Source organism: Aptenodytes patagonicus, chromosome 2 (genome assembly GCF_965638725.1).
Source record: "Aptenodytes patagonicus chromosome 2, bAptPat1.pri.cur, whole genome shotgun sequence".
Taxonomy (NCBI): Eukaryota; Metazoa; Chordata; class Aves; order Sphenisciformes; family Spheniscidae; genus Aptenodytes; species Aptenodytes patagonicus.
In genome coordinates, this window is record NC_134950.1 from 124,716,021 (window position 1) to 124,785,955 (window position 69,935).

At 46.4% G+C, this 69,935-nt stretch overlaps 3 protein-coding genes across 3 annotated transcripts in view; all 3 read left to right on the forward strand.

The window, feature by feature from the left end:
• The first annotated feature begins 6,562 nt into the window (after positions 1 to 6,562).
• On the forward strand, positions 6,563 to 32,525 carry ENTPD3 (ectonucleoside triphosphate diphosphohydrolase 3). Its single transcript, XM_076331102.1, has 11 exons — positions 6,563 to 7,044; positions 7,580 to 7,629; positions 10,950 to 11,070; positions 17,322 to 17,439; positions 21,004 to 21,154; positions 21,926 to 22,085; positions 24,191 to 24,421; positions 24,881 to 25,153; positions 25,251 to 25,361; positions 25,848 to 25,985; positions 29,079 to 32,525. The coding sequence occupies exons 3-11, from the start codon at positions 10,951 to 10,953 to the stop codon at positions 29,310 to 29,312; spliced, it is 1,536 nt and encodes a 511-aa protein (XP_076187217.1). The 5' UTR covers positions 6,563 to 7,044; positions 7,580 to 7,629; position 10,950; the 3' UTR covers positions 29,313 to 32,525.
• A 3,281-nt stretch (positions 32,526 to 35,806) lies between these two features.
• Positions 35,807 to 39,237, forward strand: RPL14 (ribosomal protein L14). Its single transcript, XM_076331103.1, has 6 exons — positions 35,807 to 35,872; positions 36,390 to 36,491; positions 37,138 to 37,232; positions 37,963 to 38,062; positions 38,448 to 38,501; positions 39,065 to 39,237. Exons 1-6 carry the CDS (start codon positions 35,870 to 35,872, stop codon positions 39,212 to 39,214), a joined length of 504 nt encoding a protein of 167 aa, XP_076187218.1. The 5' UTR covers positions 35,807 to 35,869; the 3' UTR covers positions 39,215 to 39,237.
• A 23,379-nt stretch (positions 39,238 to 62,616) lies between these two features.
• GASK1A (golgi associated kinase 1A) overlaps positions 62,617 to 69,935 on the forward strand; it is a 7,344-nt gene continuing 25 nt past the window's right edge. Inside the window, exons 1-5 of the mRNA XM_076332110.1 lie at positions 62,617 to 62,649; positions 62,981 to 63,796; positions 67,347 to 67,469; positions 67,744 to 67,847; positions 68,442 to 69,935. The exon at positions 68,442 to 69,935 is cut by the window's right edge and continues 25 nt beyond it. Coding sequence (XP_076188225.1) covers positions 62,617 to 62,649; positions 62,981 to 63,796; positions 67,347 to 67,469; positions 67,744 to 67,847; positions 68,442 to 68,652 — 1,287 coding nt within the window. The 3' untranslated portion in view covers positions 68,653 to 69,935. The remainder of the gene's footprint in view (positions 62,650 to 62,980; positions 63,797 to 67,346; positions 67,470 to 67,743; positions 67,848 to 68,441) is intronic.

The following is a 69,935-nucleotide window of genomic DNA, read 5'->3' on the forward strand; positions in this document are numbered from 1 at the left end:
TCAAAATGAAAATGCCTGTCTGGCAGCCTCTCACATGTAAAAACTTCGCATATACAGGTTTATGTAAAAAGCTATATATATAGAACAAGATGAAGCTGATTTGTTCTTGGCAAATAAAATAGCTTGGAAACCATAGAGAAGTGATTTGTTTTCCTGTGGGTGATAATCGTTTGCACTGATGTGAAGCGACCCCAGGGAGGCCAGGTTTTGTGCTCATGGATTTTAATCAAAGTCAGCTGGACTATGAGCATGTATGGCTTCATGGAGCCCCGTTTCAGGTTTACAATGATTAATGTCTTTTGTCACAGTTTTGTCCTGTACCCTGGCCAAATGAGGGCTTCACTGTTCTTGGCACCATGCCTCTTCCACTTCAGAGATAATCCCTTCCTCAGGCAGCTCACAGGACAGACCGTGACTGGGGGGAGATCAGAGGACAGTGCCCTGTCTGTTGTCACAGAGTATTCAATGCACACGTATGCTTTTTTAAGGCGAGGATTTTTTTGTCCTGAATTTATTTAAAGGAATCTACCATCACTGGTAGACGGAAGCATTTTGGAGAGAGGTCTTACATGTGTGAGTCATTCAAGGCGGAAAACCATTTCACCAGAACAGCACAACCAGTGGGAAGAGCTGAAGAAGACTGAGCGAGGAGCAGAGCAAGACAGGTAAGAAGGTGCAGGATGACTGTCATGCTGAGGGGCCAAAAGGTGGATTTGGCTTTGGAGGAGGAATGGTGGGACAGGATACCGTTAGGATACCTGACTTGGGGAGACAGAGGAAGAAATGAATACCTAGGCAGACTGACACCAGCTTTCAAAGTGTTCATATGAAATTATCACCCTTCTTATTTTGTGCTTATACTGCTGATATGGCCAAGCAAGTAACTGCAGTGTTTGAGAGAGACAGCACTCTCGGGTATGGCTGGTCCATACGTCAGCTGCCTTTAATGTGTCTGGCTTTACTGTACATGTACAGGGAATCCTATGGTTGACAGGGCCTATTGCTTAGGACCGACGTAACAGACTCAAGTTGCAGGCAGGATCTCTGTCACTTAGATTTTATATTGTCTCTGGCACTCATACTTAGCCCAGGGCTGACTCAAGACACAAACCTGCTTGACATAAGCCAGAGGTGCTGTCTTGAGAGGGTTCATAAACCCATCAGCCAACGCTAAAACGGTGTGTGTAATGTGCCCTTATGCAGATCATAAATATTCAGGGCAGCAAAATGGAGACAAAAGGAATGAACAAAAGGAAAAATCACAGATATACCAAAACTGGATGCATATTTCACATCAGGTGTAGTATTTACCATTACTGTCATGAACTGGACAGATGGTACTGTACTTATGACTGCAAAGGTGAATGAAGATAATGAAACACAGTGAAGATTGTAGGAACGTCCCAATCAACGTGCACCTCATGCCCTCCACCAGACCCAGCTTTACACTCCAGTTAGCGAGAAGTTCTCTTCCCCCGTACTGGATAAGGAAAAGCTTTTCAATCTGTTAGAATCAAACCTGGGATTTTAGTAAGTCTTTCTATATTTATCCAGTTGGTGAACAAAGAAGCTATTTAGTGCGGACTGTTTTCAAGCAGGAACTACATAAGGGTGAGTCTGCAAATTAGAAATGGTTGTTATGATCACTATTGCAGGGACCATTCTACTCCTTCGTGTGCTGGTTGTTTTCTCCCACGGGCTTCTTGTTCTGTACAACTGACTTTAATGGCTATAATTGCATTTCTAAGCCTATGAACGATCCCAAACAATTGCAGTTTAATGTTAGTGCATAGAAAGTGACAAAAAGAACTTGTTACATTGACTCAGAGTTAGTGAAGCAAAGCAACAGTGAATACTACTACTGGCAGGTGGACTTGGAAAGAGTTGTAATAGAACTTTTTTCATCCACAGATCTTGTACTCAAGGAGATAACCTGACCTGCATGGAATTGCAATGGAAAGGATTTTATCTAGGAATTTAGAGTTACTCAGCCAATTTGATCCATTCCTGGAAGAGCACAAAAAGGGGATAGAAATGTTGCTACAAGGAATTCTTCATACTTTGAAAACATAGGGGATGAATCTCTTCTCCTGAACTAGCAATTTGTCAGCAATTACTTCTGAACCATGAAAAGTGAAACATTATTCATTTAGAGTTGTCAACCTCACAGAAATATTCCATGTTCAGCAGTTTTTCACATAGCAATTTTTAAAGGATTAAGTCCCAAGGAGTAGTTTCTGGAATTTATCCTCGTTCACTGGAGATGGTGTATTTCTTTGAGTACAACAGTGAATTTCTTGTAAGAGTATGGTATTTCTTTATCAGATTGCTGTGGTCAGTTTTATGGCAATGAAATATATATATGTCAGGACATAACATATGTTTGCAGGCGCAGCTAAAAAAAATTATTGAGTTTGCTGTAAAGCTCTGTGAACTTGGTTTGCAGCTTCAGAGCAGGGAGCAAGAAGGATGGGAGCAGTCACAGGTACTCCCAGAGAGCTCCTCTCCTTCCAGCAGCATAGCATGGCTGTCCCACACCCTCTCCTGCCACAGCAGCTCGTTTGGCTTTCTAAAACTCAGGCATAGCAAAATAGACAAAAGGCTGTGTTTTTCTGCTGCCCCAGCAATCTGCTGCCCTACTTACGTGCTTATTTTGCCCAAGCCTACAACTTGTCCTGGCTCATAACCATGTGATCAAGGCTGTCCCTGAGGGTTTTTAGTTGATTAAAGCAGCTCTTGATTCTTTGGACAAGAGAGGCAAGGTACCTCAGGAGGGGAAATAAATAATTAGAAAGTATTTTGGTTCAGCTTCAGAATTAAATTCTTAGTTGTTTCAAGACCTCACAAGAAGATGTGGACCAGAAAACTGTTATTACCACAGAGTCATATGTATGAGACAGAAAATTCAGAAACTGAATCTAAGACACATCATTAGCTTTAATGCTGCAGTAAAGGAATAAAAACATAAACCAACAAGTAGCTGTCTAATGTATTTCGAAGAAGCCATCAGTGGCAATGTCTATATCCAGCCATTATTCAAAACAAAGAGGGACAACCTGAATTTCTCATGCCATAGCTGTGAATTTGCTTTATATTTTTTTTTTGTCAGTGATGATAGAAAACTATAGGGCAGCAGATGCTTTTAAAGATTATTAAAAATGAGTTTTGCAACTGTGTAAAAGAAACAAAAAACTGCATTCTTGATCTCTGAGGAGAATCACATATGACATTCTTCAAAATGTAGATTTCAGATGTGGTTTGTGACTTCCTTGCTTGAAAACCTAGGGAGCTATCTTCCTAAATTTGGCAATTAACAAGGTATGCTGTTATAATCATAGAATCATAGAATCATTTAGGTTGGAAAAGACCTTTAAGATCATCGAGTCCAACCGTTAACCCAACACTGCCAAGTCCACCACTACACCATGTCCCTAAGCACCACATATACTCCAGGGATGGTGACTCAACCACTTCCCTGGGCAGCCTGTTCCAATGCTTGACAACCCTTTTGGTGAAGAAATTTCTCCCAATCTCCAATCTAAACCTCCCCTGGCACAACTTGAGGCCATTTCCTCTTGTCCTAGCGCTTGTCACTTGGGAGAAGAGACCGACACCCCCCTCGCTACAACCTCCTTTCAGGTGGTTGTAGAGAGCGATAAGGTCTCCCCTCAGCCTCCTTTTCTCCAGGCTAAACAACCCCAGTTCCCTCAGCCGCTCCTCATAAGACTTGTTCTCCAGACCCTTCACCAGCTTTGTTGCTCTTCTTTGAATGCATAGTATGTAGAATGTTTGTCTGAAACAAATAGAAAAAGTGCTTTTTGACTTGGAATAAAATGTTGGTCACAAAAATGGCCTAGAAATTTTATTTAATTTAAATGTCCTGACTCCTGCTGGCCCAGAGGGTCCCAAATTCTTTAGACAGCTCTGCCTGCATTGCCAGTTCTCACAGTTGATCCTGAGGTAAAAAGGTGAACATGAAGACAGGAGGTCTTTGGGAGCAGAAACCTAGTGAATGAAGGGTCTTTGTCGACACTGATGAAAAGTTCTGGGAAGAAAGTGTCCAGGAGGATTGATGGAAGTGATGAACTGAGCTAAAGGGCATCACACCTGTCTGTTGACATCAACACAAATGATGAAGAAGGCAGTGAAAGCTTAGGAGGAGTAGGAGAAGCCCTCTGTTTACTGGACCTTGCAAAGAATGCACAGAAATGGGGGATGGATCTCGCTGCTGTGAGCTGGCAAAGTACCATGCAAGAAACCAGACTCATCTTATTGCAGCCACCAGCGTCTTCTTACCTCCATTTTTACATTAACATTTCTCTCCATTTCATCCTATTGCTGTCTCTTCAGAGGATATTTTGAGGCCTCTTAATATTCCAGCATCAAATGCTGTATGAGCATTACACAAGAGGCAGATGCAGTTCTGTGGTCTCTTGAGATAAATAATCATCCATCCTCTCTCCTGATGTTGCTGCTGTCCCTCTTTAGGGAAAGGGACCAGTATCTGCTGCGTATCCTGTGTAAATGTGATACCACAAATGCATTGCAGAAATGTGTCTGTAACAAACACTTTATTCATGTCCATAATATTTTAGTTTCTAGAGATTTGCTATTGATCATAGCAACTGGTATTCATATATGAATCTCCCAATATCAGTCATTGTCTTTTAACTCCACATATTCGTGCTCAATGGTAGCAAAAGCAATAAATTTTTCCTTGGGGCCATCCACAATCCAGCTCATTTGTCATTTTTAGATGGACACCTTGGGCAGATTCTCTCCAAGCAAAACAAATCAATACACTAAATGCATTCAAACAAGGATACTTGAAGGGGGGGAAGAAAAAGGTGCTGCCGCGAAGCAAATGATGGAGAGGAGAGGTATGCATGCTACAGGCTTGGCAAAGGCTGGGAAAATGGCAGCAAGTTTAATCTACGCCTTGGGAGCGAGGAAGGGATTGAGGATCAGGTGAAGGGAACTATAAAAGGGAGGATAGGGCTGAGAAGGAAACTGGAGAAAAGCCAAAGAGGTAGGCTTAGGAAAAAAAGAAGATAAAGTAGTGGATCTAAGATGGGTCCCCAGGGTTGAAGAAGAGGAACCGATGAAACCAGTTACCGTGCCACAGACACTGTGCAGGTGTGGAGAATCTTGTTTCTAGTCCGCTTGATTCAGGACCGGTGTTCTGGACTTTGAAGCAGCTGCAGGATTTTATAGCCCGTATCACTTATGCTGCTATCATGGCTTTAGCATGGCAATAAATGTCACAAGAAAAGCAGCTCATGCAACAGCCCAGCTCTTGGAAATGGTGCAGAAACAAAAAGAATCTCTTATGTCTGTTTTTATAGAAGTAAATGATATAGAAGGTAGGGTTTACTTTCTTTGTAAGCATTAAATTTTAGTCACTGGTGGGGGTTAGTTGTAGGACTGGTTGAAGTGGGTGTCACTGTTCTATTTTTTATTTCAAAATGTTTATGCTTGATGGTAGCAAAAAGAATATGGTTTTCTGTGGGGTAATCAATCCAGCTAACTTGTAATTTTAAATGGACACCTGAGACAGAGTCTGCTGCAGCAGAGCCGACCAGTACAGTCAGTTGGACTAAGTGCATTAAAACAAATACACTTGGATGGGAGAAGAAAAAGATGTCACAGGAACAGAAATGATACAGAATAAAAGAAAGGAGTTACATGCAACAGCCAGGGAATCAGGAGGGATGGGAGGCTTTGTCTTCACATGCTAGAAATAGCTGAACTGATCCACCAAGATCATCATTAAACCAGCTTTAATAATGTGTTGTCATCAAAAAGAGGAAATTACCTCCACTCCCAAAATGAGTAGACTATGGAAGGATGCTTATAGATGGCTCACAAGGCTGCAGCTGGTTTCTTGTTCTCCTTTCTTTATTCAAATACCAAAGATACTGTAATTCATCAAGATCATTATGAGAAAAGGAATCAGAGGTGCATTTAGTTTTTTACATTATGTGAATCTGAATCCTAGAACAATAAGCAAATGGTGGCAAAGTGGTTCAAGTGTCTCACTGTGATTCCAGAGCTCATGTCTCTGGCAAACCCATCCTGCAGGGTGTAGGATGATCCTTGGCTGTAGCTGATCACACAAGTCGGACAGGTGATGGGAGCGGGATTTCAGTGCTGTTGCTTTTATGTATGTTTCTGAGTATGTGCTAGCTCCACTGAGCAGTCTAGGTTTGGCAAGAACTCCATCAAAACTACAAAACAAGCGGTGCCAGTACGCTTGAATTTGAATGGAAAGGTAGCCCTGAGACTGGAGGGCTACTAATTTCTGAGGGCTGGGAAAAGCCCCCCTGAGAAAGTACTTCTTCCTTTTAGAAGAAGCAGGGATATACCATTCTTTCACCCACAGTGTCATCTCTAGACAAAACCCTCTTTCTGTCTTTGCTTTGGGAGGGAACTGAGGAATATGATTTAGGGACAGCCAGCAACATCCTGCTGTATCAGCTGCAGGCAAAGCCAGATCTGCGTTTCCGGAAAGAGGAGAGCAGCTGGTGGAAGGGGAAAAGAGGGAGACGCGGCCGTGTTGCGGGAGTTTTTGCAGGCGGATGGTTGCTCCCAGCACGACCTGCCCCCCCGCTGGAGCCTGTCCAACAGCGGCAGTGCATGAGCCGGGCTGACAAGAAGGGACGGCACCCCGGGGCCCCCCTTCCCGCGCCCTCCTCCCCCGGCGGCACCCCTCGCTAGGCACAGCCTCACCCCGCACCCCCCGGGCTCCCCTCCACATCTCTGGGTGCGGTAACACTTCAGATGCGTCGACTCGCCGCAGATCTCCTTCCTCCACTTGAATAAATTCATCCGGATTTTTTACCTGCAAGTTGGTTTGTTTTGGTTTTTTTTTTTTTAATCTATTTGGAAATACGGGAGCAGAGGGCGAGCAACCACCGAGTGACTCTCCACAAACCCCCTCCGGGGCGAGAGGCGCTCGCAACCGCCACCTCCCCGCTCCGAGGGTGCACCCTCTCCCTTTTCTCCTCAGCCCGGGACGGAGCGGGAAAGCCGCGGCTTACGGAGGTAGGTTGGGATGCGGCGCGGAGCTGGCAGGGTGCGGGAGAAAGGCCGGCGGAGGGCCGGGGGTTCCCCGGATCGGGGACAGCCGGGGCGGCAGCCGGGCTGAGGGGCGGTTTCCCGCCCAACGGCCGCCCCGCTGAGGCGAGGGGCTGGGCGCGTGCCCCCGCGCCCGTTGGTGGGGCGGGAGGGGGGGGGGAGAGCGTCTCTCTGTCTCTCCGCGGTTTTTTGGGGGGAAAACTTTGTGCTTCCTCGCAAATCACAATCGTTGTGTGAAGCTTTCTCACCTGGGACGACGGCGAGCTGAGGGAAAACTCTGAGCTTCAGCCGCTAATTTTGGGTCCATGTGCTTGCTTTTACTTAATTTCTCCTCTGAAGGAAGGCCTGTGAAACCTCCTCACAGGTTTTCATTGCGGGTTTTAAAATGCTGTGGGTGTTGGGTTTTTGGTGTTTTGGTTTCTTTTTTCAGCACTTGAAAAGCATTCACCTGTAGACCACTTCTAAAATAAATGCTAATGTGTTTGTATCTCTCTGGTTATAGTGTGAAGAAAGATACTTATGGTGCTTGCCCATTCCCCTATGAACAAACAGGTTAGTACCTAAAATAAGTGGGTTTGATGTTACAAGTAACTTGGGAAAAGGAATTTCAACATATAATCATAGAATCGTTTAGGTTGGAAAAGACCTTTTAAGATAATCAAGTCCAACCATTAAAGTGGGAACAGCCTTGGGCCCCCGTTGGCCCCCCCACCCCGACCCCAGTGTGACTTGAACGCACAACTTTCTGATCTGGAGCCAGATGTGCTGGTGCTGTGCCATGAGGCGCACTGTCATTCATATACGTGTATTTAACCTAGTTAAAATGTTGGTGGCATGAAGGAGTTTAGTCCATTTTCCTTTGCAGGCAGGTATTCTTTTTGCTTGAAGTAAGGTGTAGAAAATGATCCTTCCAATATACTCCTGTATGGCCCAGTGTACTTAATTGGGTGTACAGTATTGTAACTGTAACTAAATGTAACTAACAATACTACAGTATTGTAACAGTATTTATGCTGTTTCTTGCTTCAGGTCAATGTTGTTTTAAAAATGGAATGCAACTGCTTTTAGATACTTCATTAAAATCTTCTTTTATTTGGCTTTTTGCCAACAAGTGCGCAATGTTAGCTAGAGTTACTTACGTTACAACTCTGTTTAAACTGTGGAATGAATGAACTCTTTGGTATCTCTGTGGATTTCAGTGAACGGACAAGTATGACTGTATTACCTGGTATGTGTGTGACTTAGATGAGTGTAGCTAAAAGTAAATACAGCCCCGTGCTTCTGATCCAGTTATGTGAAATCTTGCAGCGTCTTGCACAATTCAGATAGCGAAGATGTCAACTGTGTGACGACTTCACGCAGGCATGGAGTGTAAAGTGTCCTTCTGACACAGAGGCTGTTGCTTAAATCAGGATTTACAGATTATTCTCTGATGAAATTGTCCTGATTGCCAATAGGACAAGATTGTATGAGGAATGTCTTAAGAGATGTTCCCTTACCTAATATGCTCCCTGTCAGAAAAGATTTTTGAAAAGAGAAATCATCTCCGATGAAAACAAATCCCAGTACCAGGGAAGCACATGAGAAATTCAACAAACGAAGATTTCAATTTCCCCTTTACAAACAGATGCAGCAGAAAATATTTCAGCAGTCATCATGGGTGTTCTTAAGTGTTAATAGTATAATAGTGGTTATTGCTTTGCTTTTTAGTAATGCTTTAGTTTTTCAAAGAGTCATTTGCCCTGAGTGTTTTTTTTCTTTGATAATGACTTATTTTTTCCAGCGCTGAACATCAGTGCTTTGATCCAGGAGTGACTGGTATATATTAGGTTGCAAGCAGATAGTTCTCTTTCAGTCACTTTAAAATTATAGATGACTCCATGTACAGTTGAAAGCTAAAGAAAAAGATTTTTTCTCCCCCTAAAGACAAGTATTTTTTCCAGATGGTTATTCATAAATGTATAGTTAAAATCTGCTGTCTCTTTTAAAAAATGAATTGATTTGTATAAATGCTTCTAATTAGTATGCTCTGACATCATCCGCAGGTTACAGTAAGAATTCATCTTGGGTGTTAACATATTTTCTAATAGTAAAAATAAGATTTCATTCTATCATTTATGCATCGTGTACATGATGTTTGAATGCTTCAGGACAGTAAAGCAATAGACAGCAGTAAATAAATCATCAATGTGACTGGTAATTTTCTCTTAAAACTGGCTGATGATTAAGATAATAAAGCTATTACCAAACCAAGAAAAGAAAGTATTGGAAGAGTAGATTGGCAGTAAACAAGGAGCCCATATGGATTTAGGAAAGGGGGTTAATGAGTGTAAAAAATGATGTTCTGGAATTGAGATGTGTCTGGATGAAATGAAGAGTTTCCAAAAGCCAATATGAGTTAGATTTCACAATAGAAATCAGAAGACAAAGAAGGAAAGCAGCAGCAGTGGGCAAAGCTCAGAGTGAAGCTAGTCCCAGAACAAAACAAATAACTTGCTTCTCTTTTGAATGTGAATATAGATGTTAGACCATGGGTACACAGGCCGAAGAACCCATGGGGTTTAGAATATGGAAACAGTGTGAAGAAGCATTTGTTTTGCCTTCCCCTCAGCCCTCTGGGTCTGGTTGGAGCTAAGGAGAAGACCATGTGTTGCAGGTACAACGGGGCTGACCCAGTGTGCTGTGGCCGTGGACTGAGGACCACCTTTTAGCTCCTGTCCTCAGCCCAAATTGGCATTGGCAATTGCTGAAACAGCAAGGCAGCCCTGAACAGCCACTGGTACGCTCCACCGTCAGTATGGAAGAATTAGGAGATGGGAGTCAGGATAGATCACGCCAGGCTAACTTGATATTTCTATGCCAAAATAGCTGGTTTCTGAAAATGAGAAAGGCAGGAAAGTTCTCCTTTTTGTGTTCCTCTGACACTTCTAAGCTTGCCATCTCCCACCAGCCACTTCTTTCCTCCTCAACCCCTGTGGAGCATAAGAATTTTTGATATGAGGATTGTCAGTACTCGGAGGTACTGAAAGGCGTTTTGGGGTGAAGAGCTGTCTGGACAGGGACATGCAAAAATAAAGGATGAACAGAAATTACAGGAAATCTAAACCACATTTGACTTCTAGAAAACCTTTCTAGAGGATATGAATGTATGAACAGCCTTATCGTCAGTATGCATGTTTCATGTAACCTTTGGGTTTGTCTAACATAACTACATGTTAGATTTACTTAGATTTAGTAACTTTTCATCGCAAGATCTGTGAGTTAAACTGTATATTTTTTATTTTATGTGTAGTATGCATATGCACGCAAACATACTTCATGAACACATCAGCAGTTAGAAGAAAGATACCTACTTTAATGTTCTTAAAACCTCCTTTGTTTCTTGCTGAAGCAGCCTGTATCTGTTATAGACACTGACCTTGCATCTCCGGCAGAAACATCCCACTGTACACAGCAGCCTCCAGCATTGTGTCTACATGGCTGTGGTTATGTCTGTGTTGTAGGTTTACATAGGATTGTTGAGTGTGCACTAGCCCCAGCCTGCCCATTGCTGTCATTTCCTGAGGCAACGGGAGATGGTGAGCATGCATCTACATGTAGGCACTGTGGGAAATGAGCAGACTGGCACCTGAGGGTGAAATCTGGCATCATTAGCATGACAATATAGACACGCCCCTTCTAGATAATAAAAAGTTAGTGGTAGCAAAGCACCAGGCTGTTCTTGAGGAGAACACAGAATTTTCATGTAGCGTAATCTAGTTGATGAAATGAGATTTTATGAGGAGTCTCAACTGATTCAGGGCTTCAGGCCTTAAGACAGAATCACTGAATCCTTTCACATTCCTGAAGTGTTTCCCTTTTTGTTGTTTCAGGATGCTCACCAGGACCCCAAGTGTTGTTGCCCAAGTGTTCCTTCTTCTAAGCATAGTTCTTGTCATTGCTATTGCAGTGATACAGATAAATCAGCAACAGGTCCTCTCCCCAGGGCTTAAGGTAAGTCTTAGAATACCTAAGGAAGGAGAACAGTGTTTTGAACTGATATTTAATAATGTTCCTTTCTAAACTAATTTTTATGGGGTAATTCAAATGAGCTTACAGCCATAAATTAATATTTAATCACATCTTCGTCATGGGAAAACAAGCTGAGAGGAAAAGAGAATTGGTCAAGTCAGTGGCAAAGCAGGAAAAGCATTCCTTGATTCCCTGTCTGTGATGCCTACCACACAATGTCTTCTCCAAGACTGAAAGGCCAGACGAGGAGACCATGCCACTGCTTTTTTATTTTTGCAGAGATTGGAAGTAATTTTAAAATAATTTTGAAGTGGGAAATACCTGGAGTTTAAATTCTGCCCCCAAGCACAGCTAGGAAGTTAATGCTAAAATCTTTGCAAACTGCTCCAGTATATGAAAAGCATTTGGGCTGTAAGTGTGCACTTTATGATTTACCACATGTTGGGACTTGCTGGATATTAACAGAAGCAAAGTAGCTTCATGAGGAGGGGCAGAGCATACTAGAAAAGATAAACTGAAATACTCTGGAATTCAGGCTTTGCCTTGTGCTGCTGGAGTTTGTGTGCAGATTCCTCAATGAGAGATGTACATAACTGAGGAGAAAGCTGTAGAAATTAGCCTTCTAGAGAAGCTGTGCAGTCTGGCATTTTGAGTTCTCTGTTTTTTCCCACGATAGCTACAAGCATATGAACCTTGTCAGATCCTTCTTTGAAGTCCTTTCTACCTTTCCCTCTGCGTATGTATTTAAGTGGATAGTTTACATACTGATAGCGATAGGCTAATGTCTCATTACACTTCATGGGATTGTAAACACCTTTGGCTTTGTCTGAATCATTTGGTGGTGTATGAGCCAGACAATGGGATAAAACTGTATTCTGATACCAGTTTTATGTGTTTGTGTGGTGTGGCAGGGTGTGTGTGCTTGGATCTTGCATGGGGACACAGTGCCTCAAGTTTACTCCTTGTTGTGCCCCAAATCTCTGCTTGCAGCAGCCTTATATCCTGCCAATTTTCATGCAAGGCAAGACTGGACTGACATGTAGGCTGAAGCCACTATCTAAAAGACAGCCTACACATCACTTGTGTTTGTCATTAATTCAGTTTCACATTCAGAATGACAAAATTGTCTACCTTACTCTTTGAGCAAACATCGGACCCACCTTGACCATGTGGAGCTGGTTTAGGTGGGGAGGTCTGCTTCCTGAATCACAACGGCTTCATGGCTGGTTCTGGAGGAAGGCTGGCAGTTCCTCTGCTAGGTGCCTTGGCTTTGGATTTCTTTTTGGGCTGTAAGCCTGCCAATGCAGAAAATCACAGTTGATATGGAGGACCCTATGTTTGATTCCTGAGACTCTGAGTAGTCCTCAGTGAATGATTAACACTTGCAAGAAGTAATTCTTCAGGAGCAGAGGAGGACCTTGGTATGCCAGTGTGAAACCCTCCAGTACTTAGTTGGTATGATGGAGCCTGGAAATGGCAGTTTCCTGAAGTTATCGGTTGATTAAAATTAAATATGGCAATAACATGATGAAAACAGACTTACTTGTTGTAAATGGCCACCGCCTTCTTCTGGCTCTTCTGCATGAAACCAAAACAGCTACTGAAGGATAACTAGAGTTTGTGTTATCTGTGGCGTAATAGCTCTTTCCCAGGATGCACATTGAGACCATCCAGGTTCATTCCTTTGTGGCACAAGAGATAAATTATCTGCCATGCCATTGATGTTTTAAAGTGTTTTAAAAGAAAATATTTGGGTTCCTTGGTGGTTGGGTTATCTGAAGATTCAGCCAGTGATTTGTAAAGGAAGGACCTGCCCATGTGCATGAGGCTGAGGCACTGAAAGAACTCATGACTCATTGGCACACACTGTGAAGTCAGAATAGTGATGAAGAGAGCACAGAAATCCTTAGCGACATAGTTTGTGAAGGAGTCCAGAATTGTAAATGATGCTAGCTCTGAATGTAATGAGCCTTTGTACCGGTCAAAAAAATTTCTGTTTGTCTACTGATGTTTTGTGAGCCCTAAAGAGAAAAAAAACCTCCCTTCATTATTGTCTTTCTTTAATATGCCTCTCCAGGTGCTACAGTTTTCTACACCTAAATTTTGCACATCTCTTTTGGCTCTTAGGAAGTGTTTTGCCTTGTTTGTGGATGTTATACTTGATTAAAAGTAGTTCAGACCTATGTAGCTGAACTGAAGTGCGCTTCTGGCATGGATCCCACCTTTGTGGCCTCCATCTTCCCTGTAACTGGTTTAGCTTGTTAGCTTCTCGTGGCAGTTTTCCAAAATGATTGGAAGGCAGGTGAGCTGTCATAACTGTGCCTGCTTTAAGGATTTGTACATCCTCCTATGGGAATTTTATTCAGGCTGAAAAGGTGATTAATCCTGGGGCTTGTTCTTGCTTCCCTGTTGGGATTACTACTCTTCAGGATGTACTTGCAAAGCCATTCATATGAATATCCCTTATCTGTTTGGGCCACAACCAGATTGGTTGAGTGAACAGCATGAAATTGCTTCTGAAACAGTGTAGGTAGTTGTCACTCACACAGGTAGCTGTGTGAGCAAGGGGTACCCTCTTGCAAGGGAAGGACAAACAGTTGATAGGGGAGGGGGTAGTTGTCTCTTTAGTTAGCCCAGCTGCAGCCAAAAAAAAGATGTATGAGTGCACCTTTAGAGACACAAAGTCTGGTTTATCGTTACCTTGCGTTTTATTTAGCTTCTGGTAAGTGTGTACAGTAGTCATAGTATTCTGCCAGACCCAAGAAGCAAAGTGGTACATTTACGTCATGCTGTAGGCAGCATGGTCACCTCTGTGTTGGAGGTACATTGGGCAACAGCAAACCCAAAAATAAGCGTTTTCCTTTAAGTCACTTTTTTCCCTCCCCTCCCCTCCCCTCCCCTCCCTCTCCCCCTCCCCTCCCCTCCCTCTCCCCCTCCCCCTCCCCCTCCCCTCCCCTCCCTCTCCCCCTCCCCCTCCCCCCCCCCTTCCCCAATGGTGCAGTTCTTGGGTGTTAGGGAATCACCAGGCCTTTCTCTCTCTCCACTGGTGTTTGAGTAGAGATGATGGAAATCCTCAGTGGGAAAGTTGAAGTAGGGGGAAAGGAGGGAGAAAAAGTTTTTCTGTTCTTTGATACCTGCTAGGGCAGGATAAGGGTTTGCCTGTGCTCTCAGTCCCACACAGTGCATTTCAAAGCAGGAAGGCATTGCTTGTCCTTAAAGGGCAGCCAAAGGTGATCTGACTTACAACTTGGACAGAAATGTAACATCACTGGAGAATTTTAATTCAACCAGTTTGTCTTAGGCAGCAGGCTGAGACAAGGCACGTAGAATTCTCTCACCTTCTTAAAATGCCGCATCCTCTGTCACTTCTGTTTTTTTAATTAAAGATCAATCTTAGTCCTGACATCTGGCACACTTCTCACTGATCACCACTTCATGAGGCTGCATTGGCCAGTTCACACAGAGTGAACTCACACAAGTTCTGAGGAGCTTCAAGAGTCACCCTGAAATAGGCCCAAGAGGCCTCTTCAAAAATGAGCATCTCTTTTAAAGGAAATAGGAGGCTGTATAGGAAAAAGAGGAGGAGGAGGAAGAAAATAAAATTGTCAGTCACACATTGGTTCAGATAAGTGTACCACTACTCTTTGGGATGGAAATCTGTTACTTTCAGGAAGGAGGCTGGGAAATGCAGGTGAGGATGGAAGTAGGTCAAAAAGCCCCACAGTTGGCTTTGGTAAAAATACTTCCATTATCTTCCAGCTCTACTTGGGTATGATAGTTAACTCTAAAAGTAGCTAAGTTAAAAGCTTATGGTTGGCACTTTGAGCTGACCGAGACTAGATTTAATTAATAGCCCTTGAGCAGATTGACCGTTACTGTATTATGTGTCTCCAGAGTGCTCATCTCTCTTTCAAGGAGGGGGAATACACTCAAAGTGTCTTTGCTAAAGTAGTTACTGGAATGGAACCTAATGGCATAGTGGTTTGATAGTATCTGTGGAGCCCTTCACCTTTTAGTTGATCAGGGTAAATATCATCTGGCTAAATGTAAATTAAATTTTCTTTATCTAACAGTCCTCTAGGAAACAGACTAGATTAGTATTGCTGGTAGTTCTTTGGGGGCCAGGAGTTTGTAGGATTAGAGTGGAAGCTGGGAACTAATGAGGTGTGGAAGCTGAATGGTTTGCTGCCTGAAGCAGTGATCTTTCTTGGTCAGACTTGAGGCTTCCCAGGGAGGCAGTGGGATGAAATTTATCGACCTGCTGCAGGGGCTCTTACTGCTTTGCAGCCAGATGGAGGCTTTCATTTTTCAGTATTGTCAGGGTCCTGGGCATCTGTCTTTTTTAAAAGAAAAAAAGTTGACAGAGAAATGAACCCTACACTGTGTGATTCCTACCAATTAGATGACTTTGGAAGAGGGGAGCAGCTAAACATACTTTCAGAGATCATAAAGAGGATAAGCAAAATGGCAGTTTTCTTCTCTTCATGCAGTTTGCCTTCCCAGTTGCTACAGTTTTCTGCTGTCATAAAAGATATGAAAGGGGGAAAGACTGGTCTGGTGAGCAGTAGAGTGGGGTGGAGAAACCTAAGCTTTAATCCCACAGAGTCCAAGTGACCTGGGGCAAGTCACTTAAATAGTTCTCATTTATTTCATAAATAAACATGGGGTAATATCTTGTTCAATATCTTTATCAATGATCTGGATGAGGGGATTGAGTGCATGCTCAGTAAGTTTGCAGACGACACCAAGTTGGGCAGGAGTGTTGATCTGCTCGAGGGTAGGAAGGCTCTGCAGAGGGACCTGGACAGGCTGGATCGATGGGCCCAGGCCAACTGTATGAGGTTCAACAAGGACAAGTGCCGGGTCCTGCACGTCGGCCACAACAACCCCATGCAGTGCTGCAGGCTTGGGGAAGAGTGGCTGGAAAGCTGCCTGTCGGAAGAGGACCTGGGGGTGTTGGTCAACAGCCGGCTGAACATGAGCCGGCAGTGTGCCCAGGCGGCCAAGAAGGCCAATGGCATCCTGGCCTGTATCAGAAATAGTGTGGCCAGCAGGAGTAGGGAAGTGATCGTCCCCCTGTACTTGGCACTGGTGAGGCCGCACCTCGAATACTGTGTTCAGTTTTGGGCCCCTCACTGCAAGAAGGATGTTGAGGTGTTAGAGCGTGTCCAGAGAAGGGCAACAAGGCTGGTGAAGGGTCTGGAGAACAAGTCTTATGAGGAGCCGGCTGAGGAAACTGGGGTTGTTTAGCCTGGAGAAAAGGAGGCTGAGGGGAGACCTCATTGCTCTCTACAACTACCTGAAAGGAGGTTGTAGCGAGGTGGGTGTCAGTCTCTTCTCCCAAGTAACTAGTGATAGGACGAGAGGAAATGGCCTCAAGTTGCACCAGGGGAGGTTTAGATTGGACATGAGGAAAAATTTCTTTACTGAAAGAGTGGTTAAACATTGGAACAGGCTGCCCAGGGAAGTGGTTTGAGTCCCCATCCCTGGAGGTATTTAAAAGACGAGTAGATGAGGCGCTTAGGGACATGGTTTAGTGGGCATGGTGGTGTTGGGTTGATGGTTGGACTCGATGATCTTAGAGGTCTTTTCCAACCTTAATGATTCTATGATTCTATGAATATTGATTCTCTTTCCCTCTTTGTTGTCTAACACTCTGGCACAGCCTGTTTTCAGTGGCAAACTCTCAGGTGGACTGCCTAAACCACTCAAAGGGAGAGGTTTATGGGGCAGTTAGAAAAGAACCAGACTTGTTTCATCATTCTCACTGTGGAGTATTATGTACTTTACCTCTTTGCTCGTAGCTTTATGGATCCCTTGTGCATCCTTGAATCTAAAGCCTGTGCTTAGGTATCAAATACTGCAGTGTCCAGGGAGTGTAGCTGGGATAATGGGAAATGAACTTGCCACAAAATCAGGTCCTAACACAGTATTACCTATGTGTCAGTGTGGATTTTGAACCTGATGCTGAAAGGAGATGAGCATTCTCCATCCCCACTGAATTCATTATTGAAGATACGTAGTGTGTTCTTTGTTTTGCAGCCAGATTCATTCTGTGCTTGGCTGTTGGATTCATGCCAAAGTGCCTAACACTAGAATTAATCTCTCTTACAAATACACTGTGCATACATTTTCTGAAGTGTTTGATGGTGCAAAGAAGTACAGCTGCATACGGGCCTTTAAGCTGTCACTGTTTGTTTCTTGATCTAATGTTGGGGTTTTTTTTTCCCCAGTATGGAATAGTCCTTGATGCTGGATCCTCTCGGACTACAGTCTACATCTATGAATGGCCAGCAGAAAAGGAAAATGACACGGGAGTAGTAAGCCAAACCTTCAAGTGCAATGTGAAAGGTGAGCTCAAATGGAAGTTCCTTATTTCTTTCTAGCCTCTAAGAAGAGGTTGTCTGGAAGCTTATACTGTTTTTTTCCGCTGTGTTCCCTTTTCAGTGCTGGGGAGCAAGAACTGTTAAGACTCTTACTGATACAGCAGGGTGCTCTAATCTGCAATGGAGAGAGGAAATTGTAGCTAAACTTGATTTACTCTATTGCAGTGCATGTTTGGTGCAGACAGAATTCAATCTACAGAGAATCAGGCCCTGTAAATGTTTAGTCCTTGTGCCCTGAAATAATTTATTTTAAAAGGAAAGTATAAAATATATTTAAAAATAGCTTGGAATAAAAAGTCTTTGAGAAGAATGGGGATCTAGCCCTTGTTAGATGTTAGCCATTAATTTTGAAGGAGGCAAAAATGGGTGTCAGCTATGCTATAGGAGTTTGACAAATTAGTTTTTATTTTCCAGAAGTCTTAGTGATGCTTAAAAACAAAATCTCTGCTGTTTGAGTCAGGTTTCCTAGAGAAACGAGGCTTATGCAGTTCATCTGGAATTGTTCTGTAATTACTTGGAAAGAGGCAACCAAGGGGAAATTATGAAAGGCATGCAGAAGGTGAACAGGAAGAGCTTCTCCATACTACAGAACTAGGAAGCATCTAATAAAATTACCGAGTAAAATAGCTGAATTGCAAAACTGTTTCTGACAGGATGTCATAGTTGTATCAAATAATGCAGGTCTGGCCTTTGGCTCAGGAAGACCTGTAGTTGTGCACTGCTAGAAGGCATCCCACGACAAGTACCACTGGCTACCTGCCTTGTCTTTTGTCTGAGGTTTTGCATTGATTCCTCTCAGAGAGAGGATGCTTGACTAGACTGACTTTTGCTCACACTCCGGTATGGTTAAGTATATGTTCTAATAGCTTGTTGTGGATTTCTTCATAACAGCTTTTGAATCTCTTAGTGAACTTCAGTGACATGTGACTAAGCTTTCAAAGATACCAAAATTCCACACATTTTATGAAGACAGGTGGCCAGGCAGGGGAGAGAAATCCACATTATTAAACAGTAGCTAGTCTATAAGGGATTTCTGCAGGAAGTCAAACTTCGTAAATTCTGCTACTCTGAGTTAAATGAGCTTTAGATTATCCTCTAAGATACCGACTCCAGCAGTACTGCTTTGTTTAGTGTACTGGTTTGGGTTTGCAAGTTAGGTAAGAGGAGAAGGTGGGGCAACTCAGGAAGTCTCAGTGCAGATTTTGTTGATCTCTGATAATAACTGTGGTGTTCAAAGAGAGTTTTTCCCTTTCTTTCTATCTCAGTCATGATCATGCAAAATCCTGCATTCCTCTTTGTGTCTGGACATAGATGCTGGAGACGTAGCCATAGATGTCCATGAGTAACTAGGAGATGAGAAGGCGGCAATGGTTTCTTAACAGCACCAACATTTCTATCTTCAGCGTTAAATATATGTGTGAACATTCTTAACAATTTTAAAACAAGGAAAGGAAAGCAAGTGTAACGTGCACAGAAGTAATGCACCGTCATGTGCCTGTTGGTGTGTCCTTACAGACTGTAGGGAATGGCAGCCAGCCTGCCGAGGTGGGGGTTGCACTCTGCTAGCTCATGTCTTGACTCATTAGGAATGTTGCCTTTAGGAATTCTGGTGTGAGAAAAACGCACAGAGAAACTGCATTATTCTTCTCCTCAGAAAATGACAGACGAGTACTTTGTGAATTTGTTTTAATTGCTTTAGATTTTGTTTTACCTCCGGGGAAAACAAAAGATTGCAAACCAGAGGAGTCCAAATTGCTGTGAACTGTTCAGGTCCAGAGGGGCCTTAACCATGGTCAACCAAAGTAGTCCTCATCCTCCAGTATACAAAATCACCAGGGTTCACTGCTCCAGTCTTGGGTGACTCTGCACTGGAGGAGACAGAGGGCTCAGGGGAGAGGTCCCCAACTAAGCTGTGGGAGGCAGTGGTGAACACATCTGTCAGTGTTTCTTTAGTGACAGGCTAACTGTAGCCTTAAGCACTTAAACCAGGGGACAGTTCTGGGCATACTGAGAGGCGGACTTTCACATACCTACTGAACTTGAAAGTCAAATGATCAACTACTCTGTAAGTTCTGTGGTGGTTTTATGATTTCATTTCTGCCTTCATTAGGTACCTCTGCCCCTGTGTGTAGCAGCCAGCCCCAAATCAAAACCCTTTCTATATAGTGCAGTTAATCTGTCCTGGTCAGGCTCTAAGCAGCGGCAAAGCAGGCAGTTGTCCAGCCTGCTATGTCTGAACACTGAGAGATGGAGGTTGCTGCCACCAAGGGAGTGTGAGGCAACAGTAGCTGCTGAGGATGTAAAAGAGCAGTTGCTGCTCTGTTTTCCTCTGGTAACAGCTTTCCTTCCAACTTCAGGCCTACCTGTGCTAGACTTCAGACTTTTAGAAAGTCTTATTCCAAACCAGGGCTGTGAACATCTAATGATGACATGGTAATGTTTATGTTTAAGTTCATACTGTGGGAAAGGGAGTAGTGGAGTGTGGGTGGAGTCTGTAAAGTCTTACATGTTTTTTCCTCTGTTTGTATCAATGCAACGTGGCTGAACATAAATGATTTCTCATTTTAACTCTGTAAGAGCCGCCTTTTGCTTAGCTTGGGATCAGGTGGTGAGAGAGATGGCTGTTACAGGAGAACTAGATGGAGTTTTGGCAGAGTTGTTCTCTGTGGGGCAATGGCTTCATGGGAATGCCTGGATTTCTCCCTGTGCAACTTCCTCAGCTAGGGAATTTTAGTAAGGAATGTTTTTATTAACACCTAAGTTGAGCCTGAACAAGTTGAGGTCCTGCTGGTCCTCAAGGGAGGGAGGGTGGAAAGACTTTGATGTTAATTGTTCAAATAGTTATGCCTTATGCAGCACAGTGTAACTCTCATTCCTGTTGTTTGAAGGCTTTGGAAATTTGGAAAACCATGAAATACTTAGTAGTTAGTGCACCAGCCTGGACTTGGACCTCTATGACTTCAAGAGCTGTTTGTGTGCATCTTGAAATTTCATCAGCAATTCCTTGCAGAAGCTTCTTTATTTTATTTTCAGTTGAGAGCAGTGAGCTGTAGAGGTGCCATGGTGTCCACGACAGATGTGGCAAACCAGATTAGGAAATCTTTGTCTTAGGTTGTGGAAGGAGGGATTTTCTATGCTTTAGCAGATCAGAGAAATTTTACATCCATTAGACATGATATTTTCTACAGCATCTGCCATGAGTAAACCTATTTTCCTCATGAATATAGCAATGCTGTCATTGTGGTGTTATATGGTTATACTGTATATCTTACTCTAGGTATGGTACTATAGTTGTATATGTATACATACGGAAATACAGGCGAACAGTTTGCAAGTTCTTCTCTGTCTCACACAGCTGAGACAGTCACTACATTTATTCCTTAAGCACTCGTAGTTTTCAAGCATCCTATCCTTGTTTGCAATTACAGGAGGGAAGGGGGGAATCTCTTTCTCTTAACACCTGCTTGCTAATTGGGCTAATTTGTAGTTGGCAAAGCAGAATGAAATCTATCTACTTGTTCTCTTTTAGGCCCTGGTATATCCAGCTATGAGAGTAATCCAGGAGCTCTTGCCAAACCCTTTGATGACTGTCTGAATAAAGTCAAGGAGAGAATACCAGTTCATCTGCATAAAACCACTTCTGTTTATCTGGGGGCTACAGCTGGCATGAGACTACTGAGGTATGGCAGAAATTTGAACTCCTCTGTATGTGTACTAGCATAGCAGTCTGTGAAAACAGAATGTGAAAAATGTACTGGACACGTTTTTATCCATTGGAAATTGGCCATCTCAAAAGGAAATGGAGCCCAGCCAATTTAATTTAATTAACTTTTTTGATAGGGGTAGCGGGGCTGTACAAAAATCCTCTGTAATGCCATATTGAAAAGAAATGCTTGATTTATTCTGGAGAAGGCAAGAGTTTAGTTTTCTCTTCCGTATCTGTCTTAAAATTCAGTGTTATGTAAGCAGATAATGTTTGTGTGTATCTGTGGGCAGCAAAGGCAGATTAAAGCTAGACACTGCAGAGTTTTCTGAGTGTGAATGTGGTGTAATGTGGCTTTTGGGGTCTGTCTGTAGCTTTAGCCTGGCACAAACTGGCTTTTTATGTTTGTTCTGTGGCTAAACAGAGTGGGAAGAAAGGCTCCAGGACTGTTTTAACCAGCAGCTATCACATAAGCACTCAGTTCACTAAAAAGAAAAGTATATACAAAAAACAAAACACCCATGAACTTGTATGATAAAGAGTGAAGTTTGTACATAGTGGGGGAGTTGCTTGCTGAAACAATGCTGGATACTTGGCTGTTCCCTATCATAAGCTTCCCTGTTAGGGAAGCAGTATCTATTTTTTATTAGGTGATTGTAGGAGTTTTCTTGAATTGCTGGTCAGTGAACAATACACATTAAATTGCCTTTCCAGATGCTCAGTGTCTCATGTTTTGTGAATTGCTTAGGTTGCAAAATGAAACGGCAGCCAATGAAGTCCTTGCAAGCGTTCAAAACTACTTCAGAGCACAACCTTTTGAATTTAGGGGTGCGCAAATCATAACTGGGCCAGAGGAAGGGGTGTATGGATGGATAACAGCCAACTATTTAATGGGCAATTTCTTAGAGGTGTGTGGAAAAAAACTGCATGCTTTTCTTTTCACTCTTTCTTATAAATTAGAAGTTTGAGGGGACATGCCTGTTAAAACATCATAGCTATAACTTCCATTTTGCACTGAAATATATAACAGGGTCTTTTTGTGGCAGTAATAGAACTAAGCAAACATAAATCAAAGAATATGATGTTACAGGAATGTGATATGGCAAAGGTAAAATTGTTGATCCACAAAACAGGGCTCATCCCTAAATGACATCGGATACCTTATCTAGAAACAGATGTTGCATTGCTCTTAAATGCATTGGTATGTTAAGTGTGACAGGTGTTGATTGTCTTGACAGTGGTGCCAACTAAAGATGTTTTCTTCTGCTTTTCTGTGACTTCCTCAGGTGGTTGCTGTCCCTGCAGCTCTACTGGCGAAGGATCTGCACAGCTTAGGGGTCTCCAAATTGTTTGGCACTATTGGCTCACTTGTCTTAAGCAGACAAGACTGTTTCAAGCAGTGAAGGTGGTTAAGTTGATGTGGCCAAATGTGCCTCAGCTGAGCCAGAAATCTCTCATATACAGTTCATTCCAATACTGCTGAAAAGCTTCAGGCTATGAGCAGTGGGCTGTGGTACCAACTGTCTTATGCAGAAAAAGTGATACCCATATAAAGATACTTATGCTGTCCTTGAACTCAGAGTAGGGTCAGGCAGGAGCCTCATAGCAGAGAGGGAGTCAAATGTGTTGGAAGATCCCTTTTTATATATAGATACTCAGTATAATTTCATTCCCAGTAAAAGCTGTACCAAGATGATCAGCAACTGCTCATCTGCGTTCATGGCGGCACTGTGCTGCCCTTAGCATTAACTGCACTTCTTCCAACCTCACTAGGTTGAAAGAAATTTCAACCAAACCCCTGGGTATTGTTAGCTGTCCTGGTTGAATGGGTCCTGTTAGATCATGGCAATTAATAAGCAGGAATTAGTCAATGGTGATCTGAGTGATAGCTCATGGTGAATGTGTTGTTCACTCTTGCAAAGTTAAGAAAATCGGTATTGGAATCACACGTTCTGGAAGAGTTTTTCTCATCGTGTGCATTTCGTGCAACAAAAATGACGTCATGAACTTCAGGGTGATGTCAGTCTTCTACCACATGAATTTTAATAATCCAAATATCGAATTCCATATGCTAGATTCATAAGGACTGCTGAAGGGACTGCAAGACGCTGTGAAGCCAGTTTAGTATAGAGAGTTGTGTGAAGACCTACGTGTGGAATATCACTAGTAGGAGAGAGAAATTTTCACCACTCTTGTGACAGTGGGCTAAGAGTCAAATTCTGCTAGGGGCTGTTAATGGGAATCTTTCACTGTAGAATTTTCTTGTGACTATATTTGCTAGCCCATAAGGTTTCTTTTCCCTTCTTGTGCATACATTCATATCATCATGCTCAGTAAATAATACTACAGTAAATATTGAGATAGATAATCATACAAAAGCTATATTCTGTGCTGTGACTGTGTCGATCAAATACAGAATTTGGGTGGATGTTTTGGGTAATAGGGAAAAATGCCAGCTGAATGGATCAGATTTATTGCTGCTGCACTTTCAGTGAAGAAAATGTGCAGATTAGGGGTCCTTGTTCTTTTGACTTTGATGGAGCTTTCATTTGACTTTTCTGTGTTTTTTCACTCTATTTTCACTCCCTTTTTCTGTGTGTTCTCTTAATATTCTATTCCTTTAATAATTCTTCTTACCTTGAAATAAGCAAATCTTCATACTATTTCCATCCAGATTTGTTCAAGATCTCATGGGTATCTGGACTTCAATTCCCTGCGTTCCAGTACAGATATTGATCTGGCTAGTCCTGTGCTTTGATCATTGTGCTGTCCTCTGAGTTGAAAGCTACGCTGCATTCCTTTTTCCAGCTTTGAAGATCGTTTCACTCTGTGAAAGTACATCCCTCTTATGTAAAAAACATCTGCGTGTTTCCTCAGAGCTAAGATTTTTTGGAAAGGGTGCAGGACAAAGAGGGGGGGAAATCTCAAAAAGTTAAGTAAACAGTAGAAAAACTTGAAGGGAGAACAAGCAGATGATATTTCTAATTAGCCTTGTTTTTATTTTTACATGTAGAGAAACCTTTGGAGGACATGGGTCCATCCTTACAGAAAGGAGACTATGGGTGCACTGGATCTTGGAGGAGCTTCCACTCAAATTTCATTTATCCCAGAGGACTCTCAGGAGAACTTTAATAGCACCTTGCAAGTGAAGTTGTATGGTTACAACTACAATGTCTACACTCACAGCTTCCAGTGCTATGGGAGAGATGAAGCTGAGAAAAGGCTTTTAGCATTGCTGCTCCAGGTCTGTTTAAGACCCTTTACTGTGTTGCTCTTGCAAGTGTTCAGTAATTATCTGAACAGGTTCTTAGGCTTGTGTTCGCTTCCCTTTGGTGGAATTTGGAGACCCCAATAAGAGCTCTGTTGTACTTAGTTGTGGACAAACGCACTTAGGTTTCATACAAAGATCTTCATATTTGTTAAAAATTGGTGAGAGTTTTGTACTATTTGACAAAAAGGCCCAACTAGTCCTGTAAGTGTTTTGCTGATCTTGCCAATGATTTTTTGAGAAAGTAGTTTCTATGAATTACAATGATCAGCAATGTTGTACTGATCAGCCATGACAGAGAAGAGAACAAAAATACATGCATATGTGGTTTAAAAATATTCCCGTAGTTAATGTCACATTAGGTCTTTCTTACTTTGAGTAGCCTTTATTGTTTGGGGGTTTTTGTTAGTTTGTTGTTTTTTTTTTCCCCCACAGAAATCAAACACCAGTTCCAATGTGGATAATCCATGTTACCCTCAGAATTATAATACTGCATTAACGATGAAGTACTTCTCTGGCAGCCTTTGTACGCAGTCTCTGAGACCAGCAAATTACTACCCAAACCAGCTTGTGAACTTCCGTGGAACAGGAGAGCCAGGTCTGTGCCAGGAGATGGTTTCTTTATTGTTTAACTTCACTGCTTGCAGAGACAGAGAAGACTGTCCATTTAATGGAATACATCAGCCAAAAGTTAAAGGGAATTTTGTGGTAGGTTTGCAAACACAGCATTTCTTTTTGAGCTTGCTTGCTTTTGATTTCTGTAGTTCTGAAAGTAACAGGCCTGTCATTTACTCCTTTTCTACAGGCTTTCTCAGGATTCTACTATACAATTAATGCTTTGAATTTATCTGGGCACTTTTCCCTAGCTGACTTCAATTCAAGTATGTGGTCTTTCTGTTCACAGAGCTGGGCGCAGGTAAGTGGGTTGTTTGGTTTGGGTTTTTTTTTTTTCTTTTTTGTATCTGTAAAAGGGAGATATAAAAAGAATCTGGACTGGACAAGTATTTGGAACTTTTCAGAAGGTCTGTATCAACCTCAGCATTTGTTTTCCCACTGTTCTTCAAACCATGTAGTATTTCTAGCATGCTTAAAACTTGGACTAGGTTTTGAAATTTCATTTCACAGTTTTAACCATGCTGTAAACACGACATGGAAAATTTAGGAATCCTCAGTCTTTTGTGTGCAGTTTTATGTTTATTTTCATTTTTTACCACATAAACTATATCACTGTCAGGGTCTTTCTTTTTCTAAATCTCCGTATCTAGTTGTCCACAACTTTACTTGGTGTTTCTGAAAAATGCTAATAAATTCTAATTCGAATCCAAAGTATTCTCTAGTTATAAAAACCAAAAGCATTTGTTTTTCATAATTTACATGTTTTTAAAAAACCTTTTGCTTTCAGCTCCAGTTTATGCTGCCTAAATTTGAAGAAATATATGCTAGATCCTACTGTTTTTCAGCCAATTTCATTTATTACTTGCTTGCACGTGGTTACAACTTCGATGCAGAAACTTGGCCACAGATACGTTTTCAAAAGGAGGTGAGTGACAATCATTTCCTCTTACTGTTATTTTAATCCAAAGAAGTTTAGAAGGAGACGGAGGATGCAGCAGCCTACAAAAATGTAACGGTCATAAACAGCCTTTGTAAATGATTGTCAAATGTTTGGCATAAGACAAAGCCACTTTTCAAGCCTCAGTAGCAATTTCAGCCTGGTTCCAGGGGTTGCAGCATTACTTGGAGATGCTGCCTAGATTCTTTTGAAGAGCTTTAAGAAAGGATCAAATAATTGTGTTTTAAACCTTGCCCCAGGTTGTTGAAGTAGTGGCTTGCTCTAGGCAGTGATCTGCCTGAAACACCTCGCAGGTCAAGGTCAGTTTGAGCTAACCCTGCTGAGCTGGACGGGAGAACTCCTGGTTTTCTGTCTGCTGGCAGAGCCTTGGGGGAACCGACAGAGCTGGATTATAGTCAGTGAGTGGTGATGAAACAACTAGAGCAGTTTTCATCCTCAGCTGGCACATCCATCTGTGCTGTAATCTGGTTCTCTGGAATAAGAATGTATGTTGATGGGGTATTGGCGTTCAGCTGGCAGAGAGAGGTGGCTTTCAACATTTGTGTAACGGCTGCATTTCTCTCTTCCCTGACCTCAGTTTTTCTCCTAAAAAACAGAGTATTTGGAATGAACTTGTATATATCCATTCTGAAGCTACTGCTAAGAAATCTTTGCTTCCAAATCAGAAGGCATGGCCACTATCTAAGCTTGGCTGTTACATCAAGAAGTGTGCTCCCCACAGTGCTCTGTGACTCCATCCTTTCCTCTCTGCTACTGTACAGAGCCTTATTCTAAAACCTTGTCCCAGACTGTCTCTTAATCTCCGTACAGTTTGGAAATGCTTCAGCACTTGCATTCAAAACCAACAAAAGAATAGGTTGTAGATCTTCATAGAGTATTCTTAAATGTAGCATATGCTGGCAAGCTGTGAGTGAGAAATCGTAAGCAATGTTTTCTGAACAGTCATATCTATTACTGGTGCACTAAGGAATCAAGTAGGATTTTCTTGCCTTATTTTGTCCTCTGGTGGACAACCATTAGCAGCTCTGGAGGAGTGTCCAGAGTTTAGCCCTTCTACCAGGAAATCAGCATAGAGCTTACTTTGGGATCTTAATCTGGACCTGGTGGGGGGTGGATTTGCCTTGATATTTAAATATAACTTGTATTGTCCCCAGCAGATAGGAGCAGCCAAACACAGCAACATTTTTCTGTATTTAGCCAAGACTATAAAAATACTGAGCAAAATAAAAACCCAAAAGGCTTATTTGAAATTAACACCTTTGTTACCTAGATTTTGCACAAGGGTAATCATGAAACTCCGAAAGGAAAAACTACATTCTCTTAATTAGATCTGCCCCTACTAAAATAATAAGATCTGATGTTAACTGATCAGCTAAGCTACCCCAGAGATAACAGCACAGTTTCTCCAAGAGTGGAGGGTGGGGTTTTTTGCCTATGCTAGGAGTATATTTCCTTTTAATTAGTGAACACAACCAATGAAAAGAACCTTAACCCAATGCTAAGATCTGGGCGAGATCTAGAGCTAGATGATTTGCAAAAGTTCTAAACCTCATGATGAGAGTTTTTCCCCTCTCTCAGCAATGAAAAACCACCTTGATCCATCTTACCTCTTTGCTCACCCGTCATATTCCAGTTCCTGTTGCTGTAGCTTTCTTTTTATCAGTTGAACAAAAGGTATTAGGATATACACAGCTACAAAAAGGACCAAATATTATAGGCCCTTGTGGTCTCCTACAACCAGTAGCTGACTGCTTAAAACTGTTCATTGAAGACATTAAATCATTTATTAAAGTTCATCCCTCAACTTCATCATGATGCTTTTTATACATGAATAACCAAAGAGGTTGGTTTCCTAAATTTACTTTCCCAAATTTAAGCAAACTACTTACGGGCAGCCATTCATGAGTTGCAGAGTGGGATGACCTGTAATAAAGATGGAAAGCCAAGTGAGTTTGGGAGAGCTGGTTGGTTGTAGAAGAACGCAACTTCAGCTTTGTCTGTCGTGTAGTATACCCTAGAACTACCTGGAGTGATTTGAAAGTGGTGCAGGCCCTTTGAAAAAGAAAGCTGGAGTGTAAACCAAATACGTATCTCGTAGCTGGCCCTCTAGGCTAGCCTTTGTTTAATGAGTTCCACCGATTTCTCTTGAAGTGCCCTCCCTGCCCATATTTTTTCACTCTGTTTAACAATGGATTTTTTTTTTTTTAAAGTTGTGGTTTGACTTGTAGGAGGCCGTGATGTGTACTTATATGTTTTATATAAATAGGCAAGCCATTATTGGAGCCTGGGCATGTGGGAGGAGGACAAGGGACACTCTGTCTTCACCCTTTGATCCTGTGCTTATCAAGTGGCAGGATGATGATTTAATGAAAAAGACAGTGGAAAATTGATAAACTCTGTTGCTCAAATTAGAAGTGGGGAAAGAGAGCAAAGCAGGAGGACCATGCAGCAAATACAAACGTACCCCCTTTGCTTTTGTTTCACCTATTCCTCAGTAATTTTTCACTTATGTTTATTTTTTAAATGGAAGAGCCTAGTGCTGGTTCATTTGCAGGCACAAAACCAACCATGGAACAAAAGACGATGAATAGAGTTCCTGCTTTGGGGACTTTACCCTGGCTTCCTCTTTGTCCATGTTGGTGGGACTCTTTTGTGGGTTTTTTTGTTTGCTTGAACTAAGTAACATCCTAGGATTTGGCTAAGATGAGGGGCTAATTCTAGGAATTAGCACAGTAGTACTGTTTTTTTTTTTTTAAAGTGTGTTTCTTGCACAGAAAATCCTGTAACTGGCTGTCTGCATATATACCACACATCCTTGTACCCATGCATCTAATACCTGTGTCTCACTTCTTTAGCCCAGTGACCAATTTTATTAGCATCCTCTGGAACTACCAAAAAAGGGTAATTTAAAATGGTTCTGTATCTTCTTTGTATACTCCACCAAAGTTTTCTCCTTGCTAACTTAAAGGGCAGTTGCCAGCATCAGCAGTTGAGCTTTTGGAACCTCTTTTCTTTGACTGAAAAGTCCATGGGAATAGGACTCTTTTGTCTTTATTTCAGGTTGGTAACAGCAGTATAGCATGGTCACTCGGTTACATGTTAAGCCTCACGAATATGATTCCAGCAGAAGGCAAGCTGATCCAATTACCTCTGAAACCTTCTTTGTTTGCTGGGCTCCTCGTCTTCCTCACAGCTACGGCATTGTTGTGTCTTCTCTTCCTTGTTTACTTGTGTATTGTATCACGTAATCGGAAGAACATCAGTCGTGTTGAACACATATTTATTCCAGAATGAATGAACTTTACTGAAGACAAACCAAGAATTTTATAGTGCTATTAAGTTAAGTAGGACTTTATTTTTGAAAAATGGAGGGTGAAATAAAGACAGGCAAAAAGACTTCAAGACCAAAAGCATAAATAGAGAAGAGAGACAAAGGAATCTGTGATATGGTGAATTGGAGTGCTTTTGAAATATTTTGGCAATTGTTTCTGTAAAACTAGTTTGTCCAGTGTGCAGCAGAGAAAACATGGACAGATACGTCACTTTGCTTGATAAAGGATTAATAGCCTTTTCCTGCCAGGTACGTATTATCTTTTTGTTCATTAACTCTGCGCTAACTGGTAAACTCAAGTGGTGATGGATTTGATCATGGTGGTGGTTGTTTAAGATAAAATTAAACAAGTCAGTAGGAATTGTGGGAGGCGGGAACATGGTAGCTGTTCTTGTGTGCAGTGCTGACACTAAAAGCCCCCAAATAATCTAATTTCTGAAACTGGAACAAGCACTGGGTAATGACAGGAACTGAAAGGAACAGCTGGGATAGAATTGTTTTTACTGCTGTTCCAAACTGATTGATCCCCACCACATAAAGGTGTAATAAACTGCCAACACGTCTCAGAACTTTCAAGCCTGTCTTAAAATGGAGCTCTTTCTTTCGGTACCATGGAGACCTCATGGAGTACCATGCCTCTGCTATGGTACATAAGATTTGCTTTGAAGGTGGAACAAAATGCTTTCACGCTTTAGTAACTGAACCTAAATTTAAATGTCTCATAGTTACCTCCAGAAGCCACTAGAGTTTTCGGTGTCCTTTTCTCTAACTTTCACAGAAATACTTTTTGTAGGTTCTCATACTGAAACAGTGACCTGTATTCCCCGCATATTGTTGATCTCAGACAGTTGCAGTCAGTACTGATTTGTCAGGTGCATATTATTTCAATTGTCTGGATAGAGTCTCAGACCTGGGACCTTCTGAAGCATTAACATGTTAAACCCTTCATTCAAGGTCAAGAGGAATAGGAGCCAGTCTGCAGGCCAGCAGAACACCCTTTCTGTAGTGGGTTTGGGAACACATTGCTGGAGCTGCAATCATGGCTGTAGTGCCTTGATCAGCCTTTCCACTGTCCTGGCCTCAGTGTTCCTTCAGCAACACTAGGATCTACCTAGCGGATGCTTCTGTCAAACTCATTAACTCCAGAGCTTTCCTGGAAGTGCTGCTGCCTTCGTGCTCCAAAGAGCTGACTTCCTTGAAAGCCCAGGCATTCTTCACCAAACCTCTCATTCCCTTAAATCGTAAGACTACAATTTTACCCACTGCTCGAGGAGTTCTTCATGGTCAGTGCCCCTTTTACCTGCCTGTCTTTTGTATAGCTTTGGTCTTCAGCTGGCTTCTGAAATAACCCTTGAAAAAGCCTCCTGCCACATCATCTGCCATCTCTTCCCTTTGTACACTGTTTCTGTTAATTCCTCTTAATATTGCTGTAACACGATCTGTGAAGCTGCAAGGGGAATACATCTGAAGGGCCTTAGGGTTAGCAGAAAGAAGGGATCGTTGTACTCTTTAGGACCTGCAAGAGGAGAAAAGAGCACCTCTGCTTCACTTCCCTCCTCCCCTTCTACCATCTCCTTTCGCCCAGATTCAGTACCTACATGGAGCTCCGTATTTCCCCAAATGTCTTATGAATGGCTACTGCCGGTCACTTTAATACATTCCTCCCTCTCCATCTTCTCAGGATTGCTTCCCTCTGTGTGTAGTTTCCCTTGCTTGCTTGTGTCTTTTCTCTCTGAAGGAATGGCTACTCATTTCGTGCATGGAGCTTTTCAGCATGAGAAAGTAAAAACTAAAAGGGAGATTACCATATTCAACATCTATTGCTAACAAGCTAAAGCCTGTGAGGCCGCACGAGTAGTGGTTTCCACACAGGTTTGTTACATGTAAGAGATCTACTTGTTGATGCATACACTCAAAAGTCAAGTTAACATTGGATTATGAATTCCAATGGCACATAATGTGTTTTCTGTCCCAACTTAATCTATTCCCCGTATTGATTAGGTTGTGAGATAGGAGAACAGTGGCCAGTATTTTTAGCCATGAATATTTTCAATTTGTGTCTTTTGTTTCTGTATCACCTTCTTACTTTCAGGTTTGATGGTGGGGTTGGAGTTTTGTTTTCTTTTGTTTTTCACAGGCTGATAAATGATTTGAAAGGAACTAAATATCTTTTTAAATGGAAAAAAAGGAAAAAAAAAAAGAAAAAAGTTAGTGATTTTTCAAGAGGATCAGCAGTGAGGGCTTTGTCCCTTCTCTGTTGGTATACTACTATGTCCTGTCAGTCTTACCGGAGTAGCAGTACTTAAAATAAGGCAGAAGGTATTACAAGATGATGAAGTGTTCTGTGGCACCCAAGTTACATCTGATAAAACATAAAATTTACTTCAGAATGCATGGACATTACAGAGGATGGCGTGAGATAAAACCTTATTTTGTGTGATTGATCTGGAACTGCAGTAAAGGGTAAAAAAAGACAGTTGGATGACACCATTAAAATGCTTTCTTCAGCTGCTAAATTTATGCTGAAAATTATGTTCTGGGATATTTACTTGCCCTACAAAACCTTTGCTTTGCTTGTGAATGGCAGGGCCATTCAGACGTGGTTTTGCACAGATGGAGCATGCTTGGAAGTTAGTTTCCTTACAGTTGGCAGCTAAAGAACAAGTAAACTTGTTCAAAAATCATTCGGACTTCCAGATGTACTTGGATCGAGCCAGTATCTGTTCAAAGAATGCCTTGCCTCCATGACTCACCTTCTGTTTTCCTTTTTCAGTAGTTCCCTCTTCTCCCTATTTATGTAATCTCCCTCCTGTATCACCAGGATACCCACCTGCTCAGTCTTCTCTCTCCTGCCCGTTTCAGCCGGGAAAGCTGGAACTATTGAACTTCCAGCCAGGCAGCTGCAGCGCCATAGCTTACAGCTTCTTCTGAGCCAGCACCATGGCTGCAGCTCAGCATTACAGTAAAAAACCACGGCTCGGACACACAGCCAGCTTGGCTGCCCTCGGCTGTAGTGGTTGCTTCTGTAGGGGAGGTGAGGCAATGGGGATGGTAATTTGGTAACCATAGCTAAATCCTCCCCCGGGTGTGAGTCGGAACCAGATCAGCGGGTGTAACGTTGTCCTGTCATCTAGAACTGATCTCTGGGAGAGCCAGTGTAGTGAAGAGCATTTGGGAATGTGTGCAAACTATAGGTCATTTATCTTTTTATACTCTTTAATTATATATATTATAATATATAATAATATATATTAATTATATATTATAACTCTTTAAGATTAATAAAATTAAGTTGTGAAAAGCTAAAGCCAAGTGTACTTTTTATTTTTTATTTGCCCAGTATCAATATTTTCATCCTGGTAGACAAGTTATTCTTCTTAGAGGGATAGGAAATCTCTGAAATGCTTTTCTGGGGGATGGAAATTTGCAAGCTGCAAAACTGACCCTGTGAGATTCTGGAGTGGACAGTGCTCGTTATCTCCAGAGTCCATATTCTCAGCGAGGAAACCCTGGTGGTTAAAACCAAGCCACTCTTCTGATTCCCCCCCCCCCCCCCCCCCATTTACACAATACACGTAAACAACTTCTACGTTTAAACACTGTTAACATTTCACTCGGGGACACCGACGCTTTTTAGGACTTAATCCAGGTTCACTGCTGTAATGTAGATCTGAAAGCTTATGCGCCGAAGAGAAGCAGCAATTCCCAGTTATCCAAGACAGTCGATCGAGATACAGATTGGTTAGAGAAAGAACTGTCGGGCATTGGGAATAGGGGACCCGATTATGTAATATGAAAAACCTCATCTGTGGAGAAACAGCAAGAAATTAATCCACCAGAAGAAAGAGATGAGAAATGAAATGCATATGGACATTTCTGAAGGGGGGGGGGGGGGGGGGGGCAAAGGTGCCAAACGTCTGGTGAAGCAATACGCAACAATGTATGTTCACTTGGATGGCAATTAAGACTGTGTATCACAAAAAGTGCTCACCTATACTTAACTTATGAGTGTTCTTCCGTGTAAGAGGAGGAAAGCGGTATCTAGTTACTGGCTCAGCAACATTTGTGCAGGCCTACTGTATGTTTTTCGTAGTGTATTCATGGGAGAAAATGTTTTTAACTCCTGAATTGTTTTCAGTGTTTGATGTTAAGGCAGAGCCCAAGTTTGGCGTTTTTTATGATGCCTCTTCCAGTTGTTTATGATATTAATGGATGCAGAAATGCATGCATGCATGCCAATTACAGTTAATGTGGAACAGATGCAACCCTCGCATACTCAGTGAGTCACCAATGCAGTCACTAGTGACATTTGAGTATCTCTGCCAAAAAACATGCAAAGGTCATTAAAGACCGAGATTTTAGGTAACCTCCTTTCCTCTTAAGTAGTACTGGAGAGTAATAGTAGATCAAATGAAGAAAATGAAAAATACTGTTTTTCCAAATGACTTCCAAATGGAAGAATCCAAAGTCATCATCTTCTACTGACTTGACCTAGAACATGTTGTTTAAAAATAACTGGTTTAATACATGTATTAATATATTACCATTGTAAAGCACAGTAAAATAATATCGCTATAATGGTATTCTGGTTGGGACTTTCAAAAATACCTGATGGAGTTAAGTGCTCATTAATATTTTAATGATCCATTCCCTGGGCAGTTGCATAAAATACCTGCACCATTTAAAGTTGCTTAAGTGCATTTTTTACTTGCTCTCTTTTATTATAAAAGCAAAGCTGTACAAATGATAAACACGCCGCTTCAGACAGCTAAATTGGGATGTTTCATTCCGCTGTTGACAGAAGATCCAGAAGAACGAAGGTCAGACCTATGTTCCAGCAGTGCTCTGCAGTACGTTTTGCTTACACTTCGCTACTCTCAAAGCTCCTCTTCTCATAGCAAATGTTTTGGCTGACATTTACGTGAGTGAAAATCCTGCAAAATGCGACCCGCATGCATGTCCGTATCTCGATGCGTGTACGTCAAAGCCAGCCCAGTGAGCTGACACTCGCCCACGGAGCTTTTCTGCCATGCCCTGGTGGTCCGCAGGGCCCCTAACCGCCTGCCCTCCCTCGGCCGCAGCGCTGCTTGGCAGAGCGGCAAGAGCAGTGAGGGCTGCGGGGAGCTCCGGGTGAGAGGCCAGGCTGGGCTCCTGCAGCGCCGGGAGGATGCTCGTTGGCCGGTTGTCCCGTGGAACGTCTCTCCACCTGGCACACCGTCTCTGCAGCCCTGCGCGAGGTTGGCAAGGTCCATCCTGTACGGACTGCAGAGAGCTCGCGCTGTGTCTTTGCTCTCTAGGAAATGCCGTTCACATGGCAAGAGGCACCAAGCAATAAAAGAAGAGCTGTCCTGCACTCGTCTCCAGAGCTCAGAGGTAACACGGTCCAAGAACAGAACGAACACATTCTTCCGGCAGCGCGCGTGCGCATCTGTGACGCCAGCACAACCCCTTCTGCCACAGGCGGCAGGAAGTGACTCGCCATTACAGCACAGGCCGGACACTCGACTTCTGCACCAAGGGTGCTGCCTGTCCCTCTGTACCGCGGTGCACGTCAGGCGGAGCCCATTAAATGTTCCTTTTGTTTTCAAACCACGAGCCTTTCGCCATCAGGTACCATCACCTCCCACGCTGAATCATAATGCTGGTTTTACCCTCTCTCTGTTCTGAATGTGTGCTCCTGTCTCCTTCCCAAGCCCATGTTGCATTTGTTCTGTTGTTCCCAGAGTATCCTTGTATCCTTGCTTGTTGCTGAGCTCCTCTTTCAAATTAGGGGCCAGTTCTGCGCTGTGATACGAAAAACCATGCCCAATCTTGGTGCATTTTTTACTCATCCCCTCTATTCAGTGTCCTGCCTTTCGAAGAGAAGGATGGTTTTAACAAATTGTCTCAGAGCGCGCTGGTTGTGCTCTGCCGGCTTTCTCCCGAGCTCAGACACACGCAGCTCACCAGCTCCGCCACAGCACAGACGCGGCCTCTGGACTTGCTGTCCTCTCCACTATTCCTCTGCCACCGGGGCTGGAACCAAAACCGCCCGCTTGCCCGCAGCCAGCCGCCGGGTCGGAGCACCGCGGCTGTCCTTACCCCGCCCCCCCCCCCCCCCCCGAGCTCGGGAGGAACCGGGGGCGGAATTCGAGAGAGCGGGACCGGCTTTGGGCAGCGCCTGCTCCCCCTCACCCCCCACGCGAGCCCCGCACCCACAGCGGGGCCTCGCGCCCGCCCGGCACCACGCATGCGCGCGGCGGAGGGCGCCGCGACCACGCGTCCCTCCGGCCGGGCCTCGCCCCCCCCCCCCAATACGCATGCGCGTAGGGAAGCGCGCCCGCCGCCTCCATGCCTCTCCCATGGAGCGCATGCGTACTGGCACGCCGCCGGTTCCCGCACGGGGAAGGCGCCCTGCGCACGCGCACTCCGCCTAGGCGGCACGCGGGCCCCGGCCTCCGCCCATGCGCAGTCGCGGCCCAGAGGCGGTTTCCGGCCGCCGCGGGGGCCGCCCCTCCCTTTCTGCTCGCGGGCGGCCATCATGGTACGTGCGGGCGGCCGGGGCTTCCGCGGCCTGGCGCCCCGGGGGTCTCCCCGCGTCCTGCCTCCTTGCCTGTGCCGCCCCGCGTGTGTCTCCCTGCGCCTGGCCGGGCGGCGGGGGGGAGCCGGGCGGCGGGGGGGAGGCCGCGGCCGCCTCACCCCTGGTGGGCTGGGAGCGGGCCCCGTGCGCGGCCGTTGGGGCAGGGGGTCGGGCAGGGCCGTGTTCGGGGGACAGCGCCTGGCGCGGTCGGAGCCGGCGTGTCCGCCCCTGGCTCTTCGCGGCCCGCGGGGCTCACTGCTGCTCCCCGGTGCCTCTTCCTCCGCCTGCCTGCGGCCTCCACGCGGGGCCAGGGCCGGCAAAAAGTAGTTGAGGGCGTTACCGTGGGCCCTTGGCTCAAGCGAAGGGGTTTTGTGCAGTTCGAAAGCTTGGGAAGCTGTTTTGAAGGCCGTGAGAGCCTTGGATCGAGCAGTGGCCTTAGGTTTATTCTCGCCTAACTCCTGTCAATTCTTACTGCTCCCAGGTGTTCAAACGCTTCGTCGAGATTGGCAGAGTTGCCTTCATTTCCTTTGGGCCGCATGCTGGCAAGCTGGTGGCCATTGTGGATGTTATTGACCAAAACAGGGTAAGCTATGAGTGCTGTACCTTTATTTTTTCCTTTCTGCCTTAACAGAAGTTTGTACGCTAAGACAGAATGTGTCGATTTTAAAGGAAATTTTCTGTGAATAGATTTTTCAAAGAAATAAGCAATTGACAAAAAGATGGGATGTAACAGCTGTTGTTGTGTTTGAAACTTTCAGTAGCAAGCTTTTTTCACTGGCAAGTGATAGATTCCCCTCTCTGTTATGTCTCCTAGGAGTAGAAGTGGACAAGTGATAATCAGTTGGAGTCTAAAACTTAGGAATGAAATGGCATTAATGTATGTTCAAAGCAAAAGTTTGGGCTAGGGGACTCTTTTCGCTTAATGTTCCTGAAAAAGCTGGGAAAAAAAAAAAAAAGATGAAGTATGTCATCTTAGTTCTGTGTGCTTCTTTTAAAGCTCAGTTTGGTTTTTTTTCCAAAGACAAAGATGGGCCTTTAAAATTCTTTTTGTAAAGCTTGGGTTGTATATGCAAGACTTAACAATCTTGGGTTTTGTCTGCGTAACATTTATTTCAATTTTGGACCATTGTTGTCGAGATACTGTTCATACGTTATTAGGAAGCTGCTGTCTAAATCAAGTATGATGGGAAAGCTGCTACAAAACCCCCATGTTTGTTTTCCTTTTTCAGGCACTAGTTGATGGCCCCTGCAGTGGTGTCAGAAGGCAGGCTATGCCCTTCAAGTGCATGCAGCTGACTGACTTTGTTCTCAAGTTCCCACACAGGTGAGTTGTTGGCATTTTTTTGACCCGTGTAAAAAAAAAAACATGCTGTCACTTGATGACTGAATTCTGTGATCTGATGCTTGCTAAATACAGAAAGTTCATACAAGTAAATGGATTAACACGTCTGCACAGTAAAAATTTGGCAGACCGTGTTATCATAGTTGAATACATAGTTAATAGGTAGTTAAGTTTTCATTACCAATATTGGCTGATAACCGCTGTTCAGGAGCAAAGGAAATGGCACACTGGCATAGGCAACTTGCAGATAGTTGTGGGGTGGATGGTGTGGGGGGAAGCAGTTGCAGTAAATACTGTGCAGCTTTGCTTTTGCTACTGCTTAGGTCACCGTCAGACATTAAATACGTTCCCTGCCTACAGAACTACACTGGAATTGCAGGAGGCTGAACTCATTCTGTTCTCTTTAGCTTAGTTACTATATGAGTTTCTGTAATTTAGAAACAAAAATTACTGCCTTTCTGATTCTAAAACAGTGCTAGGAATAGTGTGTGAGTATGCCTCTTGGAGTTGCTCATCTGTCAGTCCTAGCAAAGCATTTACACATCGAAATGTTAATTAGGCCACGGAGATGTATGTGGCATTGACTTAAAGTAAGTGTCTGAAGTAATGTAGAAGGGTGGTCTTCCCTTGTATGAAACTTGATGGGCCAGCATCAGAGAGAACCTTTTTTTATAAAGTCACTGAATATAATTTTGTGACTGTTGTAATGCAGTGCTCGTCAGAAGTGCGTGCGACTTGCCTGGGAGAAGGAAAATATAAATGAAAAATGGGCAGCGACAAGATGGGCAAAGAAGATTGAAGCCCGAGAAAAGGTACAGATTTTCACTGAATGAGTAATACATGTTGTACTGCTTCTGCTTATTAAATGTAGACACAGTGTAGTAAACTATGTGTTTTCAATTGCAGGCGAAGATTAAAGTTAGACAAGGCATAGATTTTTAAAAGTTGCTACCTATCAGCTTCACCTTCTTGTATTTTAACAGTAAATGTGGTTTTGTTCAGTCATTTCTATAACCACCTTTTTTCTTGCACCATCACTTCCCAGCAAAGTCCTTAAGTAGTGAACTAGTTCCAGATGTGCAACTAAACCTAATTTGGAGATGATCAGAGTTACCTGTGGAATGTTTTGAAAGACTGAGTTTTACTATACTTGTGTATGTATATATCAGAGCTTCATGACTGATTCTTTTCAAACAGAAAGCCAAAATGACTGACTTTGATCGCTACAAGGTTATGAAAGCAAAGAAAATGGTGAGTGTTTGAGTGTCGCTTCTTTATGGGGTTAATGCTTGTAGCTTTCACTTCAGAGTCACATACAGATGTTAGTAGCCTTACTCTTATAGCTGGCTTGGGTTACGGAGTGACACAAAGTATGCGAATGCCTTGAATTTTTCATGCTGCTTTGGCCACCACTTCAGTAGTTGATCAGACTTGAACCCACGTGATCTGTGTGTCAGTCCTCCAAGTTATAGCTGAGAAAGGAATTACCTGCTGATGAAATCGGATATTCTTGGTGGGTTACTGTTAGTATTTCAGTCTATAATGAAAGTCATTACACGTGAAATATTGGGGTGCCCAAGTTACCAGCCAGAATGATGTCCACTTGGTAGATCAGAACAGTTTTAGGTGGAATTTGACATTTTAAGTGTAATACATGGTAAATCTTTTGTCTATATAATAGAAATATAATTGGTTAGCAAAGGGTAATTACCAAAAGGGCAGAATCTGAAAGCTTAGAATTTAAATTAAGGCATAATATTGGAGCCGTTGCTATTTTCATTCTGATGAATAGTAAACATTTTCCTTTTTTACAGAGAAACAGGATCATCAAGCATGAAATGAAGAAGCTCCAGAAGATGTCTTCTAAAAAAGGCAAGAAGCCAGAGAAGTCAGAGAAGCCAGAGAAGTCAGAGAAGGCGCAGAAGTCAGAGAAGGTGCAGAAGGCACCGAAGGCGCAGAAATAAAATGAGCTTCTCGTTATGTATGACTTTGTGTCCTTGTTCTGATTCTTTAAAATTAACAAATGGTTAAACATCTGATTTAAGTTGTAATCATAAGTTCACTTTTGCTTGTGACCAAGAATTGTTGTCTGTCTCATTTATTAATGTCCAAGTGTTGGGTTCTAGTGTTTCCCAGGCACATGCAGAAATGTTTTTGTCATGTTCTGTGAAGTTGACCATACAGACTGTGCTCGGTACTCCGTACCCAATGCCAGCTGAAATATTTGCATACCCAGTTATTTGAAGTAGGTTGGATCCTGACGTTTTAAAGCAGTCTGCTCTTGAGATGGTTGAGAATGAACAGAATCACTTATGCGGTCTTGAGTGTGGAGGATGAGAAAATCAGTTACACCGATTTTTCTGTATAAATTAAGGCATAAACTGAAGTGTATGTTCTGGTTAGAATATAAGTATGTCAGTGTGTGAAAGACTGACAAATTGCTGTTCAAATGCTTTAAATTACTCCATATTTTCTAAAAAACATCCACCATTCTTTAAGTAGTGACCTGGAACACTTGCATACTTCAGTTGTCTAACACCACAGTTGTCCTGTGAGCGCAGTTACAACATGTAGTGCCATATTAACAAGATGGAAATTGATGACTTGTGTTTAAGCATGCTTGCTTTTCAGAATGTTTAAAGTTAAGAGTTTGTCAAGACCTGAGCCTAATTACTATGCAGCATATAATTCCCACTTTTTAATCAAAACCATCAAGTAAAAGGGGGCATGACCTAAAAATTACTCAATCCATCTGAAACACCGAAGTGCTCGGTTTAGTCTTTGCACTGCAAAATAATGTTTACATATTTCAATGTCAGCATCCATCTTTTCCTGTGTTTTCTCCTGTGTAGTTTGTTGGCAGGGGATACGTTGCCTTCATGTTGAATGAAGACGTTGTGGAAGTCCAAGATCTCTGGTAATTGAAAAGCAAATTATTTTTACAGTCAAATATAAAACAGAGGAGGGAGAATATATATTTTAAAAAATGAAGGTTGTAAGACCTTTAAATATATACTCAAATATGTATTGTCAAATATGCTGATAAGCATGTGCTTTTACAAATGTATGCTTTTAAGTAGTTCCATGGCTAGTGTTGCTTGTTTCAGCCAGAATTGGGCATTTGCATGCTCAAAGACTTAAAACTATACAATGTTGTCTTGAGCTATTTATATGCCTTTGGAAATTGAGTTCAAGCACATGGTTGATACGAAGGGATATACAGCTAAGGAAAAAAAAAATCAGAAATTATGCAAATTGGGATTAAACCCCATGTTCAAGCATCTGGAGATCTTGATTTTAAATTGGATTTTAAAGTGATTAAATCGACCTTCTCTGAAACTCTTGAAAGTAACTTGAAAGGTGTATCAACCTGGAGGCCTTTTAAGGTGAAAGAGTTGTTCCTTAGTGTTGTTTTGGGTTTTTTATGTACTACTGTTAAGTTCAGTTATAGAAGACTGGGGAAAAATTGGTAGAAGTGCCTGGAGAGAAAATAGATGTGCCTTCAATCATAATGAGCTCACAAATGTTTTTTTCTACATTATTTGCTCATTTTTAAAGGTACTTGCTTCCAAAGAATAACTTTGGCTGTGACTGCAGCAATTTATCCAGTGTTTTCATTCCCACCAGCACCACTCGGCAGCTACTGAGGGATCTGAAATATTTCCGTGATACGAAGTGTGCTGTAACCTGTCAAGCTGCCGAGCAGCTGTCATTTTCCTGAACAGGAACCTTAGAAGGGTGCAAAACATGCCTAGAGGGGGGGCAGCCCACCAGTTCGGAGTAAAGGGGAGAAGAAAAAAACTAACAGAGTATACCGGTCTTTGGTACCTGCGCTGTGTTTTTCTGACAGCATGTTCCACGTGAGCAGCATCTGGTGCTCCTTTTAGCAACTCGTGAAACCTCTCTGAAACCTTCTGCAGCTCTGTATCGTTGGTAGTCCACCTTCCTTTCAGTCCGCGAGTGCTGTGCCATCTCTCCTGGTTCGTCCTTTTCTTAAAGCCACGGGGAACACAGCACACGACAGAAGCAGAGTTTTGTTCCTGAAGGTTGCCACACGATGGCAACGCTAGCTCTTTGCAAGGTTGTTCCTAAGGCTTACCCAAACCGGGCGACCACGCTGCCTTTCCGTGCAAGGAACAGTGCCAAACAAAGGGGGTGGCACAAACATTTGAGAGCAATGGACATGCTTGTTTAATTCTTTATTTTGCCTTTATGGTTGACTAAGATGTACTTTGCTGGACTAAGGATATACTTCTTTAATTCAGTTTGTGGAGCGGAGTGTAAAGAAATAGGATCTGCTGTTTAGAAAAAGTTTAAAGTGAAGTCCCGGTGCTTATTTTCTCAGCTTATTTCACGCAGAACACATAGGGGGCTTGCTGGGGGCAGAGGGGGGAATGTACCCTATCCCAGTTTACTCCTGAGGTCGGCAGGTAATTGTCGTACTTCCTAAACCGATACCAATAGTTGGCAAACCCAGTCCTAACCTCTGTGCTGCAAAGTCTGGGAGACATGAGCAATTCTAGGAGTAGGATTGGAGCCCTTAGCATAATCTTAGTAGTTAAAAGGTGTAAAATCTGCTGTTACCATGAACCAGCTACAGTTCTGGGCCGAGTGATTTGCTGGTGATGCATACTTCTTTTTCTTCTTCTTCTTCAAAAAAGGCTGTATTTAAGTGCTTTTGGTTCTTGTCTAAGCATGTCTGTTGCTGTGTTTGGCATCTGAATGTGTTTCAATTTTTTTTTTTGAGATGTAATTGACCTGAAAGAGGAATCTCTGGATTTACTGGTCTTCCTGGTTTTCAAATACTAGTATTCAGACTGTCCTTCAGTCGAGGCTTGCTTGCTCACCCTGACATTTTCAAATCATTTGGTCTTGTAGTTACCTCTATGTTAATAGTAGATAATACTGTTTGTTCTGAACTACTTCTGCGCCACTGATGCTGGCCATGGACTTGTGGCAAATCTGCTCTGGTTTACAGCTGGATTCCCTCTATTTATTTTGTCTTACTTGACTTGTAGTGCCTTATAAATGTTTCCAGCCCTGCATGTTCCTCTCCTTTCCCCCTGCCCACGTTGATAAGGTGTCTCTGAAAAATCCATGTGCCTGCCTTTCATTGAGATGGAAAGGTGCTAATTTCTATTGGTATATGAGCAAGTACAGCTTACCAGCAAGAAGTGGTAAGTGGAGCAAATTATGGGGGTGGCTGTGTGGTTTGGGCTCTACTCATGTCAGGTCTTCCGCTTTTGGTTCTTCCTTTGTATAATTTCTGTTTTTTTAAATTTGAAAACAGTTTTTAATGTTGTTTTGAGCTTGAAGTTGCATATACTGTTGTTGCACTCGTACTTTTGAGTTTATACTGGGATTTCCTTCTCTGAAGCAGAAAAGATCTGCATTTACCTGTTTAAGCACTGCGTCCCTACTTGTGCTGAAGTACTGCAGTCCCTGTCCCTGCCCTGACACGGGCAGTGGCCCTGTGAATACTGGTGATGTACCCACACCCTCTCTTTTTCCCTGAACTCGTAACAGGCTCCATTCTTGGATGCTGTGCAACCTCCAGTTCATAGTGTCCTTAAGTGGGAATTTGGCCCAACCTTCACTTTGTGCAGCCGACCCCTGTGTCATATTCTTGTTTTAAATAAATGAAGAGTCGGTCTTTTTTTCCTCGCCTCGCTTTCAGCTATCATAAGCCAGTCTGAAAGGTCTCCAGGTAAGTCTTTGTAGCAAACTCTCCCTCCTCCCCCAAAAGCTTTCAGACCACTATGTGCATCCAAATTAGAGAAGTCTTCCACCTGCAGTCAGCTATTTGTGCTGATCACCAGCCTAGAAATTACGCTGTTGCCACCAGCACAGAGCCACTTCCTCCTTCATAAGATGCATTGACCTAGTTCTTATTACAGAGGAAGTACTTTTAAACATTTCTCTAGTGGTCTCCTGGTATGTGAGGGTATTTTTCAGGATATTTTGTTCTGTAACTGTTTGGGAGCTTCGCTCCTTGCATATTGTGAGGAGAGGCCCCTGACATCATGGCCCTCAGCTGAGCTGAGCTCTTCCCTCGCGTCCACTTTGGGCTGCTTGTGGAGCGCTGGTGGTGTTTTGGGGCACTGTGCCGCTGATAAAGGTTTATATGGCAGGATCTCATCAGGAAGCTCTGCTTTGATGAAAATTATAGGTGCTTTGAAAAAGTAATAGTGTTCATATTTAAATAACATGAGAGAGTTTTATCTTTGAGATCAGCTGGAGCTTTACCTAAGGACACACAGTGGGAGGGCACAACATCTGAATATTTTTCACAATAACTCATCAGCCAAGACTTTTTAGGGCCGCTGTTTGAACCTCGTATTTACAAAAGCCATCAAACAAAAGGAGGGGTCATTGCTAGCTGTGTTATTGCAGTCAGGTGCTATATAAAGGTGATCTAAAGAAAGGATGGGAAATAGGCTTGTGGGCTTTTTCCTTCTTCCTTCTCTTCCTCCCTGGAGCCCCTGAATAACTTTAAAGGGATTTTTTTTTTTTTTCGGTTGTTTATCTTATTTCTACTGCTTGTCTCATTCCCATTGCACATGTGAGTCTTAACTCATCCTGGAAGTCTCTGCGGATAATGGAAAAAAATCAGTTTATGGCATAATGAAGTAAATTAAGTTTGACTAGCTGAGAGTGGCATCATTTTTGTTCTGGTTGCTTGAAGCATTTTTCAAGATCCAGGAGGAGGCTGGCAAGCTGCTGCTGTTGGCGATGCATGCAGGTCCTCATCCCAGATGTGAGCAGGCTTCCTCAGCCCCCAGCCACCTGAACGTGACCTTGGAAGGAAGGATGTTCACGCAGTGGATATGCCTGTCCTCTGCTTGAGTGGGAGGCAGGTGTCAGGGCACATGGGATAGAAACCAGATGTGGGGGTTGATGTGCTTCTCCAACCCGTAGCTTCACAAGAAGCAGGGCACGGTCCCTGTCATGGCACAGTGGTGTGGTCCTCTGGCTCCCTTTGCTCTCCCCGGTCCCCCCTGCTCACTGGATGGTTTCAGGTTGCTTTTCAGAAGGCAAAGGTGTGCATAAATCGGTTGACACGTAGGAATGACCGCTTGGTTGTGGCTGCTCTAGCCTTTCTCATCGGCACTGAACTGCGCTAGACTTTGCCGGCAGCCCCGTTGGGAGGATAAGCAGTGCTCTGCTGGGTCAGACCAGTGGTCCGTCTAACCCCAGCCCCAGTCTCTGACGCTGCCGATGGGAGATGCTGTGTAGGGACAGGATGTGAGTTTAGTCCCTCCCCTTGCAGTTCCCCAGCATCTACAACAGCAGGATTAGGGGTGCTAGAGGATACACCCCTGCCCATTCCGCTTAGTATTTCTTTTAGACCTACTGCTGTGAATTTGTTCAATCTTTTGTGTCTGCTCACACTACCTCCCTCCACAGTCTTGTGGTAACATATTCCAGAAATTCACTGCTGCTGTGTAGAAAACTGCTATTTAGTATTTTAAACCAGGCTCCGACTATGAGGAGTAACCAGTGTTTGAGACAGGAGCTACTAGTCAGCCCCATCATGCCGCGTGGCAGACATCCTTGCCAGCTGTAAGCTTGGAGATAATGGTGAGAAAATGTTCTTTCACAGAGGAGTCCATGGAAAGGTGGGTTACAATGTGTCCTCATTCAGAGTGCCATGACTTGGTATTTGAAGGACCATCAGAGCTGCCATTAGAGTCATCAACATGGGCAATTGTTCATAGGACAATTATTCCAGTGGGAGACTTTAAAGCATTCACACGCTGCATGGCGCAAAATGCTTTCTAGCATCCTATAGCAAATTTGAGATTGTGGGCAGAAGAAAGTCCCAATGCCATGCCACAGGATGAGAGTGCCTAGGGTCACAGGCGCTGTCAGCAGCCCTGGGTCACTGCTCAGGCAGGAAGTTTGGTGTCCTTATGGCCCTTGGAAGGGGACCTACAGCTTGGACCAAGGTCACCCCTGACAATCTGACCTTTCTTTCTGACCGTGTGGGGCTTGTTTCTACTCAAAGCCTGCGAGGAGCTCAGCTCCAGGGCTATTGTTTGGGGGGCGTGGACAGGACAGGACGAATGCTCCAAGCCTTCCTCTCCTCTCCTCCACTGCTCTACTGGGGTGCAACAGAGGTTCCCAGCCCACTCTCTCTCCCATCTGAAAGTTTCCAGAACTTAATTCCTCTGATTATTAGAAACTTCCTAATTGCCAACCTAAATTTATTCATGACCAATTTATAACCAGGAGGCTCCACTCCTTGCTTCTGTAACTGCAGGGCTGTCAGGAAAGATTCATGAGCCCATATGTTGGTCAGGCCCTATTTTCAGCAGCCACAATTCAAAGCTTTCAGATTAAATACTGCCTGATTACTCCATGTTTTAATGCATACATTTTTCTCCTGTCCTACCATCATGGTGACAGAGGACTTTGCCTAATGCAAAGGTATATAAACAGCCAATACAGCATCTTTGTGGACCCAACTCAAGCATATGCCAATAACTCTTTCCAGGAAAAGAAACAGATTGCTTCTGTCTTGTTTTGTCTCTTTTTTTTGGGGGGGGGGGGAGGGGAATGTTCTGTGCATCAGCTTGTGTTCATTTTTTCCTTGTTTCTGTCCGATCCCGCAGGTTAGAGCTGGAGGTTTGCTCAGATGCTCCAAGGGAAATGAAGTCATATTTTAGCTTGACGACCCCCGGGCTTGGGACACTGGTGTGTCCACAGTGAATCTGGGAGGGCAGGCTCTGCCCCCAGCGTCTGGCCTGTTCACATGCAGAGAGGTAGGAAGCAAGTTTTCTGTCTCTGGAAAGGTCTTGGAGAGCCACAGTCGTGCTCTGCGGAGAGCCGGGGCACGCAGCACCCATGCAAACCGCACCAGTCGTGTGCTAACGTGAATTGCAGGCAGCGCCACTCTGTGCTCCTGCCTGGCACCATCCGCGCTCCTTCCAGGCTTCCTAAAAGTTGTCCGACTGCAGTTTTAAGCCATGCGTGGAGCTGTGGATGGTGCAGGAAAACCTGCGTTCACCCTGGCCCTGCCTGCGAGGTGCGAGAGCAGGTGGGGAGGAGCTGGGCTGTCCCCTGCAAAGCCCCACCGCGGCTCCTTGCCTCTCCCAAAGTACCTCCCGAGTAAGATGAGCTTGGACAACTCCTGCTCAAGAGGCCAAGGGAATGAGCCGAGCAGCTCTCTGAACCACTAATGCTAATTTTTAGCCCCTCTAAGCCCCAATAATTTGAGCAGTAATTTTGCAACTGTTCAGGACTTTTTTTTTGTGATGCTACGCACAGTTTCCAGTGGAGTTTTCCCAGACTTGTCTGTGGCTTTTCCTAGCCAACTTCTATGAATGTGGTAGCACAGGTGGATGGCTAAATGAAGTCTTTGTTAAGAAGGAGCGAGGAGCGAAGAGTGTAACGATCACCGGCTAATGTGGCTTCATGGTCAGACAAACTTGTTACCTTCCTGAGGAGACCATGGCATCTGTGCTGGCAGGGCACATTTGGGTGTCTCCAAGGCAACGTGCGCAGCACCATATGCCATTTTGATGTTGAAAATGGTATAATTTAGAGGGACTGCTTTACATATTAGATGAGAAACTGTCTCAACAACAGATCTCAAAATGAGACATCAGTGCTAAAGCTTTTTTATGCCGTGGGGTGGAATTGTTCTTCATCAAACACCCAGTATTTTTAAACAATGACCAAGTTAAGGATACACAGACACATGCACATATTTATTTGCTAGTAAAGTTTGCAGATGGTGCAGGATTAGTGGGATAGTAAATAATAGAGATCTGAATCCCTCGATTTACATGGTCACAATCCAAGAAAATAGTGTTTCTGATTCATCCAAGTGCTGAGGTTTGTATCTAGAAAGGAGAAAGAGAGAGGAAGAAAAGATAAGGCTTGTATGAGAGAGGGGGGATCTCTGCCTCAGGAAGGATGGACTCTGAAGAGGACAGAGGTGTCTAGGGTGAGATACAGGTAGAAACTCGGTGTTGAAGTTAAAGTTGCTATACCAGCTGCTGGGAGTGAGGGAACCTAGGGGGACGGGTACCTGGTAGGTTCACCCTCTCCCATGGGCTTGGGTTGTCACGACACGGGTGGGCTGTCAGCGACTGTCCGCTTTCACATGGGGCTGAAGTTCAGTCGTTTCCAAAAGCTGGTGGAGGACAGATGCCGGCAGACCCTCGGCGATGCAGAGCAATCACAAAAGCTGCCTTTTCTTGGGGGAGCAGGCTAGGAAGCGGTTGCTTCTCTAATAACACAGTAGATGTCTGGGACACGGGACATGGGTGGTAAGAACTGTTTCTGGCTGAAGATGGGAGAGCTTTAAAAATAGCCCTGAGAAATTAAAAAATGAAAAGAAAACCCTAACTCATTTGAATCATCACAGTTCACGTCCTGCAAAAACAATGCTGCGGTCTGACAAGCGATCCAGATCTTCTAGCGTTTATCTAAAATGTAAGCCGGAGGAATGAGTAATCACCTCTGAAGGGCTTAATAACATTTTGTCCCTTCCTCCATACACTTGCGTTTGAGTCATGATAGCAAGGAGGATACAATAGGTATTTGTGGGAGGCATAAAGCCCGCGCGCGCAGGGAATGTGTGGTTCCTCTGCAGATGTTACTGTTTTCTCTGGCATCTTAAACACTGGTTATAAAGGATTTCTCTCCCTTCAGGATGTGACCCCCTGCCTTTTGTCTTGAGTCAGACAAACGGTGACAAAAGCATCCTGGCAGCATTAATTTACTCTAATTATTGGATTGGGGGTGTGCAGCTTCTTCAGCATATTTATGAAAATTCAGCGCGTTCCATAAGTGACCTGGGTGGGCTTATTTCCATGTGAACAATGAGGAAAACCTGAGACACAAGAGTCTGTTCCCACACGCGACACATTGAAAGAAATCATCCATGTCCAGCATTTTCTCTACATTAGGGACTCGGGGCTTGTCCCCTTTAGGGACAGTGGCCGGGGAAGTGGGGCACGGGTACGTGTCATGCTCCGAAACCAGATGCAAAACTCAATTTTGCAGCTCATCTGCTTCTCAGCATCTCCTGGGTCCCAGTGTCAGACCCAGACCCACAGTGCTGAGCAGGAGCCCAGCTCTCTCCCCATTTGGCGTGATCCCTATAGACTTAATTTCCCATCTTTGTCACAGCTGCTGCAAAGGAAGGCTGAAGTATCAGGGTCTCCTTTATAGCCTATTCCTTAGTAAAGCATCACGGCCCATTACCAACAGATATAAGAGAGAATGGGGGCAGGGGGGAAGAAAAATTTGAAGGCTTTTCTGAGCGGCTCATTTGTAATCAGTGGTTGATAGGCAGTGATTTATCTGGATTGGGTTTGGGTCTCAGAAATCCATTCAAGCTCATAATTATCTTGGCGTATGTGGAAAGTCATATTCATAGTCCCTCAAACCCATTAGAGCCTCACACTTTTCTAAAAGGGAGGAAAAAACCCTTCAACTTTACTTTCTTAGAGGCAGAACAGCCTCTTGAACAGTTCCTTGTCAGCTCTTGAAATCTGTCCCCTCTCCGCTGCTTGTCTTTAGCTCCCAAGGGAGAAATGAATGCACGTCCACTGGGACAGAAAGGGAAAGAAAAAATTATTTCTGGGAAAAAAAAATAATCCATCAGCCTATTTCCAGCCTTCTGCAACAGGTATTTCTTTATGAGGACAAGCAAGGGGAAAGGCGAGTCAGTATATGAAATGGAGGCAGGGTTATACCAGAAGCTTTTGCTAATGTCTGTAGTGGTGGCATTTCAGGGAGCACAGAGGTCCCTGTGCTGCTGTGGGTACACCAGCGCCCAGGGCCTTCTTTGCTCTCCCGTCGGTTTCCTTGGGCTCTGCTCCACTACTGCTTTTCCCTCAGGGAAAGGTCTCAGCTCTCCTACTTCAAAGTACTTGCTCCTGGCTAAGCTGAATCTGCCCGGTGATACTAGCAAATTGAGAAATTATCTGCATGGTCTAGTGTGAGCCTCAGGGGAGCGCTCCTTGCTGCTGCCCCGTGCCTTGCAGCAGGGCAAAACAGCTTTTCCTCTTGCCTAGGTGCAAGGTGAGATGGAGCAGGCTCGGGAGAGCTTTGATATCAGAAATCGTAGGTAATCTGGCCTGAGACCCTTGTATGAGACGTGACTGTTTTGGAGGCTTGTGTTTTGCCTGTAAGCTGCGTGCAGTCCCACCTCCCTGCTCTCCTCTGTCTCCCTTTGCTGCCTACACCACATGGGAGTTTCTTGGAGTGGGGACCGTCCCTCGTCCTGCAGAGGTGGCATCGATCTGATTGAAGGACCAGGGAAACCTCAGGGAAATCTGCGTGTGAGCGAGTGAGCGAGCTGTTTCGAGCTGTAAGCATGGCTGTGAGAACGTGAGCAGAGGTGGTCACGGGATAGAAAAGAAAAAAGAGAGAAGAAAAGCAGTTTCCACTATTGAGCTGATCACTGATTTTCCAGAATGAAGTAGCAGGGATGCTACCGATGGGGGCCGGGGTTGTGCCGATGGGCTCGGGACTACCCAGCTCAGGTACAACGTAGGCAAGGCCCTGTGGATTTGGGGGGACCTCCTGGGCCTCCTCAGGAAATGGGTTCATAACTTGGTTCTCAGGTCTTGCTGCCTTTTTAATCTGATTTTTGCACTGCGAACATCATTAAAAAACTTCTCCAGGGGAAGGAGGGGGGAAATAAAATTGAAATTTCAAAATGCCAAGATTGAAGCGTTTGTTTCGAGGCTCGGTAGATTTATCATACCAGTTTGGCTGCTGATCCCTTAAGTCTGCCTCCCACTGCAGCCATCCACGCCTGTTTCTGATGGCAAATTCCTCAAATGTCAGGCGTGCATTTTAAACGGTTATTTGTATGAAGAGGCAATCCAGAGAGACCAGCCAGCGTGCTTGGCCTGTCACTCAAGGTTCGCAATGCCCGATAGGAATCATTTTGACAGAAAATTGCATACAAATTGAATCATTTCAAAATTAAAAAAGGGAGATGAAAGCAAAAGCTTCCGAAATGAGGTGCCACCAACGAGTCGTGATGCGCAGGGTTCAGCCTTGGGAGCCCTGCAGTTCCCTCCTCTGGCACTTGGCTGCCGCCTGCCCAACAGCCGCAGGCTCGGTCCGTGTCTGCGCCGAGGCCAGTGCTAGGTTATTGCTAATTACCTAATATTACTAATGGTATTAGAAATGTTAGGTTATTAGCTGTCCCAGGGGACTGGCCTCAAGGAAAATGTTTTAACATGTCCAGCACTGCAGTGCCCAGGACAGCCGGGGGGTCAGTGAGCTCGGCGGCAGCAATGGGGGGACTCAAGGCTTGGTTTCCATACCCCTTCCTCACGCCCAAGGGTGGCATGGAGGGGGGTGTGCTGAAGCCAAAATCAGACTCACTGCTTTTGTGTGTAACCTTCAACCCAATTCTTTTCTTAGCTGTAGTTTTAAGTAGCAACGAAAGGTGTCGGGAGACGTACCATATTAAAAATAAAACACACTCAATGAACCAAGGGGGTGTGAAGGAACTGGGGTGCTGGGACTAGCAGAAGCCCATGCTGAGCAGAGCACTGTGTTGCCATCGTTGCTTACAGCCAATGGTTTGCATGGCCCTATGAAATGTCATTGTGGGACTGTGCAGGGTCAGCGAGCTAGAGCAGGGCTTGGGGATGCAGGAGCCTCCTCCCGGGCTCTGTCACTGCCCTCTCGTGCTACCTTGGCCAAGTCACTTGACCAACTTTCCCTAAGCCTCATTCTCTTCTCTTTTTAGACCATCATGTCTTCAGTGTCCCTCACAATAGTTTGTACTGTGCCTTTGTTGGACTTTTAAAAGTGTAAATATCAGTAAAGAATAATGCTGATCAACCCCATTTGATTTACAGTTTCCTGGCCGAGGTAGTTGCACAGGTTAGAGAGCTCTAAACCCCCCCCCACCTGAGATGGAGGGTTTCCTCCCGTCCCCAGGCTGAGCTGACAGCGGCTGGAGCTGGCACAGGGTGGGGCAGGTGACTGCATCGCCTGCCATGGTGGGGGACTGATGGGTTTTGCTTGGCCATAGCCCAGGGCTGGAAGGGGAAAGTTATATGAAGGAAAAAAAATGCTTTGCAGCCTGGCAGCTGCCTGTATGCCCTGCTTGGCCATGGAGGGCTGGTGAAACGCATTGCTTTCCAAAGCGATGCCTCCAGCCCCTCTTCTCCCGGAGGTCTGAGGAAGTGGCATTTAGGATGCACCTTACACCCGGGTGCTGGGGGGGAGCTGCATTGGCTGGGCGCTGTGGGGCTCACCGTGCCGCAGACCTGCCATGCGGTGCTGGTGGGTGTGAGGGTGTCCTTCACCCAGCCCCCGGGGTCACCCCTCTCTTGGCTGCCTGTGGGTACTGCGTGCCCCAGGTGCCTTGGAAAAGCAGGCACCTGAGCACCCTAAAAATGGTTTTAGTGCATTAATACCTTTTAAGCGGACAAGAAATCTTCTCCCAGGGCTGCAGCCACTCCAGGCCCTGGTGTGGCCCAGCTCTTTGCTGGGCTGTTACTGAAAGGCAAAGCAATGTTAATAAAAACCTGCAAAGGGCATTTTCTTGGGCACCTGTGAGCAGACCTGTGGTTCGCTTTCGCAGCTCTGGGGCCGATGTGGTCCCTGGGGCTCTGCCTGTCCCTCTGCTTGTCTGGCACCGGGGTCACCAGGAGCAGACAGGCTTGGGAGGAGCGCGTGTGTCTTCAGCCTCCTTTACCTATGCCTCCTGGCTCAAATCAGCCCTTGGTATTAAAAAAAAAGAAAAAAACCAGCAAGAAGGGCTTTTATTGTGAAAAAGAGACTCTTCAAATGCCTGTTCCCCCCTTCCCAGCCTCTCCGCTCCCCTCCCCACAGGGAGGTGGGTCTGGGATGAGGCAGAGTTTGAAAACTCGCAGCTAAAGTTTGAAGGGTGTCCTCCAGCCCAGGGGGGAACTGGAGGCACCCGCTGGCATGTTGTGGCAGGGACCCAGCAGCCCCCGGCAATGCAGAGTTGGGCAGCAGGGATTGCGGAGAGCCTGGAGGGGCACCCCTGGGTGACAGCCCCTGGCCGTGGCTAACGGCTCGGGGAGAGGAGGCGAGCTGATTAGTTGCTGGAGGAATTTTTTTTTTTATTATTGCTGTTTTTTAATTTTTTTTGTATTTTGTGAGGGTTCCTGGTATTGTATGGAAGCGCTGCAGGCGACCGGTGCCCAGCTCAGGAGGTGACTGCATACCGCGTTGCCCACGGGCAGTGAAGCACACGAGGAGGAGTGCGTTGGCCGGTGCTGCGAGACATGGTAGGATTTAGGGGTTTCCTTGCCAAGCTGGTGGCGGGAAGCGACGCTGGGTCTGCTCAGGGACACCAACCCCATGGGACGAGGTGCGAGGCCATGTTCCGGCTGTCTCCATCGTGGGGGCAAGTCGAGCGGGACCCCTCAGAGGGTCGGGGCATGGCAAGGCAAGCAAGGCACGGACCTGCTCCGGCACATGTCTGTCCCTAGTAGCACTAGGGGTGCACAAAGCAGATTGTAAGGGTGCCCATAAAGGCAGTGCCTGGGGCTGCTGTAGCTGAAGACACTGCTGTCAGCCAGGGAGGCGATTACGCTTCCTCAGCCGAAACCCACCTTTTTTAAGAGCCCAGGTGGCATCGCTTCAGGCACGCAAAGAGTGTGGGGCAAAGGCAGCGAAGTGCAGGTAGACTCGGAGAGCACGAAGAGCCCCTCCGTGCTTTCTGTTTGGTCCCCACAAAGCACAGCGCTTTCATCAAAAAGTCACAAAAACGGCCAGTTTGGCAAGGGAAAACTTCCCCCCCCCCAAGAAATGTGTTTCCCTGGCATTAGCAGATTTTCCCGCATCTGCAGCACGTTCCAAACCTTAGGGTGGTTTTTCATGTCGTCTAGTTTTAGTGCTCAAGTTTGGGCCATCCCTTGTCAACTGTTTTCCAGACCCATCTGAGCAAGCACAAGCCAGCTGAGCTGGGATGTGGCCCCCAAAACTCCCCGTTACCACTGTCCCACTGGGGGACAGCCGAGGCATCACACCGGGGGGTTCCCACCAGGGCGGGGGGCTCCGTCTCTGCTCCGCCGCCTCAGCCCTTGCAAAGCTCGTGTCGGGCAGGGATTGCAAACGTGTATGATGGATGAGCCGAGGAGGCGCCTGGTGGGGCTGCCAGAAGCTGGTGCTTTGGTGTCAGTTGTGTCGCTGAAATGTTTTTATGTCCTCGAGAATGTGGTGATGACTCAGAGCAACTCTGGGAGCAGTGGGGCCGTGCCAGTCCTCAGCAGAGTGTGTGAGTGTGTGTGTGTGTATGGGGGACACTGATGTTGTGCTTTATACTTTCCATCCTAGAGTTTGCATAGGCTGTTCCGAGTTTCTTAATTAATGAACTTCAGCAGCAGCAGCAAAAATAGACAAGGCTGGGGCTCGTGTCACCCATTTTGGGGTTGGAGATAACTCCTCCCTGTCAAAGAAAAAAGCAAGGCAGCTCTCCCTGCAGCAGCCTTTCTTCCGCAGTAACGCTTTCCTGTACAAGCCTTCACTATGAAGCCTTTCAAAGAGTATATAGCCTGTGCCAGGTACCTGGTGTGGTCTCCACTGCGAGAGCAGGGTATTCAGTTTTCGCCAGGATTTCCATTTTACCTTGGCAAGGGAAGGTCTGCTTCTGCAGTCCTTTCCCCTTTGTGAGCTCCTGTATCGATTGCTTTGATTTCACCCGTAATCTGGGTTTGCTCTGGGCACCTGTAGGCAGGGCAGTGATGGTCATGAGGAATAAATTCAGGCTGTGCCCTAAGCTGATAGTCTTGTTGCTTCATTTGCAGCAAAACCCTAAGCAAAATACTCAAGCCGATTTTTGACTTCTTTCAAAATCACCAGGAGGGTGACCGCTTGCAGAAAGTCAGAGAAATCCCAGCTGTGAGTTTCGCTGTTAGTATGGAGCGTGTGCGTGCAGCTGGTTGCTTGTCGGATCCGGCTGCTGTACATGCCCGACCTGCCGGAGCAGTGAGGGCTGGGGGATGACTGCATTACAGAAACATCTTCTTTCTTCTGGTTTCAAAATCTGCCAGCGAGTAATTTCCAACTGCTCTGTCGTTCACCTAGTATGAGGCAGTCTAAATAAGAGGGACTGATTACACTTTATTAATCCTCTGGCATAGATGCCAAATGCCTTAATATTACCCCTTCGGTTTCAAATGCTCAATAACTCCAGTCCGCCTGCAGCTATTTGCCTTGCTCTGCAGGAAAAGCCCCTTTTTTCAGAGCTGGGCCGCACCAGTGCTCGTACGTGTTTGTTCCGCTTGCTTGCCCCGTGGGATTCGCTGGGAGAAGGAGAAGCGGGCTGGAGGGCAGCTGCTGGCCGGCTTTGCCCAGGATGGGGTCTGTGCTCAGGGCCAAGTGGCGAGCAGCTTTCTTCCCCCTTTTTTTTCTCTTTAAAAAGGGATGGCTTAAACAGAGGAAAATGGGGTTACCTTTCTGCAACTGAGGCTAGGGCTTGTATGAACAATTCTGTTTTGAAGGAAGCCCCCAGGGCTGAAAGGCACCGCTGTCCTCCTCCTCCCTCCCCTTTGGAATCCCACGAATGCGCTTTCCTGCTCTCCAGGAAGGGAATAAACCTGAATAAACCTGGCTCGGGCAAACCCAGCCGGCTGACTTGGGCAACCTCCGCTGAAATGCTGACAAGGGAATCCAGTGCTGCCCCTCGCCAGCACCCCGAAGTGGGTTTTGCGAGCCCCCGCCAGGCACTGAGCAAGCACTTCTGTTCCCTGGTGCTGGTCCATTGGTTAGAAATGAAAACTGAAAATAAGTGGATCAAAATCCCCCCTCCCCAAAACATAGAAAAAACATGACCCCCTGTAAAATAAATAAAACGGGACTGAGTGCCAAAATATGTAAGAGACTTTTAGCAGCTTTTCAGGCACTTGTCAGCAGGATTGCTAAACTCATCAAAAGCAAGAAGGAAATAAAATTTGATTTGATTTTAATGTGTTCCTCCCCATATTAAATGCAGCCCAGAACAAAAAAAAAGTGGCTTTCTAGCACTTCTGCTCTTCGCTGCTGCTCTGTGTAGAGGAGCTGAAGCAGCGCAACCCTGCTGGGGATGCCAAGTCAAAGCTGGTGAGCGGCCCAGAGGTACAGCAAAAGAAGCTGTTTGGGGTGAGGGGGGTCGTGAGGAAGGGGATCAGTGATGGTTCCCAGGTTCCTGCTCTTACTTCCCTGGGTTTGGGAATCCCACAGGAATCATTAGCGTGAGCCACTTGCTGCGGCTGGAACCGAAGCGCTGAGGAGCAGGACTGTTGATTCCTGAATACTGCGGGGAACAAAGCGTATTGTTTTTTACCGGAAGAAATCCAGGCGTTTCGAGGCAGTTTGTGTGAGGGACTTGAAGGGTAGGAGTCCAGCCTGCGGGCTGCGGGCTGCTGCCCTCCTCCAAAGCATCCCCTGCTCAACCCCTCACGAACAAAGGCAAGACTGTTCAAAATGAATGGGGGCATGAGGCACAGATGTTGCACAAAGGCAAGCCACATCTGTTTCGCCAGGGAAGGGGCCCCTTCTTGCTGTTTCAGCAGGCAGATGGGAAAGCTGCTCTGAAAACCTCTGGAGCTGAGTGCAACAGGCTGGCCGGAAAACTGGGACGAGGGGAGGGGGAAAATGGAAACCTGGCGGGATCCTGCACAGCAGTGGAGGGAGCGAGGAAGCAATGGCCACCCAAAACCGCTGCTCTCCCTCCTTGACGTCCCTGCCAGGATTTCTAGGCTGTGCTGCTCTCACGTAGGTGTGAGGGTTAGAGGAATGAGCAGACAGAGAGGAGGGAAGATGGGGAAAACCTCCCCATGTCCCCTTGTCCCGTGATGCTAGCAGGACAGCCGTGCATTCAGGGCTGCTCAGATCCTCGCTGTCTCCTGTGAACATAAGATGCTTCTGGTCTGCAGTGACCTGGATGGTTTGGGTGCAGGTTGATATCACTTAATGTACTTTTAGTGGTGAAAAGTAATGGAGATGTTTGCACATGTAAATGGCAGCAGACCCCTGCATCTCAGTCTTGAAAGACAACCAGCAATCTCTTAGGAGATGTGTCTCCAAGAAATAGAAGATCCAGCTAAGTGCAAGAGTCTGCAGTAAAAGCCCTGACTCTGAACTTAAGTAGGAGAAGGATGAGGCATCTGAAAGCTTTTACTTTGCCTACTTTAAGCAAAAGAAGTATGGCATTCTGGAGACTGTTTATTTTTGTGGTGCTTTGTGTTGACTTCTGGGATTAAACTGGAGGGGTCCTGAGCTGCGCTGTACACAGTGTCGGGATGAAAAGCGCCCTGTCCATCCCTCACAGAGCTGAATATTAACTTCCTGCAAGCCAAAAGATTTACACAGTGGGAGCGAGGAGAATTATGAATCCTTCCTTTTTCTCAGTGAAAATCACACAATTTAGGGGTAAAGACAGTGTCATCACAGGAGGAGCAAGTCCCTGCCAGTACCCTGCAGGGCTTTAGGCCATCCCAGGTGCAGGACACGGCATGTGTCCTCTCCGGGTCCCCCTGAGTGGCAGCCCTGCCCTTGACTGCATCAGCTGCACCCCGTAGTGTGGTGTCCTCCACCCAGGTGATGGCCATCTGTCTCCTCCATGGTATCCTCCATCTCCTGCCCCAGGTCCTTCGTAAAGATGTTGAACAGGACATTTGGGATGTTGGGAGCCTTGCTGCTCTTGCAGGCTACTCCCGGGGGTTTTACGAGCCCGTGTTTTGGCTGTACTTGTTTGGTCTGTAAGTCAACTGGGACCAGTCAGTGCAATGGGAAAGGCACTGTTAGATACAAGTGCTGGGATTTTCTCGTTACACAGAGCAGTTTCCAGCACTGACTGACGATTTTGTTTGAAAGGGTCTTTTGGATTATGAGGTGTGTGAGAAGAGGCACTGCTCAGCCCATGGCTGGGCAGAGAAGCACCTCCAGGGTGAGGGGCCTCCTGAAAACAGAAATAGTGGGTCTGGGTGGTGGGGATCGAGCAAGAAACGGGACATCTCACCCCTGAGGAGCAAGAAGCTCAAGGGGCTGATGCAGGGCCTGGAGCTGAAGACATGCCAGGTTATTACTAGAGAGAGGCTATGGATCTTGAGGGTTTCAAGGTTTTTATAGTTTGCTGCCCCACGGTTGTAGCAAAGACTGGGAAGAACTGTGAAGGCAACATTATTTTAGAAGTTAAAGGAAGCATGTTGGCACCATCCCTTTAAAGTCAGTGCTCAGAGTGAACGGTATCAACACCATTTCATCCCTTTATGCTGCTGCTGGACTGTTGTCCTATGCTAGTGCAAAGCACGCTTGTCTCGCAGTTAGACTATACATTATCCCCTTGAGGCAGCTTTGCAGACTGTCCAAAATTTAGCAAAGTACGGCATGTTTTAAAGTCTCATCCCTGGCAATTTAACTTGGTCATTTTCTGGTTTGGTTTTGGACGTGCTGGTGGAAAGGCTTGTGTGCCAGCTACGAGGACTTAGCTGACTCTGCAGGGAAGGACCCAGCACCATGTGGCAATGTATCAGGTTTCCATCTCCTGGGCTTTAGCCGACCCAGAGTTTGCTGTGCATATGGTTTGTGGGAGCACAGTCCCCCTTCCCACCTCCGCAATGCCTGGCTTGAGCTTCCCAAGCCACTCGTGGGGAGCAACGTGTGGAAGCGGGTCTGCAGGGGCACCTTTAGCCGGCAGGCAATGCCTGTCTGCTGCATCCCTGCCCTGGCACCGAGCAGGATGGCCTTCAGGGTGTCTGCAGGGTGCTGAAATGCAGTGGGGTCATGGTCATCCCCCCCTTGAAGGGCATTTTGGAGGAAAAAAATGGCATCCCTGGTGGAAACAACCCCAGACACACAGCTGGTGCAGGTCTGCTAGGAATTACGGCCACTTTGATGGATCATGAGGCTGCGTGAAGGAATGTCGGTTTTTTGCACCCCGCGGCGGTGCAGGTGCAGGCGGGTGGTGGTGGGACCCATGTGTGGGGGGAACACAGTGGTCCCCCCGGGGCCAGCTGTGCAGGGTGAGCCCAGCCCCCTGCTCTGAGCCAGAGCTACCTTCAAGGCTGGCAGTCGTAATTTAATAGCTGTCTTTAGTAAATTCCTGCTGTGCAAGCCATCTATCTTCCCCGAGCAGGATGATATAGGAAGGCACTTAAGCACTTGAATGATGGGCAACGGACGCTGCCAAGGATTTCCTTCTGCTCAGGCTTGCCCAGAGTCACTCTGGGGGTGGAGGGGTTTTGTCTCCTTCCACGTCCTCAGCACGGTTATGGGTCCCCAGCAGTGAGCTTAGCCCATGTGCCATCCCCTTACAAGCCAAAAAACTCCTGGTCAAAACCAAAAGGAAAGGGTTGTTCCCCTCCTGGATCTGGTTGACGTACCTGCTCTCAGCCTCTCTCCCTGACGTGCTGGGAGCTGCCACAAGTACCACGTGTTGGGCACAAGGCTCTGGAGACGTTCCCAGAGGCAGTGGGCAGCCAGAGGAGGTTTTCCAGTTGCTTTTCAAGCAGTCTTTGTTAAAACTGGTCACGGTGGGCTGCATCTCCTGCTGCCTGCGTGGTTTTGCGGTTCATCGGGTGGGTGGCGTGCACGGTGCTGGGAGGATAAGTACAACTCTGTGTGTTGCACTATCCCTGCAAAAAATTCCCTGCATGGTGTGCATCCAGATAAATGCACATACCTGCTTTTAACCTGCTGGCTGGTGGCCTGTGGCAAAATTCTCTGAGCTCCGGAGTCTAGGGCAGGCAGGCAGCTGAAAGGGACATGGCCATGGCCGAGCCGTCCCAGATCCCTCAGGCACCTCTTTGGGATGATGGGATTTGCTGCTGGAGGGGTCTGTGATGCCAGTGCAGGGGCAAGAGCACTGTTTTGGACGCCAGAGGAAAGCAGGGATCCATCCCGCTCTTAAAGGCCACGTATTTCCATGGCATCCTTCTAGTTTTAGGGCTGTTTCTTACATTCTTGGATAATGAAGTTTGGGGTTTGTTTTCTTTTCTTTCAAGCTTGATAAAGCCAATTTGATGCACTTTGAAAAGAAATTGAAAACAGGCTTCTCTGCTTCAAATTCTGCCAAGGTTCAAACATCCCGGGAATACAATGTCAAGGATAAAACCCTCCCAACCACACTTAGAAAGTTTTATATCCGAGTGGCCAGGCTGCACAGGCTCTCCACCATGCCATCAGGAGCCCGGGCTGTGCTGTATGTCCCTCTGATAAGCGAGGATATATATTATTTATTTACTGGCATCCTGGAACAAGCAGTACCTCTCTTAAGCCTTTTTATGGGTTTTGCCTGTAGCTTGCCTGCTAGGAAATGGACCTAATTTCTAGCAAAGACGTGCTGTACTGTCAGTATGTCACACTGGCAAAGCAGAGCCGTACGTATGGTTTGCATTTCAGGCTGAATCAAAGCCATAGCTTAAACTGCAGCATTTTTTTTACAGCATGGGCTCAGAGAAAGTCTCTTTTGAAAAGTATTTAACCTGGGCTTGTAAATACAGTATTATTTCTGCAATGTTCTATCATCAAGATTCTTACTAAATTTGCCATATTGACTACCAGAAATAACACAGAGACTGTATTTGCACCTTTTTTTTTTTTTTTTTTTTAATTGTTGATGTGGCAGAGAAACCCTGAATGGGGCTGGGGAAGGGAGCCTGCGGTGGCCCTCACCCAGCTTCACAGCAGAGGATTTCAACCTCGGGGTGGGAAAGAAATGAAGTTCTAACTTGCGGTGCCCAAACCCGAGCTCGCTGACAGAGAAGACAAAGTGGGTTTGGACAGTAATGATGCTTTAACCACTTGGACTCTAAACTGACTTGACATTAAAAACCCAGCAATCGTTGCCATCCATTTGGCATCCACTGCTCTCCAGCTGTGGATTAAAAAGGATTTTTCCTGCAGTATTTCCAAGGTTCTCCAAATGGCTCCTGCATGCACCTCCCCCAGGATACTTGGATTTTTGGCAGCCAGGCTCTTTGTATGCCCAGGGATGGTGTAAACAACCAAAGGGTTATTATCAGGGGGATAACAAAAACGATCACCCTGCAAATCCTCCGTGCAGAAGAAGAGGGTTATGGGGGGGTTTAATGAGGGCGGGGTGGGCTGTGTCTCTCCAGAGGGGTGGGACTGGGGAAGCGCTGGGACAAGTGCCCAGGGAAGCACGGATTGGGGAGGAAACTCGGCTGGATGCAGATGGGAGTACTGAGATTTACAGTTAATCCTGTCCATCAGGATTAACTCCATAGATGTCACTGCAGTTAATTCAGTGTACTTTGAAGTTGGAGAGACAGACTGTGAAGCAGTTATGGTGATGACTTGGAAGGAGTAAGGATATCAGGATCTGGTCTTTTTATGCTACAGCCTTATTTTACTATGGTTAAACTGTGATTTAGACATTTCACTTCCCCTAAACTCTTGCTCAGGATGCCAGACCTGGGTTGTGGGTGCTTGGGAATAAGCATGCATCTGCACTCTGCAGGACTTGCTTGAAATCCAGGGCATGAAGGTTTTGGGTAGCTGAGCTCAGGTGCCACCTGTGTTAGTTGGCGTTGGCTATGGGTCTGCAGCAAATCATTATCCCATCCAAGCGGGAGGGAGTTGGGGAGGCATCATAACCAGCCACTTGCCAGAAGTCCTGCTGCCCCTCGGGGCTGCTTGGGGGTATTCATGCTCATCCCCTGCCCAGAAAGGGGCTTAAGGCCGTAATTTAGCCATGTAGTGTGGTGCCTGGAACAGTTAATACCAAGCCTTGAATAACCCTGCCTGTGATCTAGGACAGGACATCAGTCTCTGAACAGTCTCACCCTGGAATAGCTCCTTTTCACTCTGGGGCTTTAAGGGAGAGCTAAAATGGGGAGTCCGCCAGCAGGTCCCGAAGCCCTGTACCAGACAGCCCTGGCTCCCGGCAGAGGCCAGTGTAAGCTGTGTGTGAGCAAAGAATTTGGCCCAGCAGAAATACAATGCTGCACTACATTGTATTTCTAGGAGAGAAACAATTAAACGAGAGCTGTAAAGCTGAATCACTCCAAATGCACCATCGCTACCTCTTATAAGCTGCATTAAATCTGCTCAGTCCTTGAGAGGGAGACCTCGAAGGAAAACCCCCATGGCTGCTGCCAGTGAGTTGGTGGCTTTGCAGCTCCTCTCGTCCACCTTGGCTGATGCAGTGTCCTTGGGAGAGATGTGGCTCCTCACCACAGGGCCTGAAGCAGCCTCCCCACGGTGAGGACACAAAGCCTGATGCATTTTAGGATAGTGCTGGATCAGCTTATGAAGGGGCTCACATGCTGGGGTCACCTGGGGCAGCTCCTCTCAGGGCTGGAGTCGTACTGGTGGTGGGTCCCTGGAGCCAGCGGGAGCCTGCGGTCCTAAAAGCCCCGTGGCTGGAAATGTTTCTGCTCGCCCAGCTGCCTTCTGGAAGTCATTCTGGCTGCTGGCTTTCACCCCCCCAGCTTTATAGCTCTTTTTTTCCAAGCTTTTCCTCTTATAAACAATCTCTTATCCCTTCTTTGGCAATATATTGTCCCACTGTGTCTGCCATGGATATACTTGTGCTTCCAAAATAAATAATTGCAAAAAAATGTAGCCACTTGAATGTTGCCTTGACTTCCAACGTGTGTTCGAGCCACTTGGAAATGTTTGTTGTAAAGCGGAGAAGTGGCACCAAGGTGCCCTTTGCCGCTCCAGCCCCCCGAAGCATGTTAGACCGCCCGAGCCCGGGTGAACGTGGCACAGGTGCAGTGTGGCCCAGGGATGGGGTGGGCTGGGAGGCTCTCCCAGCACTGCCCCTCGCTTCCCTCCACCTCACCCTAAACGGGAAGGTGCTGTGCTCATGGCAGCCCCAGCGCTGTAGGCATGGGATTTCTTTAGGCCAAAGGGGAGATATGAGCTTAGCAATGCGGGGAGACTTGCACAGTGTTTGCTTGTAACTGCCTTTCCAGCCTATATAATTTTTATAAGTCCCTTCAGAGTAGAAATCATGACTAAAGGTGGGGGGGGAAAGCTGTGTGTATAAAGATATATACCCCAAAACTTGGTAGTACCCATCTAAAGGCAGTTCCTTGGTGCTGGGAATCAGAAAATTTTAGGTTTCAGATACAACAGTTTGCATCCTTTTTAAATATAGGCTGCCACAGCCCCCGACTGGCACTTAGAGCTGCTTTGCTTTTGCTGGATGCAGCGGTGGGCAGAGCTCCAGAAGCTGTGTCTGGGCACGTGTTGGGACATCCTCTGAACAAGGGCGCGGGGATCCGGGTTATGGGCTGAGTGCGCAACTGGAGTAGGAGCCACTGAGGGTGTCTGGAGTAAGGGCTGCAGATAAAAACCTCTTAGGAACTGGAAAGCGTTTGCATCCAGCCAGGAATTTGCTCTGGTTTGGTCTATTTTTTTTTTTCTTTTTCATTTCTTGAGTCTTTAAAGCAAAATGTTTGACTGTGAAGGATTCATCACCCATAAGGTGATCCTGTGCATCAGTGCTGCAGACATGGCAACGTCTGTGGCAGGTCAGCCCTTGCTCCGACCGGCTTCTGAAGGGACTGCAGCTAATTTCTGGCACAAATCATGCCACCAGCCGTACCTCTCCTGCTACAGTGACGTGGAGGCGGCAAGTGTTTGGGGAACACCTTTCTCGGGGAGCACACAAGCAGAGGGACTGCTCCTCCGAAGCAAACCCCTTTAAGCTTATCGAGAGCGCTGCCTGGGATGGGGGGCACACAGGTCTGGGGGATCCCTGGGCCATAGCACCCCATGGGGACCCCCGGTAATGCTCTCTCTTTCTCTCCTCACAGGCCCAGCGACCGTGGCGAAGGACAGGGCTAAAGCCCCCCATCCCGGCGGCCCTCGGGGTGCTGCTGGCCTTGGCCTTGCTGGCCCTGGCCCGCCTGCCCCCATCGCTGGACTGCTCCCCCCACCTGCCACCAGCATCGTCCCCCCCAGGCCCCCGGTGGGAGGCAACCACCCCCCTATCTGGGGGACAAGCCCGCAGCGAAAGGCCCCCCATGCTCCCTGCTCGCCTGTGGCAGGACCAGCCTCCTGGCCGGGGCAGGAGGCAGCGGCAAGGGGTGGTGGGGGATGCTCCCCTGTGGTTCTCCAATGACGACCTCCAGAAGATGCAGCTGCTGGCCAGTGGGCGGGTGGTCTCCAAAACCCGTGTCCCAGCCCACGGGCAAGTCCTGCGAGTGGGGCTGCGGGCCATGGGGGATGCTGAGGGGGACGGCTCGCCAGCCAGCCCAGAGGGGGACTGCCGGGAGGGGCGCTGCGGGCTCATCAAGCGCCCCGGGGACCTCTACGAGGTGCTGGCCTTCCACCTGGACAGGGTGCTGGGACTGAACCGCAGCCTGCCCGCCGTGGCCCGGCGCTTCACCAGCCACCTCCTGCCCTACAGCTACACCGACGGCTCCCTGCGCCCCATCATCTGGTGGGTGCCCGACCTCCGGCACCTAGAGGATGCTAACAATGACCAAAACTCCTGCGCCCTGGGGTGGCTGCAGTACCAGGAGATGCTGCAGCCCCGTGGACCGACACTGGTGGCCGGGGATGCTCCCTGCTCCAGCATCCCACGTGGCGAGTGGAGTCGCCTGGCCCTCTTCGACTTTCTCCTCCAGGTAGGGCTGGGGTGATGGAAACTGCCTGTCCCGCCGACTGTGCCACCTAGGTCCCCCTGCGCCGGCGCCTGCCTTGTCTGACTGTGGTCTCCTTCTCTTCTGTGGGGTTGCACAGGCTGCAGTTTCTTGGGAGTTTTGTGCAGAAGAGGTCTGGCCCGAGTACAGTCCGTGCGTGGGACTTGCAGGGAAACGCAGGCAGGTTTCGGATGCTGCGAGTCCACTCTCACATGGCCGAGCTTTCTCCCGGTGCGGCTCCGCTGGCTCCGCTTCGCATGGATGCTGGCAGTGCCTCAGGACAGGGCAGCCCTAGGGACAAGCAGCGTGATCTGCATCAGCCTCATCAAATCCAACTCCAGGCATGCACTGCTGGCACTGAAAATCAGGAGCCCTGGCCCTTCATATGGCACTGCTTTCCTCCTCCTCCTCCTCCTCGGGATTAATAGTGCTTAATCTTCTCTCTGGAAAATCATACCCTGCTGCTACGAGGGATTACAACAGTGTCCCAGAGAGTTATCGTTTCTTAGAGGGCAGCTGTGAGGAGGCAAAAGTGGTTTCTATGGAAAAAATAGTCTGTTTAGGCACCTCAGGGCTGGAGCTTTGATTATCAAACAAGGGGAGACCACCTGAAAGGGCAGGTATTAAAATAAAAAAAGAAAGAAAGGAAGAAAGAAAAAAACCCAAACTATTAAAATATGTATTCTCATTACTCTCTTTTTTTTTGGCAAAGCCTGACCATTAATCTTTACAGTCTCAGACTATGGCTGGCAGAGGCAGAGCAGTCCTGGCTGGGCTTGGAAATATTTTAGCTGAAACAGCCAGAGAAATGAGAAGATTAACCAACCCTCCCCTTCCCCAGGCGAAAATGCCATTGAGTGCAATGGAAAGGCTGAGTCTCCAGCAGAAAGTATCTAGTTTTAAGGAGACTTTCCCTTGGAGGGCCAAAGCAGCACAATGAGAAATCCAAGGGCAATCCACAGGTTTTCCTCACTAACTCCAACGGGATCCTCCCATGCGGAAAAGTCACGTAAAGGTAAAAAGGCACGAAGTCGGCAGGATGTTATAGAAGTGAAATAGCATCGTTCAGAAATGGCTTTAGCCTCTCACAGCCCTTGCTGGGGAAGGAGAAGCTGCGAGCTTTGAGCCCTGCTGTACATTGGCATTGAAATCTCGGTTGTTTTCTTCAATTGTCTTTAAAATTGGGCTGCTTCTGTATTGATTTCTCTTGGTGTTTGCCATAAGGGAACACCCCTCTCAGTGCAAAGCTTTACTGGGGGCAAAACGCTGAGCCCGGTGGAAAGGGGGCAGCTGCTCATGGCTTTGTCCTGCACTTTTTAGAAAGGGCCAAAAATACATCAAGCCCAAAGCCCTGCAGCCGCCTCCCTGCCCTGCAGCACCCCATTCCCAGCTGGGGGGACAGCAAGGCATTTTTCCCTGGGGGAAGCCATCCCAGGCTGAGTCATGGCTGGAAAGCCCTGTTGGACCCAGGGGGATGCTCTGGGGCAGCTGAGATTCACATGGGACCAAAGAGGGGCTGAAGGGGAGCTTGTCACGGGTTTTGAGCTTGGATGGGAGAAGGTGGCTCACGTATTTGCGTTCCAGCAGTAAGACCTAGTGCCCTGTTCATTAGAGCTGTTTAGGCTCTGGTGAGGAGAAATTAATATAAATGATCTGGGGAGGGCCGGGGGGGGGGGAGGGTTCGTCAACATGTCAGCAGCGGTCTCAGCATCTCCGCAACTGGCTGGTCCATCTTCTGTGGCTCCACCTGGACACCAGGTCCAGCCTCCACCTCACACCTCCTCGGGTCCAGCACCTATCTGCCTTGGCTTCACAGGTGCTTGCGGGCAGGTGAATGGAAGCCTGAGAGCATTTAATGCCTCTGTAAATCATCTCAGGTTGTCTTCACCTTCTGTGCAGCCTGGAAAACAATGTAGCAGCTGAGAGAAAACTGGTGTGCTGAGCTTTCCAGTAGGTAGACCAAGGGAGTGCATGGAGGAAATGTGATATTTTCTTTCATTTCAACGTGTTTCGTGTCAAAAGAAACTTTATCACATTTAGCTGGTGAGTGTCCCAGTGGAGAAATGCTGACCCGAGTCCGTCATTAAACATCAGGAAAGAGAGGGATTTGTTGAGGAACTCTGGTGTGGGACTAATCCTGCTTCTCAAATATAATGGCCTCTTCTGCATCATCTTCTCCAGCGCTTGATTAGTGTTTGGATTCAGACTGAACTCCCTCTTGAGGCACAGCCTATAATTGATAAATTTTGCTAATTATCAGGGTGAGGTGAATTAGCAGCCTCTGTGGGTCACTTGGCTTCCAGCCAGTCGTCACCTGTAGATCACCCCAAGCTCACCTGAGACCTGCTCCAGCCCTCCCGGCAGCTCCAGGAGCCTCTCTGCACCCCGAGCCCTGGCTCCCGGGTTGGCACCAGCAACTCCAAGCAAGCAAGCGAGTCGGATGCCTTCGCGCTGCAAGTGGAACATTCTTTTATATATATTTGTATATATTTAAAGGAGATTTTTATATATATATATATATGGATGGATTTTTTTGCCGTAATGTTGTAAACAGGCCTGCAGAGCTGGAGACGGTGAGGCAGACCCCTACATGGCTGTGGCAGCATGCAGCCATGGGGAGGGCTGTTGACAGGCAGTGAGGTCCCGTCTGCCCCACGGGCCACCGCAGAGGACGCGCTGGCTTCTTCTGACAAAGCTGAGGAAGCTTCGTGAATACCAAGGCAGGGCTACTGAAGCCGGGTCTGACAGAGATTCATTTCTTTTAAAACTCCCTCATCCCTCCGAGGGTGCGGGTGAAACAGTGGAAGCTGCCAAGCAGCACTGGGGTTTCTGCAAGGATTTGCGGTGGGAAGGGGGGGGACTCGAGAGCCTCAACAACATGGAGCCTTAGCAGTGCCTGCAAATAATTAAACACAAACGTAGTTAAAACAAGTCACCATGGCCTAACTTAAATGTCAGGCATGCTCTATATAACACACAGATCGCTTTTTCCCTTGCAGATCCTTTTCCATTCATATTCTTTCCATTGAGAGCTGCTTAGGTTACTGGTAGGGATGGATGAAAGGGTGTATATGAGCTGAGAGCCAGATGAAACCATCATCCAGTGCACCAAGACTCAGCCTGAGGAAAAAAAAATCTCTTTTTGAGGTTTCAAAATCTAGGTTTCCTTGGGTGCTTTTGGTTTGTTTTTTTTTTTATGTTTATTGCTGTATATATCTTCCCTTGGTTTCAGCTGGAAGCACGACCTGTTCGCTCTGTGCAAATATGAAGTATGGAAGTACCAGACGCAGGTGTCTGAACTCCAGCAGGAAAGCCTGTCACCGTCACCTTTGTCGGTCTCTTCTCCAAGCCAAACACTTTTGCAAGTCAGCTCAGCTTTTGAATGCTTCCTTGCCTCTCTCTCAGTGCACACAGCTTTTCCATTTCATCTCTACTGAGGATCCTTTTTATTTTCCTCTGAGCAAGAAAAGTTTACAATTGGACCTCCCTGCCCCAGGCGCCTGTCCCTGATAAGTTCCCCAAATGTCTCCTGCAGGTTCACGACCGCCTGGACCGCTACTGCTGTGGGTTTCAGCCCGATCCCTCCGAGCCCTGTGTGGAGGAGATGCTCCACGAGAAGTGCCGAAACCCGGCGGAGCTGGTCCTGGTCCACATCCTGGTACGTCCCCCCGCTCCCCAGTGCTCTGGGGCTAAGATGAAGGTGCCTGGGAGGCACTTGCAGGGCTGATGTTGCAGCAAAGGGGACATAGGTCCCATGGTGATGCAGGGTCCATGGTGGGAGGTGTGCCTCGGCACAGAGGGACCTGGGCTTTGGCAGCTGATGGCCCCCAGATGCTCTCAGGATTATTCAATGCATTAAAAAAACCAGCCTAAACACCCAAACTGGTGACTCCCCGCAGTAAGCAAACTTCTCCTTCCCATCCTGCTGGCAGGTCCGGAGGAGTGCGCCGTCCCGCCTGGTGTTCATCGACAATGCGGGTAGGCCCCAGCACCCCGAGGAGAAGCTCAACTTCAGGCTCCTGCAAGGCATAGACAGGTAGGAAGGGCAATGCGCACCCTCCTGGGGGCACGTGCTGGGCCAGGGCTGAGCTTGCACACATGGGATGGACACCAGCCCTATGTGCACACCTTTGTGCCTTCCCTGGCCTCCCCAATCGGGCATCCCTGTGAAGCGGGGCCACCTCCCACCCAGGACAGGACAGGTGAGTGGGCTCACAAACCCATCATACATGCCCCTGCCCTGAAACTGGCTCGTCACCTTGCTCTGTGTGGCTGATGGCAGTCTCCAAAGCCCATTTTCCCCTCTCTAATTGGCAGCTGCACAAAAATAATGAATAATCAGGTATTTCAGCATTTCTTGCATCGTTGCCCATCAGGCATTTGGCATACTATTGGCCCCTTGATTTGGAGCTTGTTTGGATCCGTTTCTGATGGAGCTGTCCTGCACGCTCACCATGGGCAGAGTTTTAAGCAGGAGGCTCCTCATCCCATGTTCATCTGGGTGGACATGCATTTCTTCTCGAAGCACTGGGGTGGCCTTTGCTCGGGTGCCCTGCTGCTGCCCTCCTTCCTGTTTGGCCTTCCCTGGGTAACCCCTTCCCTCCCTCTCTCTTCTGCTCCTCCTCTGCAGCTTTCCGGCGGCGGCGGTGGCCACGCTGCGGTCGGGCAGGTTGCAAAGCCTGCTGCTGGAGTCGCTGCGTGTGGACCAGGAGCTCTGGGAGAGCCAGGGCGGCGCTGAGGGCCTGAGACCCCTGCTTCGGACCATCGACAGGCGGGCACGCATTTTGCTGCAGTACATCCAGGAGCACAACCTGACGGTGTTCGGGGACTCGCCCTGCTGAACCAGCCTCTGGCCAGCACAGCGCGCCTGCCTTGCAAATCCCGGCGGCGACGGATGTACCTCACGCCCTTGGCATGGGCGATGTGATACTACATGTGGGTGCTTACCTCTCCAAAAGGTGTACCCCCCCCTTGTAGGATGCCCTGGAAAAGGAGGCGGGATTGCAGGGAGGAGGAAAGAGAAGGAGGACACATCTCCTGAAACAACCCACAACTGCTTGAGAAAGGTGTTAAGCAATGGTCTCAGTGTGGATTTTCAAAGGGAGCACATCCATGAGAATTTTTGGGTGCCTTCACCCCCCCAATCCCCCCAGCAACTTTGAAAGCTGGAGGCTTGGACTGCTGAACAGCCTACAGGGACCCTGGGAAGGGTTAAAGAAGCATTGAGAGGCACTGCTCACGGCTGGGGGAAGTCACTGGCAGCCTTTGCATGGCTTGCGCTTGGCTTTTTGATGATGCCTTCGCTGTTTCCAAAACATTACAGGCAGAGAGGCTGGGGGAAGGCAGAGGGGAGCTTTCTAAGTGGATTAAGCAGGGACAAGTCACCCAAGCTGAGCTCTGTCTTTCCCCCCTGTGGAGGAGGTGATATGTGCCTGGGAGCGGGTGTGAATCACTGCCAGAAGCCAGGGCCAGGCAGGACCCCGGACCACAGGCAGTGCCTGGCAGCAGCTGCCATCACGGAGCCCACGGTGCCGTCCCCGCGTGCCGTGCGCTTTGCCTCGGCAGGGCTGGGCTGCTGCCAAGGTGCATTTTGAATGTGGGATTTGAAGGTTTCAGTCTCTCGCTTGCTCTTTCCCTTCGCTGTCAGGGGATTAAAAGGCAAACCTATCCCAAGCTCTGCCACTTGCGAAAAGCGCTCCTGCCTGCTCTCTTAGGCATGGCTGCGCAAAACTCTTTCCAAGGTTTGCAGAAAAATCTTTTAGCAAAAATGCCAGGCTGTTTCAGCAGAAGGCAATCAAGTGCAAAATACTTTCTGAGCATGCTGGCACCTCCGGCAGAGCCTGTCCTGCTCCTGTCACCTCTGTATGCTCTTGCCTAGCAGCCCACTGTGATGGGGCACAGCAGCATCCCAGCCAGGCAAGTCCTCAAGTGTCAGGGCCGAGAGAAAATTCAAAAGCAAAATGAACAGCAGGAAAAAAGATAGAGGGATGGGCTCTGTCAGAGCCTCTCACTCTCCACGGCGTGTTTCCCAGCTGAGGCATGCAGTCAGTGCTTGCTTGCCAGGAGCAGCCGGGTCCCAGCCTGTGGGCTGGTGGTTTGCCACCAGGAGAAGGCTTTTTAAAGG

Bases quoted from the DNA above. Each gene is read 5' to 3' on its own strand.
- RPL14 (XM_076331103.1), top strand. The intron at 37,233-37,962 runs GTGAGTTGTTGG...GTTGTAATGCAG, and splicing joins GTTCTCAAGTTCCCACACAG to TGCTCGTCAGAAGTGCGTGC. The intron at 38,063-38,447 runs GTACAGATTTTC...CTTTTCAAACAG, and splicing joins AGATTGAAGCCCGAGAAAAG to AAAGCCAAAATGACTGACTT.
- ENTPD3 (XM_076331102.1), top strand. From the start codon at position 10,951: ATGCTCACCAGGACCCCAAGTGTTGTTGCCCAAGTGTTCCTTCTTCTA. The intron at 17,440-21,003 runs GTGAGCTCAAAT...GTTCTCTTTTAG, and splicing joins CTTCAAGTGCAATGTGAAAG to GCCCTGGTATATCCAGCTAT. The intron at 21,155-21,925 runs GTATGGCAGAAA...TGAATTGCTTAG, and splicing joins GCTGGCATGAGACTACTGAG to GTTGCAAAATGAAACGGCAG.